This window comes from Micromys minutus (genome assembly GCF_963924665.1).
Source record: "Micromys minutus genome assembly, chromosome: 2".
In the NCBI taxonomy this organism is placed as follows: Eukaryota; Metazoa; Chordata; class Mammalia; order Rodentia; family Muridae; genus Micromys; species Micromys minutus.
Window position 1 is genome coordinate 70,184,740 of NC_137971.1, and position 71,795 is coordinate 70,256,534.

The 71,795-nt window shown below is 45.6% G+C and overlaps 1 protein-coding gene and 2 pseudogenes across 3 annotated transcripts; 1 reads left to right on the plus strand and 2 right to left on the minus strand.

Moving 5' to 3' along the window:
• Positions 1-5,403: 5,403 nt before the first annotated feature.
• BAG3 (BAG cochaperone 3) lies at positions 5,404-27,361 on the minus strand. The gene is made up of 4 exons (XM_080912146.1): positions 26,919-27,361; positions 11,439-11,768; positions 9,744-10,145; positions 5,404-6,698 (listed from the first exon to the last, which is right to left on the minus strand). Exons 1-4 carry the CDS (start codon positions 27,102-27,104, stop codon positions 5,889-5,891), a joined length of 1,728 nt encoding a protein of 575 aa, XP_080768272.1. The 5' UTR covers positions 27,105-27,361; the 3' UTR covers positions 5,404-5,888.
• A 20,229-nt stretch (positions 27,362-47,590) lies between these two features.
• On the plus strand, positions 47,591-47,849 carry LOC308416403 (small ribosomal subunit protein eS27-like; annotated as a pseudogene). The gene has a single exon. The product of its transcript is annotated as a small ribosomal subunit protein eS27-like (transcript).
• Positions 47,850-65,093: 17,244 nt separating this feature from the next.
• Positions 65,094-66,894, minus strand: LOC308417653 (putative ATP-dependent RNA helicase DDX5; annotated as a pseudogene). Its single transcript has 3 exons — positions 66,751-66,894; positions 66,516-66,627; positions 65,094-66,319 (listed from the first exon to the last, which is right to left on the minus strand). The product of its transcript is annotated as a putative ATP-dependent RNA helicase DDX5 (transcript).
• Positions 66,895-71,795: the final 4,901 nt, after the last annotated feature.

Below are 71,795 nucleotides of genomic sequence, written 5' to 3' on the forward strand. Positions count from 1 at the left end.
AATGTTACAGAATGGCAGGCAGGCAGGTGGGTTACGCTCACAGGGGCTTGTAGAGAACGCTCTGCCCACAATGGAGTTCCTGCCTAAGCTTCCGGGCTGGGGCTAAAGGACAAATGGTACGGGCATGTGCCACAGCAGTAATAAGTGAACCCTACCCATTAGGCCAAGGAAGATGCTCACCTAAAAAACTGACTTGTGTGTGTAGGTGTGCACCCTCAAATGTGTGTGTAAGTGCCACCTTTCACAGTTAGTTGAAAAAGGTCCAGAGAGGGAGAGGAGACACATCTGGAGATTCCAAGAGCAAGCTGATGAATCAAGTGTGGTAGCCCAGGCCTGTAGACCTAGCTCTTGGAAGGTATAGCCAGTAGAGGGTTGCTAGTGGGATGGCCCGGTCCGGATAGATGCTCACAATTAGGGCTGATCACCTGAGTTCCATAGTGCACCCACTTGGTGGAAGGAGAGAACAGACTCCCTTACATTGCCCTCTAACCTCTACATGTATGCTGCACATGTGTGTACACACACAATAAATTAATTACAACCCCTCCCCCCCACAAACACAAAGAAATGTACAAAAGGGAGGGTCGGGATTTACTTTTGAAGAAATATCCATTTGACCTTGGAACCATAGATCTAAGCCAAAGCATGTGTTTGTGTTGTTCATACACATCTGTGTTGGAATAGCTGTTCCTACAGCCTTGCACATGCTTGGCGGGTTCTCAGGGCCCTGTGGTCACTATGTCAGGCTGGGGCCGCACCTGGAATGAGGAAGTGCGGAGACGAACCTGCCTTCCTTTAGGGATTTAGTCCTACAAAGGATCCGAGTAAAGATGTCTAAAGAACTAGAAAACCACCAGGTGATGGCAATTAGGCCAACGGACAAGAGGAATTCGGAGAAAGCTGGAAAAGGAACGTAAGGTCCACAAGAAAAAAAGATTCATAATGAACTGGGCCTCAGGAGAGACAAAGAGAATATGGGTGCAAGGTAGGGATGGCTGAAGGAGAGAGGGGGGCCAAAGAGGTGAAAGGAAGGAGGGATACATTGAAGTACAGAGCCACACTCAGGGGCGCAGGGTGCTCACATTCAGGCTACCTGTGGCTCTCCGTGTACACACCATCACTATAAGATGCTCAACTTGGTACCAGTTACATCTCAGAACACCTATCACACTCTGTGTCGTGAGCTGAAAATGCAGGAGCCGAAGAAATGGCTCAGTAGTCAAACACCCACAGCCTTGCAACTCTCACCTCCCTCCCCACTGCCTGTTTCTGTCTGTCTGTCTGTCTGTCTGTCTGTCTGTCTGTCTCTGTCTCTCTCTCTCTCTCTCTCTCTCTGTGGTGATATGGGGTATGGAGAGCTAAGATTGTTTTTTTTAATTTTTATTTTCCTTGTATGAGTACTTGCCTGCATTCATGTGTGTAGATCACTGGTGTGCCTGGGGCCCTGAATTGGATTCCACTGAATTCCCCGGAAGTGGAGGGACAGACAGTTTTGGGCCATCATGCACACAGGTGCTGGGAATTAAAGCTGGGACCTCTGGAAGAACAGCCAGTACTCTTAACCTCTGAGCATCTCTCCAGCCCCCAGATAAATATTTAAAAAGAAAATGTGTTTATTTTATCTAGCCTTCTGAACATTCTTGCTCACAATAACAGGGAATGCTGCAGGGCTGGCCATTTTCTTCTTGTGATGGAGTGGCTGCCTGGGGCTGTGGCTTCCTGCAGCTGCCCGCATTGTATCACTGCCAACAGCACACACCAAATTTGCACCACGTACCACTAAGCCAGGAAAAGATCCAAATTCAATATTGGAAGTATAGCTTCCACTCAGTGCATCCCGCATTCTTACACTGACTGAGACCACGGTAAGCCAGAGACCATCTGCAGTCTGGGTTGCTTGCTGCAACTGGGAGATAGGAAAGAATCCCATAAGATTTCGATGTTACAGATTGAGAAAAACAAATCAAATGCTCTGAGTCTGGAAGAGGTTAAGAGATTCTCAGAATTCTGCGGCCCTTAGGAAGTCCTTTGCTGCTTGGTTACTGTGATGATTAATCTTGTCAGCTTGATGGGATTAGAATCACCATGGCAACAAACCTCTGAGGATGCCCGTGAGAGTTTCTAGACTCTTTTCATTGAAGTAGGAAGACCTGCTCTGAAATTGGGTGGCACCATTCCCTGGTCTGAAATCACAAAATCAAGCTGAACATCATTTTTTTTTCTTCTTGATTAGCCACCTCAAGAGCCTGCCACCACGCCTTCTCCACCAAGAAAGCCTGTATCCTGAAGGTGTGAGCTAATGGATCTTTCCTTCCTTAAGTCGCTTGTATCTGTCACAGCAGTGAGAAAACTAATCCCCCACCAAACCCACTTGGCAGCAGATTCTGAGATTCAATGACCTGGATCTCTCTACAAACCCTGCCCGCTCCTTGCTGTAAACGGCCCGGCATTTGTTCCATGTATTGAATCACAATGTTAATTACAATTAACCTTGTCATCAGCCAGGCATTGCTGGAATTCATTTAACCATTTTCCTATTTTGTAAATGAGGAACCTGGGGAGGGAAAGGCTCCCTGTCACTGGCCACTGTCTCAAAGCTTTGCAGACTGCAAAACTGTGATTTTTAGCTTGGAGGGATTCAAACCTGTTCTTTCAACTACAATGCTCTCTAACGGCCACCAGGATCTGGATGAACTGAGCTAAGGTCCCCTGATACCAGATGCTCAGCAGTGCTACTGCCCCCCAACTCCTGCTGGGCCAAGACAGCTGTTTCCCTGCAGCCAGCAGAATGCTTGGTCTCCTGCAAGATCTGGAGCTAGAAACCCCTTGTCCTGATGTGAGCATTGTATTTGGTTTGGATGGGCTGATATAGGCTAGAGATCCGCCCACTATGATTCATGATAAAGTAAGAAAAATAAAAAAAAAAAAAATAATAAAATAATTAAATTAAATAATCCAAGTCAGTTCAAACCCAAGGGACCTTAATGTCTAGGTGAAGAAAGCAGATAACCTCTGTGTCTTAGTTCATTCACAACATGGTCCAACTAGGACTCTCACTCAGCAGAAGGAGCATGTATGATCTCCAGTCCTGGGAGTTGGGGGAGGGGCATGATGCTCAGTAGGCTTCTTTCTCTGTTTACATTTGAGTTTCTAGAGTCCCTAGCATGCTGGCTGGTCCTCCCTGGGTGAGTTCACTCAGGAATTATGTTGGCAGAATCCCATCAGGATGACTTCAGCCTTTTTCAGTGGGCTGAGTGGCAAGTACGGCAGTGGGTATTTTTGTGTCGCACCGTCAGGCATCAATATTAAACTGCGTATCGTCATGAGGAATCCAGCTCGGGGCTCTTAAGTCAGCACACTTGCACGTTTGGACATCTCAGGTCCCTCTCTTCCTTTTCATCCTCATTTGGCAAGGGAGGTGGTGCGTGAAGGCCAGACACTGAGCCTTCTCCACGCAAGGGGTGAGGGAGGGGGTGCCTAGCTCTTTCAAATTTATAACCTATTTTTCATGGCTATTACATGCATTCATGTATATGATTTATATGCGTTGTTAAATATAGCCTGCTTAGTCTGTGTATTAGTGGATAGGCAATTGATGTGCTCTCCGCTGCCTCTCTCTGCTTTCCTTTGTTGTAGGGTCCAGGCCTCGTGGGCTTTTCCCTGCCCACTTTGTCATGTTTATTGCTGTTGTCTCGGTGTGGCTCATATCGAGGCAGACCCGTTGGTGACATTTTATAGATGTAGCTTCTGACATCACTAGGAGACACAGTGTCACATAAAATTTCCCGATCCTCTGGCTCACGCCATCTTTCTGTCTGTCTTCTGCAATGTTCCCTGAGCCTTGGGTGTGGGAGTGTTTTGTAGACGTCGGGATCAGGCTCCATAACTGTTATAATCAACCAAGTTTTTCTGTAACTGTCTCCTTTTGTTGCAAAGTTTCCTTGCTAAAGATCGAAGGCCACACTTATCTTTGACTAAAAGGACAAATACTTAGAATGCATTTAGTGCTTTTGTTGGTTTAACAAAACAGTTGTAGATTCTCCTCCAATAACCATGACTTCACTAGTACTAAAGAGTTGGCTAGATTGCCAGTCCTGGGCATGGGTTCTCTCTTGTTGAACAGGTCTTAAGTTCAGCTAGAGAGCTGTTGGTTATCCCCTGGATACGTGTAGCACTAACTCACCCTTTGGGTTATTGTTGCCATGCCAACTGTTGATGTGGTTCATGAGCATCACAGCTGGGTAGGGCTGTTGACTGCCTCCCTCCTTTAGATGCTTGACTTGTCTCCATGAAAGCCAGTCCTGGGGGCGGGGGGATTCAGGTCAGTTCCAGCTTAGGGGTCTCTGGGCTGTCTCTGAAATGCATGGTGCATTTAGCAGTAGGGACTTACTTCCCACTCTGGGGGCAACAGAAGGCAATACAATGGGTTGTATGTTTAGGGAGTATCTTGGACAGTCAAATTTATTTTGAGACAGTCCTGGAACTTGTTGTGGTAGATCAGGCTGGTCCCAAACTCACAAAGATCCACTAGCTTCTGACTCCCGAGTGCTGAAAGGCATGCACCACCATGCCCACCTAATTTTATTACATTATGTTTGCATATGTATGTGTGTGTGCACATGTGCCACAGCCTGTGTGTAGAAGTCAGAGAACCTGTAGACAACAGTTTTCTTCCTTAGCCTGGGTCCCAGGGGTGGAACTCAGGGTGTCAGACTTGGTGACAAGCACTTCTTAGCCATCTCTATGGCCCCTCCAGAGCTTTAAATTCACAGGCACAGAAATAACAGTGTACTCAGTATCCTCAGACCCTAAAGGCTTCTAAGAACCCAATACAAGGGGAACCTGGTCCCACCCAGCTTGGCAGGTGTCAGATAAAGATACCCCAAGACTCTCAGGGAGCATTTCCAATCCCCAGTGACCCAGACTCCACACAGCACTTTGGCAGCAATGGGAACTGGCTTCCTTGTGCACTTGTGAACCATCTCAGCACTGTGGTGGTGCCTAAGGCCAGGGACCAGCAGTAGAAGTACTGTTAATATAGCATTTCGCTGTTGATAGGGTGAGATGAAGGGGCACAGAGCAAGCACATTCCACAACCCCAAGTCCTCTCGTGTTCCAGATAAGAACTGCCTTATAAATGTGTCCACCATTTGACTGAAGTCAGGAACAATGTTTTGCTCTGTTTTTGTGTGTGTGCATATCCGTGTGAAGAGGCCAATTGGTCAACATAGTTCAATTCTTCTTTACTTCACTTTTTGAGACAAGAGCACTCTCACAGAGCTCACCGTTAGGCCTGTGGGGTTATTTGTGCCCAGCTTTTTATATGGGGTCTTCGCTTCATTCACTGGAATGACCTTGATGCTATTTGCCACTCTTCAAACTTTTAGAAACCACAAAAACCACTGAAAGCTATATAATCACTTTATTTTCTGCCCTCCCCCCAACAATGTAACAACATTAAAGCCATTCCAACATATACTATTCCTATGGCTCTTGCATATCTCATTGTAGCTGAAGTTAGATGTTTCAGTAACGAGATGAAGGTTATCTCATCGAAACGGGTTTCATGTTCTGGTAACTCTGTGTATCCCTCAAAACCTAAAACCCCTTTCAGTCCAGAGCTAACAGGAAGACAGCCCACAGCCAAGGCTAAATCACTGAAGCCATGCCCAGAAAGGGCTCTCAAACAAGCAGGGGGTTAGACTTCTGGAACAGGCAACTTCTTTATTTATACGGGTAAGAATACAGAAGAAAAGCCCCCTTGCTGGTGCTTTACCTCCAACCCAAGTTACTGCATACCAAGCGGCTATGAATAATGACAACCAGCTGACTGCAAGACCCACAGTGCATGCGACTTAAAAGTCTCTACAGCCCGGTCCCAGTGGACACTAGGGAGCCACCGGGTTGCCAGCTGAGTCTGCCGTGCTACTGGGATTTGGAGGGGTGGCTGCTTTGGCTTCTAGCTGTTGGCTTTCCGTTTGTGGATCTTCGTTTTCAGGACCTTTCTTACCCTTGTCGGCTGCCATGGCGCCCATGATTTCCTGCAGTGGCTGCTCCGACTCCAGGTTGCTGGGCTGGAGTTCATAGACTTGTACTTGACCCGGGACATCGATAGCTTTCTGCTCGAGTTTTTCCAAGATGGTCTGAACCTTCCTGACGCCATCTCTCCTGGCCTGACGAACATCAGCTCGTCCTTCAGGGTCTACGGAATCCAGGGCCAGCAGCTCTTTGGTCAAATATTCTTCAATCATCAGGTATTTTTTATCAGTCTTCTTGCCTTCGAAGTTGTCTACAGCCTGCTCAAGCCCTTGAACCTTCTCCAGGATGGCTTCCACTTTCAGCACTCCTGGATGCTTAGGGGAGGAGGCTTCGGCTTCTCCTGATTTGAGGGATGCAGCTTCTGCAGGGGCAGAGCTGGGGGCTGCCTTCTGTTCTGCAGCCACATTCTTGGGGGAAGAAGGGACAGCTGGAGGGGCGGGGCTAGGAGAAGGACAAGGAACTGGGGCAGAGGAGACCTTCACTTCAACTTTCTCAGCAGCAGGAGGTGGTTTCTGGGCAACAGGCTTCGAGTCTGCCTCCCTGCGGATCACTTGAATGGGGATGTGTCCAGGAGGGAGATCTGGTCCAGCTAGGCCTGGTTTGCTTTCTGGTTTGTTTTCAGGTTGGGTGACAGGTGGAGGCTCTCGATGGGTCATGGGCTGTTGAGAAAAGAGGACAGACTTTTAGTAACAGTCTAAAGCAATAATTAATAGTTAACAGCAAGCAAAGACTTTTTTTTTTTAAGTAAGAAAATTTGAAATAACTCTTTTAATTGTGTTTTTGCAGGCACTTGTGCCGTGTCAATGTGGATCTCAGAGGATAACTTGTATTCCATCCCTCCACCTCTCTGTGGGTTCGGGGAACAGAACTCAGAAGCTGTCAGACTCACAAGCTCTTTATCTGTGGATAAAGCCTAGAAAATGACGTTCATAAAAATATTTTTTTAAATATTTAATTTTTTTATGTACATGTGATCTGTATGTATGTCATATGTCCTTGGAAGTCAGGAGAGGGAGTCAGATCAGGAACTGGAGCTACATACAGGAAGTTGTGAGACTCCCACACAGGTGCTGGGAACCAAACCTAATCAAGAGCTGAGCCATTTCTCTATGCCCATATTGAGATCTTTTTAAGGGCAGCCAACAAACCAAAATACAAACTGGATGTTGATCAGGAATGTGACCAAATTATCTGCTAAGCCTCTGGTGATTGGCTCGCTACCTGCTTGTTCTCTGTAGATGAGAGTCTTACAGGCAAGGAAAAACAAGCCACTGCAATTTTCAAACCCGAAGCAGCATGCTGGCTGCACAGTGGGGTTTGCTCAGAGCAATTTCTGACTCACTCCATTTCAGCCCTCAGCCCACGATGCTGCCTCGGGTCTTGTTGTACGAAGTCTCACCTCCTGAGTGCCCTTGCAGCGTGACTTGTAACAGCCTACTGGTTTCTGCTTAGACCAGTTTGTCGTTTGTTTGTTTGTTTTTTGAAAAGAAGCAAGATGCTCAAAATAGCTAACCCTGGAAGAATCCAGGCCCTGCATGTTGATGCAATGTTGTGATATGATGCCTTACACTGGCCTCTGGCTGCACAGCCCTTCCAGGGGACTGAAGGTCAAGGTCATATTTTAAAATATAAATTAGAGTTCTTCCTTAATGTTCAGGTTAAGTTAAGTCCTTGAAAGCTTCTAAAAACAGTACTTTGAACAGGATGTAAAAGAAAGGCTAGAAAGAACAAGGTCAACAGAGGTGGAAGCAGGCACTCCCTCACCGACTACAGAAAACTTGGGCAGTCCTCAGGGGAATCCTCACTACAAACCGGTACTTCCTGGATTACTGAATCCAAAGATGGATCCCGAGTGGGTGTCCATTTCACTGCCCTGCTCTGTTTCCACCAAATGTTCTGCTCAACATCAGCCCTCACTACTCGGCATGCCTCCTCGCAGCCGTCCCACTGTGGGTTTTAAAAGCAGTGGAAGGCTGTGTGAGGATAAACTTAGGAAAGGGTGTCCCCTGCTCTTCAGAAATGTCAAGGTCATGAAAGCACTGAGAGGCCGAGGAACCATGCCAGAGTCTAAAGAGAAGTGACGTCTGAAGTCAGTGTTTGCACTCCTGGATCAGATCCCAAAATGGGAAAGTGCTGGATAGGAAAACTGAAAGAGGATGGGTAAGCTGGATAATATGCTACTGGAAGAATATTAAATTTCCGGAACCTGGCCATTCTACTATGGCTTATTCCTTGGGGAAAATATTTGCTGAAGCATCCATAAGTAAATTTGTTAATTCTCATGCAGTTAAAGTAGATGATAGAGAAAGGAGTGACAGAAAGTGAGAAGAGCAAACATTCCTGGGGGCAGCAGGGGGGGTTGGTGAAGTAACTCAATTGCCAGTGTTTGAATAGTGTGTAAAAGGCCTTGGGTTTGATACTAGCACCACATGAACCTTGTAACTGCAGCACTAGAGAAACGAAAGCCAGAGGATCAGAAGTTCAAAGGCATCCTCCTCACACATAGACCAGCTTCAGAGCCAGCCTGGGTGGTATGAGAGACTGACTCAATAAAGCAAAGCAAAGCAGTGAACTGGGGTGAAGGGCACATGGGACTTCTCTGTAGGAGTCTTACAGCTCTCCAGGAAGGTTGAAATTGTTTCCAAATATACATGCATGCACAACACATACAAATCCAAAAAAAAAAAAAAAAAAAAGAAAAGAAAAGAAAAAAAAAGAAAGAAAAAAATTGAGGGTTTCCCATTTTGGGAACTTAAATAATATCACCTATTTGTAAGAGAAAGACATTTCTACATTTGGATTTTTGGAAATATCTCATGGGGATATTTCATTTTTAAAACTGTGATAAGGAGAAATCCAGCTGCTCAGTGTTACAGCGGGGAGCCCAGTGACATTGCGTGTCCTGCTTCTGAGCTGCAGGCTGTCCGGTTTCAGTAACATCTCTAGCTTCACTGGGGGATGAGCAGGGCCATGCCCATGATAGCCACCAGACCAGGATGGCTTTCCACTACTGTCTACCAGCGTGTCAGCCAAGGACCACAGTATCCTGCTGTAAAAGGGGAAGGGGTTGGGGAATGTCTCAGGCAATGTCTCTTGCTGTCAGGCTTGGAGCTTATGAGATAAGAGGGTTATCTGGTCTATGAAGAACAATCATGGACTAAACCCTAAGGAACTTGTTCAAGGCATGAAGGGAAAGGAGTTGCCTTTAGGAGAGAGACTAGGTGGGCATCCCCTTAGAAGGCAAAGGGATGAGGGGCTGTGTTGGTGTTTTATAGAACAGGTCCAGCCTGAGCAAATGCCCAGAGGATTCAAGAGAATGGCTTGTAGAACAGAAATAGAGAAAGGGAAACAACGTACCCCTTAAACTGGCGAGCACGCTGTGGTTGGAGTGAGGGGGAAGGGGGACACCAGGAAAGGTGTGGTGCACCTTAAGAAGCAGAGTCATCAGGTGAGAGTGACAGCATTATCTGGCTCCTCTGCCCCTGGAGTGGCTGCAGTGGGAGGCGATCGGCTTTGGCTGAGGAAAAGCCTTTTGGAGATTCAACGGCCCCTGTCCTGCACCACAAACCAGCAGCTTCTAGAATTCTGCTTGTCTCTAGTTGTGCTATGTTGATGAGGCGGCTTTGGGGAATCCCAGGGCATCTGCAGAACCTCTCAGCCTGCCTTAGCCATCTGTATTTCTGTCAACCATTGACTCTCCATACCTGAGGCCTGTCAACCACCGTGTGCACACGGATGGGTGATGGGCAGTGAACCGGTGTGCTGCTTCTGGCTGGAGAACCTTCCCGGCTGGATGCACCTCTGACGGGTGACCTGAACGGAGATGTGGCCCGAAGCGGCCGGGGCTCCCAGTCATCCCCCTGGATCTTGTGGTACACAGGCTGCTGGGGCTGGTATTCACCCTGCTGAGCTGGATAGTGGGTCTTCTGGGCTTGGTGGAAGGAGGACTGGGCTGCTGGCCGGGTGATGTTCTGCTCATGTATCACGGGGATGGGGATGTAGCCCCTGGGGAGCTGATGGCTACCCACACTGCTCCTGCCGGAGGAGGGCAGGCTGGCCGAGGAGGACGAGGATGAGCAGTCAGAGGCAGCTGGAGACTGAGATCGCTGCAAGAGACAAAGGCAGAGGCACAGTGCCATCAATGAACGACCCTGCTGTCCTGGCACTCCAAATATCCATCAGACACCACCTGGCTAGGACAACACATCCCCCAAAGCCCTTCTGCTATAAACATTTTCAAAGTATGAGGAATCAATAAAAGGGCCGGGGTTCAAACACTTGGAAGCTCCACAGCTCTTTGTGACTTGCCTGAAATATGGGAAGAGAACAGCCTGCCTGCCCACCTCACGGGTTGCTTTGAGGATTAACTGGTTGCATCTGTGCCTGTGCGTTGGCAGGCAGCAGCATGCACAGGAAGGGTGTGGGCTGCCGTGTTTGTTGTTATTGAAATGTCTCCTTATTTCCGCTTAACCTCTTGCTGGAGAATACAGTGAAGCATCTGGGAGCCGCCCGTGTCTGGGTGCAGGCCAGCTCCCTTTCCCTTCTGATCTATCTTCTAGACGGTGAGGAAGATGGCGCTTCAGGTGGTTCGTTACTAATGGCCTTGTTGGCTTACGTTTTCTAAGATCTCTGACCGATGTGTTGTTTTGACTTGCACTAGAGAAACGTTACAGACGTAGGAAACACATCTCCAAGAAAGGAGAGGCTTCCAGTATTCCACATTAACTATGGTGAAAGTGAACACAATCAGGAAATGAGGGCTCATCCTTGAGAACAATGCCAATCGACCCAGAGGATGGGCTGTAGCTAGGAGGATGAAAAAGGAAGGCATAACTACTTAGCAACCCTACCCGGTCTGCTGGCCACAACCTCAGCTCAGAACTGAGTGAGCAACACTCTTTCACTAACAAACCTGGAAATGGTGAATGTCGGGGTTCAAGCCTAAAGCTGTTGCCCTTCCGACTTAATGCTGGATTTAATTTAATGGCACACCCCTGAAGACAGAAATGCGTGTCATCCTGATTTCAACCCCAGCCAGCATAGGTCCAAATGGTTGATGCCCATCGGAAAGGACCGAACAGAGTAACTCAGAGCTCTCTCTGAAGCAGAGAGCCCCTTGTGAATAGGAACACTGATGTAGGAAGCCAGGCAGTTACTCAAAGCTGTGAGGCCTCTGCCTCTGCATTTTGATCATGCAGTTACCCTGTTGGTAACAATTCTTCTACTACAAAAAGAAGCCATGTGATCTCTGGCCACCTGAAAAATACAGGTGTGAGATACGGGGACAATCTGAGTCAACCATGGCTACGGCAAGAACCACTGAAGCAGCGGGCCATGAGTCTTGTGTACTACCATGTAGGTTTCTGGCCCAGCACAAAGTGGGGCTCTGGGTCTCTTACCTCAGGTCCATGGGCAGCCGGGGGCTGAGATGCTGCAGCTGCCGGCACCTGTCCACACTGTTTATCTGCTGGGGTGGCTTCTGTCATGCCCCCACGCAAAGGAGACTGGGACCTCTGCGGAGCGGCAGCTGCTGCCTCGGTTCGAAATCGCTGCACCCCAGGCTGGGAGTAGGCATGGAAAAGGTGCGGCTGCCGGTTTTCAGAGCCTTCATGGAGGACGGGAATGGGAATGTAACCTGGCCGAAGCTGGGGGTACATGGGATGGCCTTCCCTAGTGGGCAGCAGCCTGGAGCCATCACGGGAAGGGCCATTGGCAGATGATGCGGTTTCCTAGCATAAAGGAGAAAACCAAAGACTGGTTAGAGAGGCCCCTGAAAAGAAGGTGGTGCTGAGGGGCTCTGATCTTCCTGAGTGACCTGGGCTTCACAGTTCAGCCAAGCTAGCTGAGCACAGCGGGCCAGACCTCTTCACTGGTTCTGCTTTCTCCAGATTCCCAGTCTACTGTGTGATCGACACTTTAAGGTGTAGGGGGACTGAGAATGGTGGTCATGCCTTGTATGCCAGGACCTGAGAGGTAGAAGTGGGAGGATTTCTGTGACTCTGAGGCCGTTCTGGTCTATAAAGTGAGATCCAGGCTGGTTGGCGCTATATAATAAAACCTGTCTGGAGGCACACCAAGAAGTCAAAGTATCAATTTGAAGTACAAGAGAGGTCTGTTTCCCACAGTGGCAAGACAGGTTTCCCCCCCCCCCCCTGGGTGACAGCAGTGTAGACAGCAGACATGAAGCTAGATGATCCCAGGAACTCAACTCCAGCTACTAAACTGCAGCAGCAAACCTCTCAGCATCTGCACGGCTTGTGTTGGATCAACACAGAATGGAACTTGAAAATCTTTCTGGAAAAGCATGTATGCTTATATGCTGTGTGTGTATGTGGTCTGTGCTCTGTTCTGTGTGTATGTGTGTGCTGTGTGACTGTGTTGTCTGTGTATTGTGTATGCTCTGTGTGTGTGCTTTCTGTGTGCTCTGTTCTTTATATATATGCGCTCCCCCCCCCCCGTGTGTGTGTGTGTGTGTGTGTGTGTGTGTGTGTGTGTGTGTGTGTCAGGGGCTATCATCTTGGGATTATTTTTAGAACAAGCAGCAAGAAAGGGAGATACACTGGAATGCAGAAGTGGTGAGGAGAACAAAACCTGGGGATTACCCATGCCAGTCTTACAAGGCCAACTCCTAAGAGTCTCCGCCTGGCTGAACTTTACAGCAAGACTACTTACTGGGCTTTCTCCTAGGCCCATCTGTGTGCTTCCTTGTAAAATCCAGCTAATGAAAAAGAACTGCAAAATCAAGTCAAACAAAGCCTTCTCACTCCTAGCCCACCATTGTGGATATCCCCACTCTATCCACCCCCTATCCTCCCCAGATGTCTGTCCATCACTCCTGGCAGTTAGGTCAGCTTGGTTAGAATCCCCTTTGCCTTTGATCAGCTTTCCCCTTAGAATACTATTCTATCCACATGTCCCACTGTGCTCTATCTGTGCTCAACAAGGAGCTGAGCTCATCTCTACCTACACTAGCAGCAGTGGGCTGTCTCAGTGGTCCCAATAAACTTCCTTGACACGCTCTAAGGAAGCACTACAGAACCTCTTCCTCTTTGATACAATAAACCCTGTTTAGGCCAAGAACAGTTGGGGGTCCTTCTTGTGTCCTCTCACGAAGCTGTCCCTTTAGAGGCTTGGCTATTTTGGGACCCTTGAGAAGGCCAAGTTCCAGATGTACCTCTGGGCAGATCTTATTTCAGACACTGAGGCCGGTCAGCCACTCACTGGGTAATGACATCTCTTTCCAACCAGAGGCTGTGCAACTCAGCCTCCAACTGTCTCCTGAACAGGAGAGTCCCTCAACAGACAAGGGGAGCTGTGCTGCGTCACTTGTACAAATCCAGCTTGGTTGGTGTTTAGGAGAATGAGTCTTTTTCAGTGAGGTAGCTCTCCAAATGGCAACAAATGTCAAAAGCTGGGCATCTGTGAGCTCAGGGCGTTCATTTCTACAGCTGCAGAACTGGGCAAAGGCTAAGGACAGACCCTGAGGATTGGTTTGCATTTTGACTGAAAAGACCATGAATTCTTCCATGTTTTATATCTGTATACAGGTCTGGACACCAGGTGGCTGGCTCTGGAATGTGCCCCTTTCAGGCCTATGTGCCTCTCTCCTGCTGAGACCTTGCCCCTGGAGAGCCTCCAAAATACAGAAAAGGCAAGGGTGTCACTGTGTCCTTGGGGAGAGGGGCAGACAGGCACTTGGTACTCTCAGATTAGAATACCCACGTGCTCAGGACATCAGCATTATTTTAGCTTGCTGAACTCTCAGGTCACCCAAGAGCTGGGAGTAGATCCAGGCCTCACACAGAGAAAAGAACCCGAGCAAGAAACAACAAAGAATTTTGTTGTAACATATTTTCTAGGCAAAGTGTCTACTCTTGGGGGACAGGACCCGTCTTTCCAGCTGAAATCAGATTTTCCACAATCCTGTTGTATGTTTTTGGGGTACTATCTGGAGTTTACTGTTTGTTCTGGCCATGGACAGAGAGCCTCAGTCACTACCTACTCTTCAGAGCCAGGCACCTAGAAGGCCTGAGCTAGCCTCACCTACAACTTCTGGTGAACATCAGATAGATCCCAGGGATCATCAACAAGATATGACCCTTGTGAATAAGGAACTTATAAGACACGTTAAAGGAATGTATCTCACTTGGTAGACTGTTTGCCTAGCATGCAAGGAAAGCCTGGGTTCAACTATCACTTGAACCAGGCACAGTGGTGTACATATACAACCCTAGCACTTAGGAGGTAGAAGCAGGAGGATCACAAGTTCAAGGTCATCTCAGGCTACATCTTGAGTTTGAAGTCAGCCTGGACTATATGAGATCCTGTTCAAAAACTAGACAAATCAATGCATAGAACACAGGAAACACCTGAAAAGCAGGGTGGTTGAGGTACAAGAGAAATGCGGGACTGTCCCACAGGGGAGCTAGGATTCAAGCTCATTTCTTTTTTTTTTTTTTAAAAAGATTTATTTATTTATTATATATAAGTACACCATAGCTGTCTTCAGAAACACCAGAAGAGGGCATCAGATCTCATTACAGATGGTTGTGAGCCACCATGTGGTTGCTGGGAATTGAACTCAGGACCTCTGGAAGAGCAGTCGGTTCTCAAAACCATCGAGCCATCTCTCCAACCCCAAGCTCATTTCTACTACCATTAATTAACAGTGAGCATGGATAAATAAATCCCCTGTAAGAATTTATTTTCTTTTCTATAAGAGAAAGCAGGCCACAGCACCCTACAGAACTATGATGAGGCTGTTTGCAACAGGACCTCACATGTAGCCTGGCTGACCTCAGATTTTGAGCCGTCGGGGTACAAAACTACAGGCCTGACTTTCTGTTTTTTATAAATGTTTTAGAGTTTGTGCTTCTTGCATGAATGTGTATCATGGGTACATAGTATTCTCAGAGACCAGAAGAAAGCACTGGATCCTCAGGGACTGAAGTTACAAACAGTCGTGGGTCACCACGTGGGTGCTAGGAATAAATCACTGGTCTCTGAAAGAGCAGCCAGTGCTCTTAACTGCTGAGTCATCTCTCCATGCCTGAGGTTTTTGTTTGTTTGTTTGTTTTGAGGTTTCTCCGTGTAGCTCTGGCTGTTCTCGAACTCAGAGTTCTGATTGACTTGCCTCTGAGTACTGGGATTAAAGGTGTGCACTGCCACACCTGGCTTTTAAAAAATATTGACTATGTGGGAGGCCTGAAGAGGGCATCAGATCCCCTTGAGCTGGAGTTACAGGCAGTTGTAAAGTGCCTTACATAGGTGCTGGAAACTGAAAGTGAGTCCCGGAAAAGCAGTAGGTAGTCATAACTCCAGAGCCCTTGGGGGAAGTTTTATAAGTTTTATAAGACATACCATAAAGACAAATCAAATTGATGGTGACAGAAATCTGCAGGTCATCTATGAAAGTGGCTTGGAAGGGTATGGAAGGAACCTTGAATTAATGAGAATATTTTCTGTATCTAGGTGGTGTATATTCCTGGGTATGTAAACACCCCCACACAAATTCTACACTCTTCTGCAGGCCCTTACTGCCCACCCCTGTCATAGCTCACCCACTCCACCAGCTTTATGCCCGTCACGGTCAGGCCTGATGGTGGGAGCCCCTATATCAAAGGCACTGAAGAGTTTGCATCTTAAGCAGCTCATTTGTGTTTTGTACCTCAGCTGAAAAAGCAAAGGGGAAGGAGAGGAAGGCCCATCTATCTCACACAGGGACCTAAACAGGAGAAGCAACACACGACCTCAGTCTTTCCAGAAGTGGTAGGTCTGAGTCCGGGGAGGAAGGCGGTGATGAACAGATGCTTCTAACAGGACAAAGAGAAGAAATGAAGGTGTGGGAGAAAAGGAGAAACTGAGGCACACCAAATCTCCTAGAGAGAAATGAAAGACCAGTGAGGACTCGAGGTGCAGGGCAGGAATGGGAAGGGAAGCAAGCAGGAAGCAGGGAGTCCTCTGTGTCTGAAAGTACATGAGCAGAAGTGGGAGCCTCCACCAAGATGCTGATCTTCGAGCTGACTCCAAGATGTCAATCGAAAATGGCGGGCTGAGTGGCATTAGCTATAAAGCAGAGATGGCCATCCAGGTAAGCCTGGCCTGAGGCTGCTTTCCCTTCTAGTTCCTAGTTTCTTGGATCGGTGTGAATTAGTCACCACACATACCAACTGATAGAGAACCATCATCGTCACTGAGAGTGTGTGCCCAGAAGTTCTAGGCTCCCCTTTATCCCTCTGTGGGGTTTTGTTTGGGGGAGAAAAATGTTTGGAAAAGCTAACTGAATTCACAGGACAGGTCAATAATATATCCATTTCAGCCACAGCAAGGTCTGCTCTTGGTGTGACTCACCCTCTCTACCATCCTAACTGCAACCGTGGACCCCAGGAATCTTTTCTGTCTGGATTGGGAGCAGCGGTTCTTGTGACGTCACATGATAGGGACAGGACACGAGCACAGCTATCAAGCAGACACTGGTGAATCTCTCCCTCCACACAGACCAAGCTAGTTATTCTTATCTTTGGCTGAGGACGTCCAGAAGACATACAAAGTCTAATTAGGAAATGAGAGCCTCAGGGTCTGACTTTCTTATCTGACTACATTAACTGATAAATGAATGTGTTAATTTTACTGGTGTTTGCATATTGCATTAAAATCCTGAGGCTATCTAAGGGCACCAAACAACTCCAAGAGAAAGCCAGAATAATAATTAAGGGGAAAAAATCAATACCAAGTGAGACAGAATGTGCCCTAAAAGGCACAGGACATTATTATTAGAGAAAGCCTAGAGAGGGGCTGAGTTTGGTGAGCATTGGGCTTGTCTGCAGGTCTGCAATAAATGCAAAATTACTGACAAGGAGACTGCACTAAGCCTGCCTCCTGCCCTACCCATGTGCTACGTGAGCAGTTCACATGCCCTCCTCAGACACCTGCTTCTTAGCTATAAAATCTGGGGGTGGCCCAGGAATAGTCTACCAAGTATTGGCTTCCAGACTGCCAGAGACAATAGAGTACCCAGGAAAAATAAAAATAATGGAGGCTCTACCTCCATCCTAAGCATGTCTTCTTTGACTGCGGTGAGAAGGCCTAGGGGGGCTGGCATAAAGTAAGGATCTGAGGTATGCTAGAAATTGCTAGAACTCACCTATGGTCATGCTACCATGAGCATGCCTGAATTTGTCAGAAATTGCAAGAACTCAAAGTACCCCAGAGTTTTATATATATCCCAAATTAAGACAAGGATCAAGCCCACCCTGTCCTCATATTTTAGAAGCATGCTGGGAACAGCTCTTGGGCACCTGTTAGAGAGGTGTTCAGAAAACCATGAGCTGACACACTCATTTTCACAGACAACATGAAGAGTTGGTTCCCTAAATGCTGAGTAGGTGGCTCTCCAAACCCTGGTAATGGGCTTAATAACTCTGGCTCTTAACAAAGTGGGCTTGAAAACAAACAACAACAAAACAAAACAAGGAAAAAAAACCCAGAACAGAATGGAAACTGGATTGAAGCCTACAAACCACAGCTCCCGTTACCATGGTAACAGCAGCAATGGCGGTGAGTGGCACTTCCAACTCGAGCTCTGGAGTTTTAAGTAGAACACCGATTCCATTAACTGGGTTTTTAGGCCAGAAGGGCTCTCACCCAGGTCAGCTGTTGAGTTTCACTAACGATGCTTCAGAACTCCTAACACCACTGAGAGGGACAGAGGCTTGAAAGAGACACTGTGGAACTCCCGGTGGAGTCAGGAGCTGGGAGGAAATGAAGCGGCTTGGCTCGGACCACAGAACAGAACTTTCACCTCCACAGACACCTGAGCTTCAATAACCCAGCACAGCCTTTTGTGTGGCTCAAGAGGCCCACATAAAGGTCTTATTATCAGTGTAATACATAAGCATCCATGCTCAAAATAATTCCCAGTTCCCCCTGAGTTGTAACACTGGCTCTCTACCACTTCTGGGGCTTTAAGAGATCTGGAGGAAATTCGGAATAAGAAGTAAGCCCCACACGCCACACAAGCCCACTCACAGCACTTCCAACGAGATAGGTTTTGTTCTCTTGGTAAGTCAAAAAAGGTCATGGGGCTGAAGAGATGGCTCAGCAGTTAGAGTCTGTACTGCTACTGCAGAGGACCAGGGTCCAGTTCCCAGCAGCCACATTTAGTGTCACACAATAGCCTGTAACTCCAGCTCCAAGGGAGTTAATGCCCTCTTATGGCCTCTGCAAGTGAGTGGACGCACATGCACTAACATACGCTCACAACACATATATAATAAAAACAAGATAGTAGGGTCTGTGTTTGCCACAAAAGTCCCCATGAGTCACAAGTGATTAGAGGCCTGCTCTGATATGCCAGTTATTCAAATAGAAACACTATCCTAGGATCAGTAGAAGGGATGTCCCTATGTTTTAGAGCATGAAACCTGTAGTGCTTGTCTTTGTAGCTACATAAACATAAACATCGGCCTGAGCCCTGGTCTATTAAGCTGTCATCCTGGGCTCCAACTCTTCCCTGTAGCTCATCAGCCTTGGAAATAATTTACTATAACAGACTCAGCTTCCCACCCACAAAATTCCCTTACCTTTCAGGGAGTTCTAATGTGTTTTATTGTTGTGTTTTAAATAGATTCTCACATAGTTCAGATTGGCCTTGAACTTGCTATGTTCAAGAGGATGGTCTTGAACTCGTAATCTTCCTGACTCTTATCTCCCAAGCACAGGGATTAGACACGTGCCACCTCAATTGGTTATTTCTGAAAGATGTGATGGAATAAGGCATGAGAAAGTCTTTGTAAACACTAAGGACTCCCTGCCCTACACAATCATGTGCCTTTGTTCCAGTTTCTGATGGACTAGGAGGCTGGGCCTAGCATTACAAAACCCGGTTTCCAGGTGGCTCTATCAGATTGGTAATGAGTCTGTTAGAGTTGGAAGCCCTTTTGTCTCAGTCTTTAGAATCTAGTTAGCAAGAATGCCACTGTCTATGCTGAGAACCAACTGGGTACCCTAAAAACTTTAGCCCTGGACCCTCTTCTTTCAAAGAGGCTAGTCAGCTACTTGGGGGAGGAGCTTACACACAGAAAACCTCCCTGCTCGGAAACAGCATGCATATGCATGGAACATGGCTCCCTCACACATCCTCAAACTGAGTGAAGGTTGGCCTGGGAGCAGAGCATCTGCTGGCATCTCCTCAACATCCTTACTGTATTCCTCAGAGCAGCCCACACATGGTCCTAGGACCAGGATAATCATTAGCAGCTGCTGGAGGGAGTGCTGGGGACCCATAGCCTGCCTACAGCCTCTTCACTTTCCCAACCCTGGAACTCCCCCTTGGTATTCCATCTGGCAGATAAAGGAATGGGATGAACTTCAAGTCACAGGGGAAGCTGGGGCGCAGCTGTGTGGAGAAGCCCAATCAAGGGACACTTGGCTCCTAAACTCACAGCTTCAGGGGAAAAAAAAAATCAGGTACTTATTTCCTGTTAGCGGGAGAAAAGGAAAAGAAAGACCATTTGCTTTAATCAATGCAGATGGAAAAGTACCTGAATCTCCACTCTGGGAAGCAAACTGAATTTAAAGAGATCAATAACCGCCCCTCCTTGTGTCTGGAACATTTCCACAGCCTTCCCATGGTCTTGTTCCAGACAAAAAGAAAACACAATGGTCTCTGTCACAGAGCCTTTAGCCTCTTCTGACACTAACGCTCTCGGCCCCTCATTCCTAGCCATCAACTGGGCTCCTGATTCCTGCCTGACACTGTTCTCAGGACTGCAGAGACAACAGGCAGACAACCTCTTCTTGAGGAAGTGGGCTGAGCCACAAAGAGTTCCATCAGCACACCGCTGTGCCCCTCCTCCTGTCTGTCCCTGGTATAAATCAACATGCCTACCTATTAAACAAAGGGACCTGATGGGGCTCCAGAAAGTCCAGAAGCCTTCACCTGATCCCCTACTGTGTTCCAAGTTACTGTGGGCCTAAATGCAACCCTCAAGGGGGAACAGTAAGTCCAGGTCAGGGTTCCGAAGGCTATCTGGACACCAAGAGAGAATCAGCTAAATTCGAGACAGGACTTCAGGCCTTGTCTGACTCACGCATGGCCGGGTCTGCTGTATGGGAAGGTCAGCTGGATGCCTATCTACAAAGACCTTTCCACGTCATGGTAAACATCTCTAGGAAGGATGCATGGGCTTCAGGTCAAGCTATGAAAGAAGCACACTCCACGCACTATCTATCTCTTTTGAGTCTCAACCCTGCAAGGGTGGCACTTACAGAAGAAAGTGCTAGTGGAGAGCACGCAGTTTGCTCGAGATCTCCAGAACCCAGGCTGGACATATAGCTCCCTAGAATTTGCCTGCCACTCCAGGGATGCTGTGTGTTGACATTTATGTGAGACCCCTCCAAACCCTTCATCTTCCTGGGGCGGGGGAGGAGCAAGAGGAGCAGCATCTGTCTCTTCCTGGGCTGAGGCTCAGACCTGAAACATCCAGTTTGGATGTGCTCCAAGTCAGGGAGCGACAGCTCGGTGCTGAGTCACTGGCCCAGCCAAGACAGGACCAGCAAGCAAAGACTTCTGGCTCCAGTCTGAGTCACCCTGGCTTGAAGACTTCACCATCACCAGGCACAGGGGTGCTATGGAGGGACACATTCCAGCTGCACCTCAGATGAGGGGGCCTTGCTTGAATGTAAACAGCTTGGTAACCTAACCCAGAAGGCAAAGCCCCAATGACTTTCCTTCCACACACTCAACTGCTGTAAAATTCTCCCACCATCTGCCTTTCAAAGATGTCCATTCCTTACTTTTTCAGTGACCAAGTAAAAATTTCCTAAATAAACGAGTGGCGGGGGTGGGGGTGGGAGGCAGGGATCACACTGCTACTTTGACAAATACTGATGAAGTTCTTTTGGTGTAGGAAGAACTGTTTTTCAAGAGAATGCTGAGGAATTTTCAGTAGGAAGTCTTAGTTCAAAGGACCCTGCCCTATACTGGGAACTCAGGAAAACTGGTGGGGTATACCTAGCTCCTCGGATGCAGACAGGTAGAAGTCTGTGATTCTCTGTGGTTCTGGATAGACAGTAAAGAATTTCTGTATGCAGGGTGTCTGATCCTACTGCCAGCCACAAGAGAAAATAATTAGACTCCTTTGCCAGGGCCACGGATGCTGTCTGCTCAGCTCCGGATCTGCAGTGTCTGGCTGCTGCCGGCTCCCAGCCCCCTCCTACAGACCTGATGAAGATGCTGTGTCACGAATGGGAACAAAACAGCCTCTCCAGGGCTGTAAGGATGGATTCAGGAGTCAGCACTGACCTTTGTACAGAAAGACCATTCAGAAAGTGACTAACAGGACAAGCCTCTGGGGGACATCTGGGAGCCTAGGGACAACATGGAGGGATTACCAAAGGGCTTCTAAAGACCCACTTTGTGTTTATACTCCATCGGGACATTGTCCTGTGTCTATAGATTCTGCTAGGCAAAAGCAAGACTGCTGAGAAGGAACAGACTCTACCTGGCATGCTCAGCAGGGTTGAGCCAAAAAGGGCAAAACAAGAGAGCCCACCACTCAGAAAAGAGATCCAAACTAGAGCAGCATCCAGTCTATCCAGAGCAGGCTTCTGGTCTGAAAGCTGAAACGGGTAACATGTCTGACTCTTCTACAGGACCAGGAGCAGGAACGCCGGGCCAGCCTGTCTACGGAGCCACATCCATGCATCCTTCTGCATCATGCAATAGTTTCTACCTCTGAGAGCTATCTGGAGTACTTAAAGAGACAAGGTTTTTAAACACACACACACACACACACACACACACACACACACACACACACACACTGCACTGCTTGGCTTCCTCTAAAGCTACCAAAGCCCCCAAAATATTTTTTTTTCATAGAAATAAGGGAGGACTTTGTAACACCAGCTATCAAAAATAAAATAAATCATGTGTGCCAGGTGACGGACACAATTCAGCTTCTGTATGTGCAAAGTGCCAAGATCTGATGCCTGGCTAGGAAGGAGTCCCTCAGGTCCGAGGCAGCGGTAGATTTATGTGCAGAGCAAGGGGAGGGGGCTGAGGAGCAGCAGTCAGGCCTACATGGATACTCAGTCTATCAATACTGAAATCTCCAAGGCTCTTGAGAAGCAAGACCTGTGTGTAAGCTCCCAGCTCTTCTACCTAAGGCCTCTTATATATTTATGACCAAATTAAAACATGAAGGGGAAAAAAAAAACCAGGTTTCGATCATGTATCGATTTCCTACTTTGGATTGGAAGATACCAGAACAAAAAAAAAAATATGAAATGTCGACAAACAGCAATAAACATGTAGAGTAGTTTATATAAGGAAACCATGTGCCATTCCAGAAAGCGGGACAGTGCTAATCAAGCCTCGCGGGTGGTATGACGCTTTCTGACTCACCACCAGCCCTGACAGCATCCAACATTTTAAGCTTTCCCAGTCCTGGCTAATGTCAAACACAGCCACAGTTCTCCTGTGTACACAGTCTACCCTCATAAAGGGCAAACCAACTTCACAAAATGGGGGACAAATTGTGTCCTGGGAGGTGCAGTTAGTTCTTGTGCAAGCCAAACAAACACACAGGCTGTTCTTTAGCGGGAAAATGAAGGTCTTGGATGAACACCCTTCTGAGGCACGGCTGTGCTCCTGATCCTTCCCCACCAAACCACTTTCCAGCCCTGGCTGCAGCTTGCTGGAAAGGCGAGGAGGGGAAAGAGCTAAGAGGCGCAGCGGCCAGTGATCAATGTAGAAAGAGCAAAATGACCTAATCTTTTGAGAGCTAACAGGAGGCTCTGCTGAGCCTGAAGTAGAATAAATGGGTCTTACCACTCCAATCATAACTCAAAGACATCTCCAATTTTCTGTGAAAGGACACTCTCTTCACAGAATTAAAAACAGAGTGGTTGTGAGATGCCGGAAGACAGGAGGGAGGCAACAGCCTGGGGTGGAGGTCAGTCTCCTGACACAGCCACGGTGCTGGGTATCTAGGCACCCTAGGCGTAGCACACCCTGAGTCACCTCCAGCAGTCAGGCCCGGTGAGTGTTGGCAGGCCCGATGTGAAGCAGGAGGCTCCCTGTGTGCCGAATGGGATCAGGGGCCACTGTGGCTTTCAAGGACAATATGGCTGAACCAAAATCACCAGAAAGCCCCCTGAGCATATTTCTGAGTCCCCTTCTGAACAATTTGATTCAACATGAAGTGGGAATAGAATGGGCCAAGTAACTACAATGTGCATTTTAAAAAAAGATTTGTTATGTTTATTTTATGTGCAAGTATCTACATATGTCTGTGCATCAGGTTCCCTGAAACTGGCGTGAACCACCTGATGCGGATGCTGGGAAGTGAGCCCAGGTCCCCTACAAGAGTAGCAAGTGCCATTAACTGCTGAGCCGCCTTCCCAGCCCCTCGGTGTGTATTCTTAAAATGTCCCCCTGGAGGGCATCAAAGATGGCATAGTGGGTAAGGACACCTACCACCATGCCTGAGGGCTGAATTCCACCCAAAATTCCACATGGTGGACACTCCCACCAAGGTGTCCTCTCGCCTCTACGTATATGCCATGATGTGTGCTCTGCTGCATAGACACTAAATTAGACTGAATTAAGAACCAAAACCCTGGAGACTGCCAGGATGGTGAGTCCCCAGATCCACAGAGGTGAACAGCTCTGTTCCAAGATGGTCTGCCTAGTAAGAGACCAGCACTCTGGAGTACCTGGCCTCTGTTTATTCATGGAAGAGAGATGCTGGGGAGAGGCCACAAAGGCCCATGCATCTCTAGACTCCAAAGTGAACACTAACCTCTCTATAGAAGGGATCTCAGCTGGTGTGGACCTCCCTGATTAATTTAAAAAAAAAAAAACTATTTCGGGGCTAGAGAGATGGCTCAGCATTTAGAAGCGCTTTCTGCTCTCCAAAAGGACTGAAGTGAGTTTGAGTCCCAACATTCACAAGTTGGCTCACAACCCCCTGTAACTCCAACCCCAGGAAATCTAACACCCTTCTGGGCCCTAACAGCACATGAACATACATATACATAAAAATAAAGCCTGTTTCTAATATAAACTATTAAAGGTTGCCAGGGAGTGGTGACTGATGCCTTTAATCCCAGCACTCAGAAGGCAGAGTTCTAGGCCAGCCTGGTCTACAGAGTGAGTTCCAGGATAGCCAGGGCTACATAGAGTAACCCTGTCCCAAGAAACAAACAAACAAACAAACACCCAAGAATATTAAAGATCTTCCCAGTTGGTAGCCTGCAGTGAGGGAAACTGCCCCAGTCAGAGAGAAGTTCTGTGACAACCAGTGCACGGGTTTAAAAGCAGTGAGGCCCAGAATCAAAGCAAGCGGCGGCTCGAGGGATCTGATTCCTTCACTGAAATGCTCATTTTCTATTTGTGCGTTGGTACTAAGCTGGCAAGTCTATCCCAAGTAATTAATCTGGTAAAGGAAACCTTTCTGAGTTAGTCACGGCCTACACCAAAATCTGGGCTAGCACAGGCCAGAGGTCAGCACGCTTCAGAGTCATAAAAACTCAAGCCACTCTGAACAGCCTCTTCTAACTGGTCAGTCCACTTGCCCCTCTCTTTGCTATCTACTGGTGCTAGATGGGTGACCTTCAGGAACACACGTGAATTCTCTGCATTTCCTTATACAGAAGGAAGGGAAACACTGTTAAGAACCTTTCAAGTTTAAAACTATAGTGGTAAAATTTTCAAATTTTTTTCCCGTCTGATTTAATATTTTGCACTTTCTGCTTGATAAAAGCAATGTTAATTCCCTTTTTTTAAAAAAAATCTCACACAGATTTATGAAAATCCAGTCTAAAGCATTTGTGGCTACAGCAAATCCCAACATGTTGACTAAGTACCAGCATGCATATGCTCAAACTTGATCCTCACTCCCAGTGCAGGGTGCCAGAGGGCTGAAACTGTGCCTGTATCTATAAGAAGGAAACTTTGAAATACATCACACTACAGTGTATTTCTTCTGAGTATGGCTTCTACTTCCCATAGTAGTCTGAAGACGGTTAGTTTCAAAAGAGAACCTTTTACTCAGTAATGGATGAAACACACACACACACACACACACACACACACACAAAGATACATGCAATTATGTCCACCCCAAATTACAGCCTCTAGTAGTACTAATTTCCAGAAATAAATATACAATTAATTCCTTGTAAATGCAAACTGCCAAGTATGTGGCTCACTGCTGGATACTAAAGTAGCAATGGTTGTAAGGAAAACCAAGGTCCTGGGTTAGATCCCTACTGCCGTACACATAAAACTGAAACTAGAATTTTCTAAGATAATGACTTATAAAGCATTTTTAATTGGGTGAGTTTTTGAAAATATCAAATAATATATAAACTCTTCGCTGCTTTCATTTTTTTCCAGAAAGCACTTAAGTTAGAGTATCTTTTTTTCTTGTTGTTTTGTTTTGTTTGAGGTAACATTTCTCTACAGACCAGGCTGGTCTTGAACTCAGAGATCCACCTGCCTCTGCCACCCAGTGTTATTTTTTAAATGTGTATTTATTTTTTCCAAACTTTTCATTTAAAAAAGATCAAATTTACATAAACCATTACAGAACAGTACACTACATATTACTTCTGTTAATTTTATTTTCAAAGATCCTACCTAGTCAGGTGGTGATGGTACATGCCTCAGGAGACAGAGGCAGGAGGATCTCTGTGAGTTCCAAAACAGCCAACACTACACAGAGAAAACGAAACAAAACAAAAATCTTACCTAAGTTTGTAATTTTAGCTCTTCGTTCAAAATCTAATTGGTTGGGTTTTTTTGTGTTTTAAAGATGGGGGTCTTATTTTACAACCCAGGCTAGTTTCATTTCAAATTTAATTACTTTTGAGATAGACTCTGGTTATACAGCCTATGCTAGATTTGAACCCAAGATCCTCCTGCGTCAGCCTCCTGGATTGGGATGACAGGCCCGAACCAGGCCAGGCTTCGATCCAAACCTGTATTTTCAAAATTTCTTGCTCTTGACATTGAAGTACACAAGTCCGAATACATATGTAAATGAAGCATATGTACACGCGCTGTTCACAAGACTCCTCAGCTGTTTCTGGCAACAAATCTCCAGTATTTGAAAAAAAAAACGACAATAACAAGGAATCACGCCGTCCGTTTAAATTCTCTTTCTCTCCAGTGTGAGGCAATGTCTTAAGTCAATGGCTAAGTATGGCGATACGATATCCGATCTCTAGTTTTGAAGCTGTCAGAAAGAGTGTCTTTTTTAAAAGTGAAAGAAAAAGAAAAGTGCAGTAGTATCAGAATACCCTTTAACTGAAAGCAGTTTCAACCAGTAATAATAAGTTTAACGGAGGAAAATAACTTAGTTACTCGAGCCTCCTGAGTCACTCTATGCCTAAGATCCAGTAAAGTCAAGATAACCCTCAACTAAGTTCTGAACTTGAAGGTGAAATCCTCACAGGACTCCATTCAGCAACCTTGCAAACCTGGCCATGCGCCACCAGCACGGGAGGGAGCCGAGGGTCTCAGTACCGGACATGCGGGACAGAGAGGCGGCGGCGGGGCCTGGCTTGGGCCTCAGCCACTCATCAGGCCGGTCGTCCTTCCCTGGGACCCGGCGCACAGCAGCTCAGGCCACCACTTGCCCTTCGCCCTTCGCAAGAGGCTGTGAAAAACCACCCGATGTCACCGAGCGGGTCGCACCTCGCTGGCTACCGTCCAAGGCCACCCCGCCCGAGGCTTTCCGGGGGGCCCGACGCCCGTCTTGGGCGGATATGGTTAGGGGCTGTCCTGGCGCAGCAGGGCGCAGGGTGGGGTGACTCCCGAAGCCCTGGCTAAACTAGGCCGTCGAGGTGAGACGGCTAGCTCGACTCACCTTAGGGCCCTCGGGGGGCACACGCGGGTCGTTCCACGTCGTGGTGCGGCTGTTGTGGTCCACGAAGAAGGGCCAGCCGGTCTGCGGATCGATCTTAATCTCCCAGCCCGGGGGCAGGGGGTCTCGGTCGCTGGTTCCGTTGCCTGACGCCATCTGCATCACAGGCGACTGGGTGGCGGCGCTCATGCTGAGTTGGGGTCCGCCCGGGGCGCAGAGCTAGGGCGCGGGTCACAAGGTCGTGAAGTGCGGGCACCTCTGTACAGCCGATGTGTCCGGGAGGCCGGCGCCGGGCACCTTTATGAATTAAAGGACTGGGTGACGTGGCCGAAGAGGGGTGGAAGTGTCTGGAAATAGCCTCCTAGCTGCCAAAAGGGAAGGAGGAGATAAAGAGAAGGCAGCAACTGGCCGGCTAGAAACTTCTGGTCCCATCCAGAGAACTTGGCGGCCGCCCTGGGTTGGATGCGGAGCTCCGCCCTGAGTCATCGGCTATAATCGCGGCGGGGCGGGACCGTAGGAGGGATTGGAGGCGGGGATTTGTCACCCGCCCCTCCTTTTCTTAGTCTTCTTGGCTGTCCCTCCCTACCCATGTCCTGAGTGCGGCCCAGGGCCTGTGCGCCTCGCGCCTGGTGGACGCGCACCGGTGTCCTTTTGCTCCCTGGCTGGTTTCTGTCTCCGGACTCCTCACCACTCCTTTTTGCCTCGTGGGGTGTCCCAGAGCTGGCAGTCCAAGGGCTGACATCTGGGGCCCCACCTCTGTGTAAGGACTAAATCATCTTTAAACTCGGAAAGTCTAGTTCTTTCCCCACTCCCAAGTACCCTAATACTCAGTGACGCTGGCGTCCTGCAGTGACGTTTTTAATAACTTTTTCCCTCAAAGGCCTTAGGACTTCTCCCAAGGAGTTCTGGAATGCTGATCTGATGTCACAACAAAAAGAAAGTGCTGTGGAAACTCACTTGCCTGCTTTGGAAAACTGAAGGGCTGGAGTGACAGCTTTGTGCTCTTGGCCTTCTCTGCTCCACAGACTTCTGCTCAGGGACTAGCCTTACAATATATAATCCCTGGGATTTGTTTGGTTTTGTTTTCAGTGGTAAAGGTGGACTCTGATTTGGAAATTAAGGAGCAATCAAACCAAACCCTGCAATTTTGTTTGTTTAAATGGCAATCGACTTTTAATCCCATTGCCCTTCGAACTCCCAGTGCCCTCAAGAGAGAATGTATGGGGTTCCGGCTCAGGTTCTTACTGTGCAGACCCATTCCTTCACCCCAGAACCACCGGGAACTAACACTGAGCCCAATTTCCCAATGCAGACTCAGAGAATGTCCTGGGATCTTAAAGATACCATCTCTAGCCTCTTCCCCTTGGAGTTTTATTTGGAGGCAAATGCAAGAGGGCTCTGCCAGACATTTCCAAGGAGCTGATACTTTTACTTCCAAGGACCCACTTATTAACTTTGAAGTCCCAAACCCTCGGTGTAAGTACTAACATAGCCTTCAGGGACTGACTAACATCACCAAACACACCTGTGTAAACCCAAATGTGAGTTTATTGACTTATCATTTGATAGGCACATTGAAAGATTTGGACTCTTAGATTCACTCACTGGCCAGTGTCTGTCTTTTTGCTTCTTTATACCTGAACCCACCCAGCACATAACTAGGTCCAGAGTCCATCTTCAATAAAGGAATAAAGACTGATGTTTATTGAAGACTGAATACAAAGTGAAATTTTTTTTGTTTGTTTGTTTTTCAAGATAAGGTTTCTTTGTGTAGCCCTGGCTGTCCTAGAACTAGTTAGCTATGTAGACCAGGCTGACCTTGAACTCACAGAGATTCACCTCTCTCTGCCTCGAAAGTTCTGGGATCAAGGGCATGTGCTACCACTGCACAGCTGTGATTTTATTTTATTTTTTTTTTAAGATATGGTCTATCTATATATTTCTGCATCCCAAGTACTAAGATTAAAGGTGTGCACTACCATGCCTACCTAGGACTTCTTTTAAATTAGTTACTCTATATTTGAGATGTTATCCCTCCCCCCCCCCCCCGCTCCCATCACCCCCCCCCCATTTGCCTTCACAAAGATGCTCTCCCTCATAATCACCATCTCCACTCCATTTCCTTGGCATTACCCTACATGGGAAAACATGCCCTCCCTGGACCAAAGGCCTCTTCTCACATTGATGCCAGACACTGATATCTTCAGCTACATATGCAACTGGATCAATAGGTCTCTCAATGTGTGCGCAAAGGTTGGTGTTTCAGTCCATGGAAGTTTTGGCTGGTTGATAACGTTGTTCTTCCCATGAGGTTGCAATCTCTTTCAGCTCGGTCTTCTTTTTTAAAAAGAGATTTATTTTACATGTATGAGCCTGTTTGTATGTATGCACACTACGTGTGTGCAATGCCTGCAGAGATCTGAAGAGGGTATTAGATGCCCTGAAACTGTAGCTACAGATATTCAGAGCTTCCCTGTGGGAACTGAACAGAGTCCTCTGTAAGAGTAGCAGATGCTCTTAAATTGTCTCTCCAGCATCCCCACTTTGTCCTGGAATCGCCCCTTCATTCTTACCACCCATTCATAGCTGCCTAAGTATTTCCTGACTTTGTGACTCTGTTCCATCCCACCAACCTGTCACGGCCATGTTACCCTCTCATCCGGATCCTTCCCCAGCCTTTGAGCTTGTCTCTAAACCTCTCCCATAAGGCAAGCAGAGAGGCCTTTTCAAGCACCCACCAAATCCACTTTCCCTGCTACATGCTTCAGCTGACCCTGCTGAAGTGTGTCTTACACACACTGCTTCCTCCCACGGTCATCTCCTGCGCAGTCCGGCTTTTCCCAGCATTGACTTTGGCACACTCTCCTTCACACACACACCCCTCCCACCCCACAGACCCCTCCCCCATGTTAGTCCTAAGACCATCCACATCCTGTCCCACCCTACCAGTTGCTTTACACTGTAAATGCTTGTTTGTTTGACTTACTTCGTGGGCTGAGTTTTTGAGAGCAGGAACTTGATCAGCACCGTGTCCCCATCCTCGGGCACAATTCATGGTAAATAATAATTATTAAAAACAACAGTCGAGATGGCTCGTGCTTATTGGGCAACCACTGTCAGGTGCTCTGTGAATGACTTTACTTGGGCTCTCGTATTTGGTCATTGTGGTGGAAGCTGTGATATCCTGCTTTGATCTCCTTCTGGGCATGAGAAGCTGGTTCTACCCACTGTCAAGAATGCTGCAGAAACAACAGGGACCTGTCCCATTTCTCTGTCAACTGTGCAAAAGAACACAGACGTTTTGTTGTTCATGCTGTTTTGTCTATGTAGCCCAGGCTGTTCTGAAATGTGATACATAGACCAAACTGCCCTCAAAGCCAGCGAGATCTGACCTTCCTGCCCCCTAAGTGACAGGATTAAAGACATGCACCACCACACCCAATGAGATAGGAATTTTTATCTGTGTGGATGAGGAAATAGGCTTAAAAATGTTTAGTGATGAGCTCACCATCATGTAGACCAACTTCTTCAAGGACTATCCTAAGTGACAGAAACCACCTTGTTCAAGGTCAACCTTTCTTCAGAGACCCCCTGAATCCAGAGAACCAATCCCCTGAGGGTCATTCTCCCCAGACCCTGGATCCAACCCCAGACAGGGCTAATAGGCGATCCCAGCTCCTTACCCTCTGGATTTGCCTTCTGTTTTCTTCGGAACCACACCACAGTTCAGCCTAGTCTCTGTGTTGCTTTTAGAAGCCCAAGTCAGGCCAGACCTAGCAACGGAGACCTTCTATCCCAGACATGTAGGAGGCTGAGGCAGGAGGATCAAAAGCTCAAGGTCTGCCAGAGTTACAGAGGGACACAAATTGGAATAGTGCTCCTAGTAGGTCCTTGGCTAGGCAGCACACAGTTTCCTTTTCACAACTGGGGCAGCTTGACTTGAGAGATGAGTGCATGGAACTTTGTCTGGTGGAGGTTGGTTCTGGACTTCAGCAATTGTCTTGAGCTCATACTAATAATCTGGCATTCAGTAATAAGGTAACTGAGTCAACAGCACAATCCCACTAGTCTCTCTCTCTCTCTCTCTCTCTCTCTCTCTCTCTCTCTCTCTCTCTCTCACACACACACACACACACACACACACACACACCAAAGTAAAAAGCGGTAACTGAGAAGCATAGTTTTGTGTACATGATTTTTCTCAATGCCAAGACAATGAGCAGCAGGCAGCTACCATGAAAGATTCTCAATCAGCCCAGCAGTGACAGGTCCCAGCTGGCTTGACTCATACTTCAGGTCACAGACAAGCGGGCTCAAGCCCAGCTATGATTTTTAAATGAAAATGTCACCCAAAAGATTTCAGTGCCTGGAATGATTTAATACACTTCTAATGGAACACGAGCTGGCATCGAGACCAGCCGGTCCTCTCAGATCTATGCAGAACATTGATCATTTCAAATCATATTTGTTTGCCTTCGAGATGCTATCCATGAGAATGAATGCAGGCGGCGAGGTATGCCTTCTCTGGCCACTCCCTCCCAGGAGCCCTTTCCACAGTGGGCAGCCTCGGAAGAATGCGTAGGTGGGAGACGTGGCTTGAGAGAGCTATGGCTCAGGAGCAGGTGTTGGTGAGGAGTGAGGGCAGAAGATGTGCGGTCTGGTTATGCTATGGAGACTCATGATAATTCTATAAATACACCCTGGTGGAGGGGGCGGGGAAATCAATACGGTTGAGCTGCGAGCTTTTCAGGCTATTGCTCTAACGCTGCATCTGTTCGTCATTAAAAGTTGACGCCTGTGCCTGCTCCAACACAGCTGTCCTGCACTCTCTGACCTCCTGTGTGGCAGGTACATCCTGTAACGAACATCTGGCCTTTAATCATAGACAACCCTGTTGTCCTAGTTCACTCTCTGCTTCCCCCCTCCGCCAACTCCCAACCCCCAAAAAACGGTGGGAACAATGGAGGAGGTGCTGTAACTGTAAAGGATCGATCAGGGTTTTTTTTTTTCTTCAGTAAATTTATTTATTTGTATTCTTTAATCTTTTTCGGTTTTGTTTATTTGTACCGATTGTGTTTTGTTTTCTTTGAGACGGGGTCTCGCACTTTGTAGCTTTGTCTAGCCTGGAGCTCTCCGTGTAGACTAGGCTGGTCTCAAACTTCCTGTGATCTGTTGTGGAGTATTTACTCTGCACTGTGCCCCTGTTCCCAGAGATAAGGACTCAAAGGCTTTATTATATTTACAAACATCTTGGCTGTAAGCTTTGGCTTGTCCTCCATCTATCTTAATATATCTTAGTATCTTAACTTAATATCCAATTTATTCTAAGTCCTGCTGCTTACTTTTTATGTGTTTGTCCTTCACGTCCAGGGGCGAATCCTCCCAAGTTCCCTATCTGCCTCCTTTCTGGCTCCCAGATGTCCTACCTTCTATCCTTTCCTATAGGCCATTGTTGTTTTATTGACAGGCAATGCATACATGCATCGTGTGGGAGCACAGATGTATTTTTATGTGAATGTATGTATATTCTTGATAAAGGACATAGTAAGGCATCCCTGAATCTGAAAGTTTTATGGACAGTTGTGAGCCAAAAGATCCAGGCACCAGGAACTGAATTTGAGTCCTCTGGAAAAATCATTCTCAACTACTGAGTCATCTCTCACTCTGGTTTGGCAGAAGGGAAAAAGGAAGGAGAGAGTGAGTATGGGCAGAAGAGGGCAGGGCTTGGGGCTTAAAGGGGACAAATTAGAGTCACACAATGGCATGGAGGTGATCTCCAGGCAAGCTGGGACTGGCAGAAGAAAACCGACTGAACCTGCAGGGGCCAGATGGTGGAGTGATTGGCATTGTCTGGGAGGTTAAAGCTTATGGGAAGTGTGGTCAGCAGCTCAAGGGCAGGAAGAAGACCGCCCAGTTGGCTTTAACAGACAACACACCAATGTAGAGAGTAATGCTGTATGTCTGAAATCTGCTGGTGGAGCTGGAGAAATGGCTTAGTGCTTAAGAGTACTCGCTGCTCTCCCAGAGGACCTGAGTTTGGTGCCCAGCATGAGAGTCTTATAATCTCCTGTAACTGCAGCTCCAGGGGATCTGATACCCTTTCCTGGTCTGCACCCCCTACACACACACAAACACACACACACACAAATCTTAAGAAAATAAAATTTGCTGGAGGGAAGATGGAGAGTTCATGTCCACCCTAGACAATAAGACCCTCACTTCAAAATATACCTTCTCTCCAAAAAACAAGGATAATCATCTCCTCTACCAGGGGCCTTACACACAACATAGCCAAACCTGTTTCCCTCAGCTCCATTTTCCAGCCTTAAGAATGTTGAAGGAGCTGGGTGGAGGTGGTGCACACCTTTAATCCCTAAAGAGGTGAATCTCTGTGAGTTCAAGACCAGCTTGGTCTACAGAGCTAATTCCAAGGTAGCCAAGGCTACACAAAAGAAACCCTGTCTGGGATAGGGTAAGGGAACATTGAGAAAACATATTAAACATTTAATTACTTTTCTTGTTGCTGTGACTAAATACCTTACAAAATCAATTTAAGGAAGGGTTTGTCTGTCTCACAGTTTTCAGGGTAACAGTCTATCACAATGAGGAAGGCATGGCAGCCAGAGTGTAAGGCAGCAGCTTAGGGCATCCTCAGCCAGGAAGCAGAGACAGGAATGCTAGAATTTGCTTTCTTTTTTTCCTTCAGTCTAGGAACCCAGCCCACAGTGCTACCCATGGGTAGAGCAGGCCTTTCCTTCTCAATAAGAGGTGTGTTTGAATGGTGACTCTAAGTCCAACAGAGCTGACAATAACCACTAACCATCCCAGACATTAGGCTAAGATTGTCAGCACCCACATTATTTATCTGCCCAGCAGTCCGAGGGCACATGACTGCTATTGAGCCCATTAGAGGAAGTAGGAGTAGCTGTACGACCACTGAGAGAATTATTAAACCACTCAGGGGTACCTTCACGAGGGGCAAGAATCTGAAAGCAGATCTGTCTAATCCCACAGTCTCTACATGGACCACACACAGATATGCTCTTCTTCCAAGGTGAAGCTTTACTGGGTTGGATTTTTATCTTGTCTACTAGCAAATGTCACTATATCAAATGAGGATACACTGAATTAGGGTGGACACTAATCCAATGCCTGGCATCCTTATAAGTAGAGAGAAATGATAGACACGGAGACAGACAGACCAAGGGAAGAGCACCACATGATATCAGATAACCAGAATGTGCATTGATAAGCCAGGAGTTCCAAAGGTAGTTGGTGACCATCAGTGAAGATATAACAAGCAAGCAGGATTCTTTTCTAGCACCTTCCAAAGAGAGGGGGGGGATGGGAAGAGGGAGGGGAGGGGGGAAGAAAGAATGAGAAGGGAAGGGAGAAGGGGAGAGGAGAGGAGGAGAGGAGATAAGAGAAGGAGGAGAGGGGGAGGGGAAGGGAGCAGGAGACAGAGTGTCAGACAGCCTTGCTGAATCATCAGTTTTAGATTTCTGGCCTCCTGTGCTGTGAGGCCTATCACTTTAAGACCTGAGACCTGTCAGTCATTTATTAGGGTGACCCTAGAAAATAAAGACAGCAGACAACAGCCACACCATGAATCTTTATTGCCCGACTTCAGAGTGACACTCAGAACTATCACTTCTGTCATCATGGAGGAGTCCCTTTTAAGCACAAGTACAGATTGTTCCTTATCAGTCATGGAGATCCACCAAGGGAGATCTGCCCAGCATGGAGGTTGCAGGCACCCTACAGGCATGCCAGCCTTTTATATGAGAGCCCTGGGAGTGCAGTCTGTTCCTTATGTGTTCACAGCAAGTACCTCACCCACTGAGCCTCCCCACCCCCACAGCACTCCATCTGAGCTCTTCACAATGTCCCTGTGAAATGTTTTGTATTGGCCATCCGCATCTTCCTCATCTCCCAGGCCAAAGCAGGCTGAGGAACAACTCTCCTGGCCGCTCCTGGGCTCCTGGCCGCTCCTGGCTGCTTGCCATTTGGCTCTTTAGAAATGCAGCACTTTAATGTGGTAAGGAATGCTTTGCTTTCCCTCCATCACAGGGACTCAAACCTTCATCAGTTTTCAATTGTAGCCCTGACTAAACATCAATGGATTGACATTGTTACTAGTTCTCCCCCTCAACCTAGTAACTAGTGATAGGATTATCAGTATACAGGAAAGGAGTGGGAAATATACAGCTACTCCACTGACTATGTGACTGTAAAAATGACTGGACTGTGGGCTCAGCACCTGACCAGTGCTCACTCCCTGAGACTACTGTAATGGAGCATCACAAGCTGGCAGCTAAGACCCAGAGAAACATGCCATCTCACAGATCTGAAGGACAGAAGTCCATGACCAAAAACCTCAAAGTGGGGCGCTGGAGAGATGACTCAGAGATCAAGAGCATTGGCTACTCTTCCAGAGGACAGGGGTTTGATTTCACAACTATTTCTAACTCCAGTTCAGGAAATCTGACACCCTTTTGAAATATGCTTGTGTGCACCAAGAATACATGCGGTGCACATATATATGTGCAGGCAAAACATTCATACACATAAAAAGTAAGTCAATCTTTATAAAGAATGTTTTTAAAAATTCAAGTTGGGCGTGGTGGTACATACCTTTAATCCATCCCAACACTCAAAAAGTACAAGCAGGTGGGGCTTGTTGGAGGAGGTGTGTCACTAGGAGTACCTGCTGCCTGTGGATCAGATGTAAGGCTCTCAACTACTGTCTAGCACCTTGAACTCTGAGTTCAAGGCCAACCTGGTTTATATGGTGAGTTTCAGGACAACCATAGCTACATAGTAAGACTCTAAAAAAAAAAAAAAAAAAAAAAAAAAAGTGGAAGTATCAGGCAGTTCTGTGCCTCTCTTCCTGCTGGGTATCTTACTCTCTATTGTTGTGAAGAGTTACCATGACCAAGGCAATTCTTATAAAAGAAGGCATTTAATTTGGGGGCTTTTGTACCATTTCAGAGGGTTGGTCCATTGTCAGCATGGTGCAAAGCAGACAAGCATGGTACTGGGGCAGTAGTTGATATGAGCATTATACCTGATCCACTGGCAGCAGGCACTCCCAATAACACACCTCCTCCGACAAGCTCCACCCCCTAATCCTTCTCAAACTGTTTCATTTCCTGAGCATATGGAGGTCATTCTCTCATTCTCTTTCAAACCACCACACTGGACATCACTCCAATCTCTGCCTTGATCTTTCTTTCTTTCTTTCTTTCTTTCTTTCTTTCTTTCTTTCTTCCTTCCTTCCTTCCTTTCCCTTCTTTCTTTCTTTCTTTCTTTCTTTCTTTCTTTCTTTCTTTCTTTCTTTCTTTCTTTCTTTGAGACAAGGTCTTTCTTTCTCTCTACATAGCCCTGGTAGTCCTGGAACTCACTGTGTAGATCAAGTTGGTTTTGAACACACAAAGATTAGCCTGCCCCTGTCTCCCAGGTGCTGGGATTAAAAGCATGTGTCACCACTGCCCAGCTCTTTTTCTTTTTGAGTCAGAGTCTCATTCTGTAATTCAGGCTTAGAGCTCACAGCAATCCTCCTGCCTCAGTCCCCTAAGTACTTTATTCCCATTATACCCAGCTTCTCCTTATCATGACACTCTTTCCCTGTTTGCCTATTTGTGAGGTAGAGTTTTATTTAACCCAGACTGGCCTTGAACTTACTCTGTATTTAAGATGGCCTCAAACTGACTGTGGATCCTCCCGTCTCTATCTTTTGAGTGCTGAGATTGTTGGTACTTGTTGTCATGTTCAACCAATCCCCTCCCCTAAAGATCCATTACCAGTATGTCTTCACTAATTCTGTCTGCAATAATCTGATGTCCAAATATGGATACATGTCTTAGGGTTTTATTGCTATGAAGAGACACCATGATCCAAGCAACTCTTACAAAGGAAAACATTTAATTGGGGTTTACAGGTTCAGAGGTTCAGTTCATTATCACCAGAGGGCCAGGGGAACATGGAGGCATTCAGGAAAACATGCTGTTACATCTTGATCTGAAGGCAGCCAGGAGGAGATTGTATTCCACAGGCAGCCAGGAGACTCTTCCTCAGTGAGCAAAGCTTAAGCTTGAACATAGGAGGAGACCTCAAAACCCCACAGTAACATACTTCCTTTAACAAGGCTATACCTCCTTGCTAGGTATCTTACTCTCTAGTCTATTATTGTGCTGAGTCACCATGACCAAAGCAATTCTTATAAAAGAAGGCATTTAACTGGGGGTTAACTGGGGGCTTTTCCTCAGAGGGTTAGCCCATTGTCACCACAGTGCAAAGCAGACAAACATGGTGCAGGGGCAGTAGTTGAGAGCACACACATAAAATCAGGTCAAGTTGACATCTGGTGTCTTGACCTTCACCTTATTTTTGAGACAAAATTTCTCATCTATTGTCTGGACTGACTGCCCAGCAAGTTCTGAAGGTCCTTCTGTCCCTGTTGCCCCAGCACTGTCATTATAGGAGCCACATTGGCTCTGCTGGTGTTTTACACAGGCCTAGGGATTGGTTCTCACATTTGTGCAGCTATCTCCAGGCCTTCACTTCACTTTTCCCCTTAACAACCTCCCTGTGAAACAATCTGTATTGGCTACACATACCTTCCTCACCGCCTCCAGTACGTGTAATCTCTGTTCCTTTAACTGCTCAATAGTTGGTAGACATTTCAACTCTTCGTAGTGTCTATTCCTATGTAAGAAGTTATTTCTCTGTGGGTAAAATGAGCCAATTTCAACCAGATTAGAATATATTAAATGCAGGTTTATTGGGAAGCTGCTCTCAGGCGAGTTCACTGGCACCAAGGACCTCGGCCAGGGAAGTCACCACAGGAAGAGGTGGGAGGGAAGAGAAAGAGAGAAAGAGCTCAAGCACAGAGAAAGAAGGAAAAAGAAGGAGAAGAGAGAGAGGAGAGCCCAAAATGTCTGGATTATATAGGAAAGAACCTCTGGGGGAAGTTCAGGGATGGGGGCAGGGTATGCCAGAAATGCTAGGAGACCTTGGAGGCCAAATCTGCTTTGGTATGTAAAATGTGCACCTCAGTCCCTTGTCCCAGGGTCTGAAACCAAACATGACTGAGTGATAGTTTTTAGCATGACTGTGCAAACCAGACCAACCAACACCTCCAAGTGCAAATGCTTTGTCATCTGGCCAGTCCATTTTACATTTTCAGGTATTTTGCTAAATCCCTTGGAAGACCAGGGAGGTCAGCTTTGTGCAGACAGAGCTGAGTGCTTCTGTCTCTGACAGGGCTGGACCGTGCTAGCTAATGGTTTGATCTGCACTGAGTGGCTAACCCCCCCTCCCCCCCCCCCCAGTGTTTGCATTTGCAATGTCACTCTGCCCAGTGCTATTGGCCAGGTTTTCACATTTGGCTTCCTTTACTGTGAACAGTCTGTCCCTACTCTCTGCCAGTTTTTCTTTTAGAATTGAGGAGAAATGAAAGGGATTTTTACAGATGCAAAATAGGGAAGAGAATGAGGCTACCAGATCGCTGTGGAGCTCACAAAGCTGGGCACTGTCGGTGAAAAACAGCCTGAGGCGTTCCACCCCGGCTCCAGTTGCCTGGGATTTCTTTCCCCTCCTGCCCAATCAACAGCCATCTCTAGAACCAAAGGGAAAAGCCTGGAAATTAAATTCTGGCTTTGGCATTGCAAATTCAAGCTTGAAACTGAATTGTCTGAGAAAACACCAGGCCCTTTCTATAAGGCTGGTTTATCTCTAGGCACTAATAGCAGTTTGGTGGGAGGTAGAAGGAAAGAGGCTGTTGAATGCAGGCTTGGAAGAAAGCTGAAGACCAAAGGAGGCACTTGTGCCATGCAGGAAGGTCAAAGAGCAGAGCCAAGGATGTCTCCCTGGGCCACAGCATTCCTTTGCGGTTTCCCTTCCTCTACGTTTTTATAGTTTAGGGCTGGGCTAAGTTCAAAACCTCAGAGACTGACGTTTCTCTCCTTAGGTTGTTTGTAGGATGGGAAAAGCATCAGTACTGTTCTGTTGGCCTCTCTGCTGAGCAAGGTGGGGTTCAAGCACGTATCGGTGCTTCCTTCTCTCCTTTCATTTCCAGAAGAGGGATACAGTTGTTACCCCTCTGTCTTATTCTCTAGCGATTGACTCAATACCTCAATAATCCCTGAGCTCCAAGACTGTTCTGTAACTTTCAAGATGGTACCCTCTAGCTGATTATTTTTATACCTCAATTTGGTTGTGCCACTAGAGCTCAAGTATTTGGGCAAACATTGTTCTGGATGTTTCTGTAAGGATTTCTTGTTTGGTTGCTTTGGGGAGGAAATTATCACTTAAATACACACAGGCTTTAGGACAGAAGATGTAGCTCCATGAAACTTGCCTAGCACGTACAAGACCCTGGGTTAATCCTTAGCATTACCATGTAGAGCAAAGCAGATTGTCTCCCATAACATAGGTAGGCTCCACTCGGTCCACTGAAAGCCTTAGGCCAATACAGACTGGCCTCTCTGAGCAGCGGTGCAGGGCCGCCTCTGCTAGCAGACTGTCGGCTTCACTGGCTCTTCATCTCACTGTGCCCGGTGCCATAAATTCCATGACAGCTCCCCCCCCCCTTCTCTGGGAAACCTTGACTGCAAATGAGTTGTTTTCAGTGGTCATCAGAGGGGAGAAGCACGGGCTCACACAGCTCCAAAAGAGCTAGGACCCGCAGTCGGCTGCCCAGCACAACACACCGGTTTTAGAAACAAGTGATCGAGAAGAGCAGAGAGAGGAGATTGATCCAGAGTGACTGTGTTGGGAAGAGGGGGGCGTAAAGGGGTCCATAAGCTGGAGTTCGTCTTCTGGGTACTGATGCGAGTGTAGGCTTAGAAGGAGGATGGGGGTGGAGTTGGGAGTGGGAGAGATTTCTGTAATTAGGCAATCCTAACCAAGGTTCGGTCTGGTTGATCATTGTGTCGGTACTGCGAGGTGGTCTGAAGAAGTCCTTGTCATGCCTTGGGGACTTGAGGGGCACAGTCTGGTTCTCAGTAGTGGTCATTTCTGCTCCAAGGTACAGTCTGACCATCAAGAATAAGTGCTCTCATCTGGGCTAGGGGAAGATCTTTCCTGTGGAATTTGTTCTTTCTGGAATCTAAGGTGACTGCAGGTTTAGAACAGTGATTGTGTGTCTTCAGCCTGGAGAAAAGAATGAAATAAGTTAGACAGACCCTCCTTGAAAGATCAACACGCTGATCTTGTCTATAGGGACAAGCAGGCAACACACCATAAAGAAGACAGGCTTAACACAGAGGCACAGAAACCAAGTTCTGTTTTGTTAGTGTGAATACCTGGTGCCCAGCATCCAGAAGAGGGTATAGGATCCCTCAGGACTGGGGTTATAGACATTTATGAGTACCCATGTGAGTGTTGGGAATTGAATCTGGATCCTCTGCAAGAACAGCCAGTGAATGCTCTTAACCACTGAGATGTATCCATCCATGCATCCATCCATCCATCCACACATCCATCCATCCATCTATCCATCCACCCACCCACCCATCCATCCATCCATCCATCCATTCATCTATCCATCCATCCATCCACACATCCATCCATCCATCTATCCATCCATCCATCCATCCATCCATCCATCCATCCATCCATCCATCCATGTATCCATCCATCCATCCATCTATCTATCTATCTGAAGAGCAGTTTCTGGGTGCCTGTTTCAAGGCAATGTCTGACAGTGTCAAGATGAGGGATGCCAGTAGGAGAGACCTCCACCCAAGGAGGGCCTGAGAAGGAGGTGGAAATAAGTAAGGTCTGAATCAAAGTCACATTTGAACAGGTTGGGTAAGGAGAAAGGGTCTTCTGAGCAGAAAACCCAGTCACAGGAGCAAATGTGTAGAGAGGGGTTTAGGAAGGAGCTGGCAGTCATGCCTCCATGAGCAGCTGCCAGGGCTAAAACGAGACTCTCCCTACTTCCCTCCCGGTAGGCATGAGCGTATGACATACATCTCCATCATTAGGACATAATTGTGGGTCCCTTGCATGTATCTCTGTGGCTAACTTCATCCCACTCTTAGCAGAAGCTGATGTGGAATAACTTATGAAATTAATGAATTCGAGGAACAATTAGTTCTGTGCCCTGTTCCCAAAGGTGTCGGGACTCTGGAGATGACGGTTGTGAGGACCGCTCTGTCCTGAGTGCTTTATGTTCCAAAATACACACTTGTAAACAATCCAGACAGTACATAAAACTACAAAACAGACACTGGTATTTCCTCTGGCCAGTGAAGAGAGGTCACGGGAACAGGAGTAAATCACCTTCACTGTAAAGATGCAATCATTTATTGCTGTGTCGATGTCGGTCGGATCGTCTTCCTTGCTCTAGAACAAACACCCTCACATTCATCAAGCATCTGTGTGGACTAGTCAGGGTGTTTGTAGGGTCTAAATACAAGCAGACAGACAGCATAGGGCAGCCCTGCCCTCTGGGAGTGTCCCCAGTGAGAAGAGATTTTTCTAGAATCTAAGCTTTTAAGTGCTTTGTCCCTTTGGGTCCACTCCTTGGCTGTTGGACACATACTCTTGTGTTAAGCTTGAAAACAGTTTTTTTGTTTGTTTGTTTTTGTTTTTAAAGCTAGTTTCTTCCCCAAATTGTGCTGAATGCAAACAAAGAACATGTCTTCAAAGCCATTCCCTGTCCTCTAGAAGACTAGGGTGTGCCATTTAAAGAGCCTGTTTTCACGGCTTCGTCCTGGTCTGTCTGGAAACCCATCCTCCTTCAATGAGCTGTTTTTGTTTGTTATTTGTTTCTGAAGATCACATTCGTTTACTGGGGAGCAGCTATTCACCCAGACAGGCCAAACTGGTTTGGTGTGATAAGAAGTGTTGTTTTTCAGCTGGTAAGAAAGAACCACAAGAGTGTGCACTCTTTCCCTTCTTAATGCTTCACGTTCATAACCTCACGTGTATAAACAGCATAGATAGGCCGCCATTATTTGAAAATGTATTTTAAAATGTAAACAACTGTGCAGGAGAAACATTTCGGATACATCTTTTCCTCTTTAATTTTTCTTAGTTTTAGAGTTTAAATGTCTTGATTACAGTTTATCTACATACGTGTTCGCATGGCTGCATGCATGACTCGGCATGTAGGTGGACATCAGAGGACAGCTCTGCAAGGCTCAGTTCTCTCTTTACTATGTGGATGCCAGGGATCGAACTCAGTCAGGTTTGGAGCAAGCACCTTTACCCAGTGAGCCATCTCACCAACCCACCTTTTAAGGTTTTTGGGGGGGACAGAGCTTCACTGAGTAATCCAAGTCTGGTCTAGAACTGGACAGATAGCATCATTTGGCCTTGAACTTCCTGACACTGCTTCTTCAGGGTCAGGATTACAGGCATGTGCCACCTCATCTAACTTCATTCAACAAGCTTTCTTCCATCTCTCTCTCCTTTCATCTGTGTGTTTGTTGGGTGCTGGGGGTGAAATCCAGGGCCTTTGTTGGGTGCGTTAGGGCAGTGTTCTAGGGCTAAGATCCATCCCCAGCTCCTTCCTTGAATTCTGTAGAATTGATATTCTTGGATTCATGCCTGGAGTTTACCCTCAGCTGAGGAAAACTCATTCACCATCCAACTGTGCCAATACTCACACAGAGCAGGGGTGTCTTGCCTTGTCTGTAACTCATATAATGACTAAACCCTCTAAGAGCAGCCTGTCGGCTCCCAAGTGGAAGTGTACATACTCTCTTGGACACTGCTCACCAAGCTGGCAAGGGCACGAACGCATTTGCTGGTCAATGGCAACTGACTTTTTGGTGCAAATGGAAAGTAGGCTGATTGATGGTGTGCAAGAAGAGAGCAACCATTTAGGTTTTTTTCTATCTACATAAAGGTCCCTGACTGCTCATGATGGCAGTATGTGTGTGTGTGTGTGTGTGTGTGTGTGTGTGTGTATGAAAGCAAAACAGCCATATATATATAAAAAATAAAAGTGATAAATAAATCTTTAAAAAAAGAAAATTATGCAATGTTACACAGTTGGTGAGGGAAGAAGCAGAGCTTCCCCGGAGACCTCAGTTCTCAGCTAACGGGGAAAGAGCCAGATAGCGTCAAAGATTATTTCAGAGCAAAAGGCAGTTGAGTGTGGTGATGGATGGGATGGTTCCTTCCATGAGACCCATTAGATAAATTAGTTCTATGTGTTATCGCTGTGATAGCTCACGCCAAATGCAAATTTGCTAACTACGGCTTCACGAGAGGAAAGTCGCTGGTCAGCTCATTTTTACCACAGCATAACAACAGCAAGAATTTCCATGAAGCTTCGTTTTTATTAAGACTTATTTTACTTTTGTATGTGTGAATGTATATCTGTCTGTCTGTCTGTGCACATGAAGGCAGGAGTTGATGAAGGCCAGAAGATGACATCAGATTCTCTGGAACTGAGCTATATAGATGGCTGGAAGCTGTTAAGCATAGGTGTTAGGAACTGAACTCAGAACTGCTTTGTAAGAGCAGCAAATGCTCTTAAGTGCTGAGGCATCTTTCCCAGACCACTATGGGGCTTCCCATGTGCCACATAAAACTTCCTTTTCTTCCTCTTCCTCCTTTTCACCATTTCTCTCCTTCTCCTCTTCCTCCTCCTCCTCTTCCTTTTCCCCTGAGGATTAAATCCCAGGTCTCTACCTCTTGCCCAAATCATGTCCTGTTGTGGTAAATATTGAAAGAGGCAGTGCCTGGCTCCTGTGTGGTCCACTCTGCCCCCCCCCCCTGGCTGCTTCTGACCTGGGTGGTCCACCACCGTCCCAGTGTGCTGTTTTCACTCCCTTTCCCTTGATGGGTTGTTACCACTCCTGGCGCACACACATCTCGTTCCATGGGCCCTCCCAGAGTTCTCATTCCTAGAGGGCAGCAGAGCCAGATCTACATGCTCCAACTGCCTCTCAGTCATTGCTTTCACACACTGTCCTCCACAGCTTGGTAAAAATCAAGGTTCCAGAAATGTGTAACTTCACAATTAGATTTCTATGTTAAATTCTCAATCCACAATACATCCAAACAATAAATTCACTGCTAATTACTATAATATAAACCGCTCACCTAGACAAGATAAAATCGATCTAGTTCACCTTGACCTGAACCATCTCGCCCCACTGTCTCCATCTTGGTTTTCCTTTTCTTCTCTCTCCTGCCTTACAAAAACTTTGACACCAATCTACAATGTCCTCTAAGAGCTTAATCCTTATAGGACTTACTGAATCCTAGCAGGAAGCCCCACAGGGAGGGTGTTATAATGGCCACTTCCATGATCAGAAAACTGGGGTATAGCACGTTAAAGGAGTTTTCCCACAGTCACACAGAAGGGGGCTGGCCAGAGAGTTCTGAACTCCAGGCTATACAGCTTGCAGGGGCTTCCTGCCCTGTTAAGGCCATCCTCAGCAAAGCAAGCCATTTCCCTGGAGAATAAGCTTTTCCCTTTTAAGTATCGTTATAAATGTGGTTGGTGTTGTGGTTTGAATAAGAATGGCCCCCCATAGACTCAAGTGTTTGAAAACTAGGAAGTGACACTATCTGAAAAGTTTAGGAAGGTGTGGCCTCTGTGGCAGAAGTGTGTCACTGGAGTGGGCTTTTAGTTTTCAAAAGCCCATGCTTTCTCTCTCCCCACACCCTATGGCTGCAGATCAGGATGTAGCTCTCAGTGTCTTCTCCAGCACTCCACGGTTGCCACCGTGCTCCCCATGACAGATAGCGGGCTCTGGAACCATAGACAAGCCCCCAATTAACAATTAAATGCTTTCTCTTCCAAGAGTCTCCTTGGTCATGCTGTCTCTTCACAGCAATAGAGCAGTGGCTAAGGGTTGACCAGATGTATAACTGGCTCTGGAGCATGTAAGCAAGATAGTCTACAGGCAGCACACTCAGACTTCACTTTATAAAGTGTGAATTCCAGTCTGCCAGGACATGATTATTGGTGCCCTGAACTGCACAAAGGGGTCCTTTGTCCAGACACTACTTTTTGAGGTGGTCAGGAGGCTCTAGGAAATTGAGGAGTTGTTTTATGATGGGTCCATAAGGAGACTTTTCTTAGGCTTCCAGCGAAGTCTTTATTATGCAGATGTGGTCTTTTGGTGTTTACTAAAGCAGATTTGCTTTGTTCAGATGCCTGTGGAGGTATGTTTGCAGAGATGGCTATTGACAGGAACCAGCAGATATGTGGTCATTATTTCTAATAAGCTAGGTGACCTTCTGGAACCAAGAATACAACATCTCAAAGAGCCATATGCTCCTCTATGAGCTCCATGTTGGGGGGAGGGGCAGAGGGGAGGATGCTTTTGTGTATCTTGGATCCAAGGTCTTAGGCCTGCCCTCCATTTCTGCTGCCAGGTTAATCACACACTCACTGGAGCCACATGCAATTTCTTTCATGTTGCAGGTCCCTCAAGGCTTCTCCAGTGCTTGAACAGAGCTCAAGCGACAGCCAACACCAGCAAGGTTAACTCAGTGTCACCCCAGCTGTCCTTAGCAGCTCTCCTCTCAGCTCCCACCCTCCAGTCCTGCCTGGGACATCTAAGCTTCCGACACCTTCTGTAGCTTCCTGCTTGACATGTACTTCTCTCTTTTCCTCATCTGGCAAACTTCATCTTATACTTCAAGGGTCTTCTTGGGGACATTGTCTCCATGTCCCTAGGAGAGGGCTCATCCCTACCTATAATGTCATGGGTACTTGCGAACCAATTATTTGGATGCCTGTCTTTCTCTCCATACCAATAATCCGTTTATTTGCCTTTGCTCTCTTCCTGTGGTCCCATCACCTGGCCGGCATAATGCCTAGACACATTGGCAATACCGGGCAGGTTATATAACCTGACCTCTGCCACACTTACCATTTCATCTCTCCAAGATTTTTATGACCAGAGTCTAGGGCTAAAGTCACTCTATTTTGGAACCAGAATCCTACCTCTCTCTTTTCTAGAGTAAGACTGGACTCTTGGAAACCAACCTGGATTATAATGACCTGAGCCATAGGCTTTAATTTTAGGAATTGCAGCAAAGCCAAGTGAAGACGATCAGGAGGGAGAGGCAAGAAATCAGGAGCAGGGTCAAGGAGTTGAGTAACATGAGGAGAAGAGAACAGGAGAGAAGACTCAAGTTCTCTCGGAGTACACAGAGCTGCCTTGCTTCCTGGGATGCTTATCTTAGGGAAGTCAAGCTGGGATCTTGCATTGTTCGTGGTTTCTGAGACCAGTTCCTTGGTAGACAATCTGCAAAACTGATCATCGCTCCTTGTATCCACCCTTGCTAAACCCTTTTACACTGAATAAAGTGGATTTGTGGCAGGATGGAGGCATACTGCCTGTAATCTCAGCTCTCATGGGGTAGAGACAGGAAGATGAGAAGTTCAAGGCCAGTCTGGGCTATATAGTGTATGGTAACAGGACTGAGGGTGGGAAAAGGGTGAGAGGTTACAGAGTCACATGACGAGTCCCAGGAAATCAGACTTTGGAAGATCAGCCTCAGGGTGCAGAATTGAATTTATTGTATAGCCCATAAACTTATATACAGTGTTTGTGTCAACCCAGAGCCCCTAAGTCCTTGGCCAATCATATCTCACCACACTGTCACTGTGCTCCAATGAAAGCCCTACCTAATGAAGTAACTGAGGAGTGAAGGAGTATCATCACCCATGAGGACTTAGGTGAAGATGGGGGATTGCCCACTTTCCTGACATGTTCCTTTTTGCTGTCTTCATTTGAGGACCAGACCTGATTAAAAAAAGAATGTCATAAGGCACCAGCTCCAGGAACAGAAAATCCAGAAAAAAGGTCATAAAACCCCCTCCCAAAGAACAGCCTGAGGATAACCACAAAAATGGGGAACTATCTTATCTCAGAGTGGGCCATTTGCACTGGGCAGCCCTATCTTATCCTATGATTAACCATTCATGATTTAGAAATGCAGGCCACTGACCACCTATGACCCCCTAGCATCCACCAATAAAGTTTTAGATTATCTAATCCTTCTAGAGACTTCCCACAGTTCCTTATAAGAAGGCCTGAGCGCCTTTGTCTGGGGTCGTCTTTTCAAAACATGGTTGACCCCTGCATGCTAGATGTTCCTGCAGAATAAACACTCTGTCTTTCCATACTATTTGAGTCTGGGGTCTTCCTTCAGACCCTTACTCCTTTGGACCCTTATTTTTATAGCAAACTTTCAGGTTCCATCTCTGTCTCTTGATTCTTCAAGAGGAAGCAGTCACCATGTGGCAAAGGCCCCTGTGCATCCTGCATAGACGCTCATGCAGGGAAGCTGAGGCCTGTAGGCAACACCAACTCCATACAGGAAGTATAGCAACATGCAGGCAGACATGGTGCTGGAGAGGTAGCTGAGAGTTCTTGATCTGTATCTGAAAGCAGCAGGGAGAGAGTGACACTGGGCCTGGGGCTTCTGAAAATCCAAAGCCTGTCCACAGCGACGCACTTCCGACAACAAGGTCACACCTTCTAATAGTTCTACTCCCTATGGGTCTGTGTGGGCCGTTTCCATTCAATAACCACAATTCATAAAGCACGTTTTGCATTGCAAGGACTTAAATATAATACCAATAATTTTATTTATTTATTTAATAGTTATTACATTTCTACTATGTATAAGGCATTAGAAGACATAAAATGGGGCCTTTCTGGCGGTGAAGACCTCCCTACAAGAACATGCCTCTTGAAAAGGATCTCCTTCATCCCTCTCTAGAAGATGAGAAGAGGAAACACAAGAAAAAGTGCCTGGTGCAGAGCCCCAGTTTCTAATTTATGGACGTGAAATGCCCAGGATGCTATAAAATCACCACGGTCTTTAGCCATGCACAAACGGTGGTCTTGTGTGTTGGCTGCTCCACTGTCCTCTGTCAGCCCACAGGTGGAAAAGCAAGGCTGACAGAAGGATGGACGCTCCTTCAGGAGGAAGCAGCACTGAGAGCCCCTGATTCAAGGTGAGTGGGAACCTCCCCAATAAACACATTTTGGATTTAAAAAACAAATGACATAAAATGGGAACAGAGGGTAGGTAATCGTGTCTTCAGAGGACCGCAAATCTTGTGGGAATATTTGAACTTGCATACACACAACTAAAATACGTTACAGAAAAGTCATAAGCTCCACATCAGGGTGAAGGCCTTGTCTTGTGGGCCGTACTAAAAGTCTAAGGGAATCATCTCCCAGCTATAATGTGAAGCCCAGAGCTGTGCTTAACAGTTTGTGATGTTTGGCACCGGTAAATATTTATTAGCGAGTCTCTCTGTGCTCTTATAAAATCTTATGAGAAAAACAGGATGGTTCGCATTTAGAACCAAGAATGTCCCTCTCCTGGATTTGGATCCTGCCCCTCTCACTTGCTATAAGTGAACACAGATGTTACTGAGCGTCTCCATGACTCAGTTTCCTGGTATTAAAGAGGGTAGATAAATAGTGTCTGGTCACAACACCAAATGGCATCACTTTTGGAGATATCAGGAGGATGTCATGGACCACACTTCATGATCTGCCATGTTCATGAGCCACACCTGAAATGGAGCTGGACACCTGATAAACACCGAAGGACTTCAATTTATTACAATGACTGTGATGATTGGTGTTTCTTGTCCACAGGCCTCTAGGCATGCCCATGAGAGATTATTTTGATTACGTTAATTAATGTAGGAAGACTCATCTTAGTTTTAGGTAGGACCATTCCATGCGGCGATCCTGGGTTATATAAAAATGGAGAAAGTGGAGCTGAAGAGGTGCTTCATAGATTAAGAATGGTACCAGGATGCCATACACTTTAATCCCAGCACTCGGGAGGCAGAGGCAGGCAGATCTCTGTGAGTTCTAGGCCAGCCTGGTGTGTAGAGTAAGTTCCAGGATAGACAGGGCTATACAGAGAAACTTTGTCTGGAACAAACAAGAAGAAAAAAAAAAAGAGTCCTTACTCCCCTTTGAGAGGACATAAGTTAGGTTTCTAGCACCCATACTGAACAGCTCATAACCATCTATAACCCAGTTCCTGGAGATATCACACCCTCTTCTGTTCTCTGAAGGCATCTGTATGCACATGATACACATAAAGCTCATTCAGGCACACACATGAACACATGTACATGTGTGCACCACACATATATACATATATACACACACAAAATACATAAGTACACACATAAACACATAAACCCGTCTAGGCATATGCAGATAAATAACACTTAAGTCAATAAAATACTTAGAATGGAGAAAGTGAGTTGAACGCCAGCACGAATGAGCACAGTGACCTCAGACTCAGTCATGACAGCTGCCTCAAGCTCCTGCTGCCTTGACCTCCCCGTAGTGACAGCCAGCACCCTGGAACTGTGAACTCAAAGGAAGCCATTCCTTCTCTCAAGTTGATTTTGTCAGCATACTTCATCACAAGAGAAGAAACCAAGAACGTTGAGGATCTCCAATTGATGAAGACAAGAAGGAAATGGAAGCTCGAGATGTCCATTATACTATGCCTGGGCCTTTTGGTTGGGGACAGGAAGGATGTGCTGGAGATGGAACCCAGAACTTTCTGCATAGTAGGCACTTTGGGCGTACTAGCTCTACCACTGAGCTATACTGGGGGCCCCATGCTCATATTTCTAACTGTAACTCTCCAGTGTCTCTGAAAAAGGTGATTAAAGGAGTCAAGACCAAGGGCGAGTCAATCTCTTGTAAAGATAAGGAAGAATTTGTTCTCCGAAGATGAAGCTCAGGGGCTTTTGAAAGCAATTCGTTCTAAACCATGGCCAACATGATCCAGACCAAGAACCACTTTTACCACTTTCCATCTTAAAGGGCTAGTGGCCTCTGGCTGGGAAAGCCCCTGGGATGGTGGAGACAGTCTCTGCTCCCTGGTAGGACTCACCAGGCAGTTTATAGCACAGCTTGAAATCAGCAAGGATGGTAGGATGACTACAAAGGCCGCCTCTGCTGATGCAAACTCTATTTGGATACAATGTTTCAAAAATACCTACAATACCGTTACACACTAAGGATGGGGGTTGGAAAATACCAGTTAGGCAGCTCATTAAGTAATTACAGAGCATACAACCATATCCTAGTGCCCTACATCTTCCCTAGTGATTCTATATATTTGTGACTTGACGCAGACTCTCAGAAAGCTCAGACAGGATGAGCAGGTGGCTGGTCACCCCTTTAGCATGAGCGGATCTCTTATCTCTGTTGTCGTGTGAGGGATTGTGCACTGCACTGAAGAAATACTAGGAACAGAAGGGATAGATGCCTGGGGCACATCTGTTGGAGAGGCAATGACTCTTCATACACGGGATTATAATGGCCACCCCACCCACCAGCCAGTGTCCTGGGACCTGAAAAGGCATATGGTGGCTGCAGAGATGGCTCAGAAGTTTAGAGCATTTGCTGTTCTTGCAAAGGACACAACTTCAGTTTTCAACACTCACATGACAGCTCACAATCATCCACAACTCTAGCTCCAAAGGATCAGACATCCTTTCGGCCTCCACACAAGGCTTACGTGCACTGTACCTTCCTACATGGAGACAAATACTCATACATGTAAAACTAACTAATTCATTACTTTAAAACATGTTTACGGTTGTAAAAATGTTTACTAAACATGTAGGAGCTCTGTAGGCATAATTTTTTTTTTTGCACCCTACTTTACTAAGAGTTCAACCTTTTCTCTAGCCCACTACCCAGCAGAGGCAGTGGAAGAGAAAAGTTATTAGGACATGGGGAAAGCGGACCTGTTTAACAATAGTTCTTTGGGGGTGAGCTCCATCTTTGACAGCAGTTTGGTCCCACAGCAAACACCGAACACAACACAGCAGCTGCAGACCAGTCCTCTAGGCAGCAGATAGCACACATGAACTGGCAGCTATAGAACAGTCCTTTCGGCAGGCTTACACACCAGGCACGAACCAGCAGCTGTGGTTCAATCCTGAAGGACTGTTGGCATGCCAACTGTGGTGAGGCCACAGAAGCAGCAAGCAGCTGCAGGAACTTCACAAGCAGTTCTTGGGCAAGCTTCTCTCAATGGTAATGTTACCACAAGTCGAGCTCAACAATGTTATCCATGTAAGGCGAACCAATACTTGTGTTGTTAGGAAAGAATAGCGAGGTGGAGCAAACCAAACCAATGCTCGGTGCTTGTCTCCCATGGTCTGTGAGGTCATATTTATAATCTGTCACCACGGGTCCTTTCACATGTTTGCTATATCAAAATTTCTCTCATCTGTGTCGGCTTCAGGAAAACAAAGTGTGTGCAACTATAGAACAGGATCCAAGGGCAAAACAAACAAACAAACAAATCCCAACAACAACAACAACAGGAGCTGGGGATGTAGCTCAGTTGATAGAGTGCTTGCCTGGCGTGCACAGTGCTCCAGGGTCCCTGGCACTACGTACACTGGCTGTGGTGGCACATGCCTGCATTCCTAGCACTTTAGAGGATCACAAGACCAAGGTCTTCTGCCAGAGAGGGCACTGGAAGTCAGCCTTGGACACTGGAGACTCTGAGGGGGAGGCAAGGGATGGAAGCAGTGCTAGCTAGATAAACTTTCTGGAAAGTCCTACACAGCCTAAATGCTATTGTCTGAATAGGAAACACCCTCCAAAGGTGGGTCCCCAACCCAAGGAATTGTTTTGAGGAGTTCTGGAAACTTATCTGGAGGAAGCATGTCACAGGGAGCATCTTGTCTCTGGCCCCTTCCTGTCCCTCTCTGCTTTCTGGCTATTGTGTTACAAAGCTGCTCTCTCTGCCTTGTGGTTCTCACCATGCTAGAGTGAATCTTCTGAAACTGTGATAAATGTAAACCAATCAGTCAATCAATCAATAAATCCTTCCTATTTTTAAGTTGTTCTATCAGTTAATTTGGTCACAGATATTTTTAAAAGGCACGGAGAGACCAAATCCTTTAAGTTCAGACTTCATTTTAGAGAACTTGAACTCAGGTAAACTAACAGGCTGGTACCTAGCATTAGTTTCCAAGTTAGCCCCCAATAAAACCTGAGCCCAGCTCCAGTTTTAGGCTAACCCCAAGACCTGCATCTCCAGGTTAATCTCCCCCAATAAATCCATTGTTTTTAGGTTAATTCCCAACAAGCCAGTCCCCTGCCTAACGACCACCAATGCAGAAGGAAGCAGAAAAGCTATGTTTATGGTTTGACTCCCAGCACCAGCCAATTATGCTAAAGGCCATAGTAGCTCTCCAATGAGATGCTTGACAGGCTACACACACACACACACACACACACACACACACTCATGGACATGCATGCACACACATACACATGCTTGCTGTTTTCTATAAAACCTTACCCCAAAGGTGTTTGGGGCTTCTCTCCACCAAAGTACTTCCTTGGCACTATAGCACCTAATGTATTTCAAGGACCTGAAAGATGGAGTCCCATGAGTCCTCCCAAAATTTGTAGAGGGTACAAGTTTGTTTTCCAAAATCCCATTAGTAGCTCAGTTTCAGAATTAGGCTTCAGTGGGTGGCAGCAGAGCCATCCCAGAGAGGCCAGACAGCCAGGCGTCTGGGGAAGACCTTGGGATGCAGCCAGTTCTGGAAGGACTCAGCTGTAGCTCAGTGAGTTTCAGAACAGTTCCAGAGACCAACAGGCCCGTGGCTGTCAGGTGATCAAATAGCTGGTAGGACTTTGTCAAAAGTTCCACCAGCTGCGAGTGCTGGTACTCACTTTTAATCCCAGGGGCGGGTTCTGGTTTAATCCAGGATCTCTTGGTTTACAAAATGAGCTCTCCACCAGCTAGGCCTGCAGAGTGAGACCCTGTCTTAAAAACAAAATCTGTCAATGTGGAAATAACTCAGTAATAACTCAGTAGGGAAGGATGTTGGCCCATAAATTGGAAACCCTCTTGTTCTCATTCCTTTTTCTCATGTCATACAATCTGGGGGAAAGATGCTTGGTGATCTGGGGTGCGGGCCAGCAGTGGACTGCTTTTCTCGCATACCTGGGACCCTGGGAACAGCGAAATGGCAACTATAGCAGGATGCTTGATAAAGGAGGGCTGAGGGAGTTGCTATACCTAGGCACTGGTCCCAGAATGGGAACCAGGAGAGAATCTGACTCATATTTCATCAGTTGTCTGTGGACACACCTTAATTTTATAAAATACCAAATTATTAAAACAGGACAAGTCAAGTTTATGGCTGATGGAGATGTCAAAAGAGTGTTTATGGGAGGTCCAACGACACACTTTTAGCCCAGGGCTGCTGGGTAAAGGTCACAGTGGTGGCAACTGGGAGACTCTCTGTGCCATCCTAAGGTAGATGGAGTTAGGTTACTGTAAGACCATAATTAGAAAAACAATGTCAATCTGGTGTGTGGAACTGCTCAAGCAAGCTCTGTTTGTAGCTACGTTTTGGACAGTCTTTCACCTTCCCGGAGATGCCTTATAGTGAAATTGAAGCTAAGTTTTTGGGACCTGGAAAAGAACTAACAAGGGAACCATGATATAAAAAAATTGAAATCAGCTACAGATGATGGTGTTTTCCCCCATCGAGGTGGTCTTGCTAGTCACAAAATCCAAGAAAAAAAAAAAAAACAAAGGTTTCTGTGGCCACCATTAACTTCAGAAGATGTGTTTGTTCTCAGGAAGACTGTAAGGAGTGGCTCGGCCGCCCTGCCAAAATGGCGCCGACATCCGGCTTGGTTAGAAATAAACAACCTGACTGTGCATGTACATAACCGCTTCTGGCTCCAAACACACCCGCTCGGCATTATGCTAATAAGGTGATCCCCGCTCCGCCAATCCCCGGAGGACAAGTCACATAACCTCAGTCCGAGAAGGATAAAAGGAGGGTGCTCTCGGCACTCGGGGTCCCTGTATCAACATTGAGGTGTTCCTGAATAAAGGCTGTTGAGAAGAATCCAGAGTGTCCTGTCTTCCTTGCCGGTCGAGTTGGGTGCGACAGAAGACAAAACCAGTACAGATGTGTTAAAGCCTTTGTGCAAGGAGATGCCTGGTAATAAACTAGGTGTTACTGAATCCATTGGTTCTCAGGGTTTGCAGGATGAGAAGTTTTCACCACTAGCCAGGGATGATGAAATCTATAGCACAAGAAAAGCATTCATAGGCCCCATCTACAAACCCCCGAAGAAAAGACATGCCGTGAAAGGAAGAATGAGACAGTTGTAAGGAACCAGAACCTTCCCAGGAACAAATTATTCCTTCTGACGTGGCCTATAATACCTTAAAATCTGTGGAGGAAAACAAGGATCTCAGCAATGTTCTTCAGTCACACTGCGGTTGTCAAGAGTATTTGGAGGATAAACCAGACTATCCCTGTGCTGAACAGTCGATGCCTCCATTCTGTGATACTTCATTTCCTTCCTTCAGGCCTAAGTGACAATCAATACATCCTTTTGTCATACCCCACGATCCTCTTCCCAGTTTTAATTATTTTAATATTCAAAGGCTTGGTGCCCCACTAGATCCACCACCAAATGTTTTCCATGCACGAGATGATCCTGAGATGCAGGATGGGTGTTAGACAGTTATCAGGAGAGCTCGAACTGTTTGACTTTTGATCAGGATGAGTATGCTAACTGATGTTACTAGCAACAGTGTTCATCTCTTTAGAAATGGCTACAGTGTTCAAGATGAAAGTGTGAAGTGGAAGTCTGATCCTGAAGAATTAGAAAAGTGAAATAAACATGGTGTGTCTCGAAAGAAGATTGCTCAGATGTTGGAACGTGACGAATTTCAAATGTCCATCTCCATTGTGATGAATTCAGTGGAACCAACAGAGAAAAACATACAAAGACCCCTTCCTCTCCAGGGGGAACAGAGGTGGGGAGGCTCTCTAGACTCACATAGTCAAGTATCCATCACAGATGACTGTTAAGAAATTGGCTGTTTTGGCTGACATTTTGATTACTTTTGAGAACAAAGTAATGAAGCCGTCTTGACTTTTGAATAGCTTCAAATAAAACTACGATGTCGATTCACAAGGGTATTCCCTGCAAGTTGTTTAGATCCTAAAATACAAATAAAAACTGCATAAAATTGTAATAAAAACAAACAAACAAAAAAAGAAAAAAAGAAAAGCAATCGCAAATCACTTTTGCTGAGGGCCTCCCACTGGCCCTTGTCTTTTCTCTGCCTGGCTTTTGCTGAGCTCTGCCTATGCATCTAGAAACTTCTTGAGCACCCTCACTAAAGGCTGAGGGGGAGAGGGGCATACAATCTAAGTATGACCTCACTGCCATAACAGAATTAAATATTTCCATGTTTCTCTCAGTTTTCAAATCCCAGGACAGGAAAAAGCTTAGTTGTTTGGGGGGGGGTTGTTTGTTTGTTTTTGTTGTTATTGTTTGTTTGTTGAGACAAGGTTTCTCTCTGTGTAGCCCTAGCTATCCTAGAAATTGCTCTATAGGCCGGCCAGGTTGGTCTCAAGCTCAGAAGTCTGCCTGCCTCTGCCCCCAGAGTGCTGGGATTAAAAGTGTGTGCCACTCCACAGAGCTAGATTGTTTATAGAGTTTAAAAACAGGTCAGTAGACAGTGTCAGCTTTGGACCTCCAGGACACACATAAAGTCTGAGTGCAGAAGTGCATACCTGTCATCCCAGCAGACCAACAGGGAGAGGCAAGGCAGAAACAGGAGAGTCTCTGTAAGCCGATGGGGCAGCTAGATCAGCATACATAGTGGTGAACAGCAAAAGAGACCCTGTCTCAAACAAGGTGGCAGGCAAGAGGGATATTTGGGCCTGTTTTCTAACTTCTGCATTTGTGCCAATGCACACATATGTACAAACACACACACACAATTATTCACAAACATCCAAATAAATAAAACATAAAAATAAATAGGGTTTAAAATATCTTGAATAGTTTATGACACTGAGGTTGTTATAATTTGCCTCTTCTGGATACTTGTAAGATACTAGTAACATCTTCCTCGACAGTTACTGAGGAAAGCCAATAGGTACACAGAAGTGCTTGGTGTTATACCTGATGAAAAATTAACACCTGACAGTTTAAGTCAGTTTTTATCAAAGACATTCTGTCTCCAGAGGGCCTTTCAGTCTCTGAAGAAAAGTGCTCATGAGAAAATACACAATGTGTCTGCTTGTGATCTCAACGACTGAGAGGTGGAAACAGGAAGTAACAGGATCAGAAATTTAAGGTTGCTTTGTGAGTCGGGCCAGCACAGGATATGTGAAACCCCGTGTCAAAAAGCAAACAACAAAAACAGACAAAGGAAACCAGGTATGGCAGCATATGCCTTAAATCCCAGCACTTGGGGTCTGCAGAGGCAGGCAGATTTCTCAGATTTCTCTTAGGCCAGCCTGGCCTACATAGCAAGTTCCAGACTAGCTAGGTCTACAGAGTAAGACATTGTCTCAGAAAAAGATGGGGTGGAGAACACATCTTCACACATGCATAGAGACATATTTACCTCAATATCTTGAGTATATTTCTATATGAATGAGTACTAATTGACCATCCTTTCTTAAGGACTGGGCAATATTTCACTGAATGAGCTGAATAAGTGTGTCTCTCTTAGGGTTTACTGCTGTGAACAGACACCATGACCAAGGCAACTCTTATAAGGATAACATTTAATTGTGGCTAGCTTACAGGTTCAGTCCATTATCGTCAAGGCAAGAACATGGCAACATCCAGGCAGGAGTGGTACAGGAGGCGCTGAGAGTTCAAGCAACATCTTCATCTGAAGGCTGCCAGCAGAATACTGACTACCAGGAAGCTAGACTGAAGGGTTTGTTTGTTTGTTTTGTTTTTAAAGATTTATTTATTTATACATTGTAGCTATCTTCAGACACACGAGAAGAGAGCATCAGATTTCATTACAGATGGTTGTGAGAAACCATGTAGTTGCTTGAGAATTGAACTCAGGACCTTTGGAAGAACAGTCGGTGCTTTTAACTGCTGAGCCATCTCTCCAGCCCTAGGCTGAAGGTCTTAAAACCCATGCCCACAGTGATACACCTACTCCAACAAGGTCATGCTTCCTAATAGTGCCATTCCTTGGCCCAAGCACATTCAAACCATCACAGTATCATAATTTATGTGGCCAAAGAGGATATTTAATATACATAATGACTTATTTGTTTGGAGATTTTATTTCTGAAGGATACACAAAGACTGTTGTTTGATTAAGTCAAATGCAGTCTTGACATCCACAAAGCCATGAATCCAGCTGAGAGGCAGACTAGACGGGACCTCAGATCAAGGAGCCAGAACAGACACCTGATGGGACAGGTTAAAATCAGTCCAAGCTACTATACTTATTCCAGATTAATTTGGAACAGTGTGGCGCATTAATGGAGGTGTAATAATTGTTTCTTTAAGCCTTTAACTACAATGTAAAAGGATTAGTGGTTTTTCTATTATATTTTCCATTTGGCTTCCCAGAACCTCAAATTCAATCAGTGTCCTGCTGTTCAGAGGTGTTTTGAAATGTGCCAAATCTTAATTGAAGTGGAAGTGCCTGGAACCAGAGTTAATACCTGGAGCAACAGGGAGCCCAATTTATGGAGGTGAGCTGTTGCTAGCTCCACATTTCAACTCCTCTCAGCTCCTGGGGCCAGTTTACATTCTGACTGTAGCCCAGATGGCTGGGTTCTGATCAGGGTCAGATCTGCAGCTCTGGTGGTTCTGCTGGGCTTCGGATGTTTGGGAATGTAAGAGCTGATAGAGTTGTGTCCCACAGTCGGGGGCTTATGTCACTAGTATCAGCATGTCTTTCACCAATATGGAGTATCCTCTGCTTCAGGCACTGTGCTGGGAGGGAGAGTGAGCTAACAACAGGACAAGTCTGGATTCTCACTTTCTTGAGGTTTAGAATCTAGCCAGTGGTTTCCACATAAATAAATAAAGTGCGTGCACGACACATGCATGTGTGTGTGTATGTGTGTGTGTGTGTCTGTACAGCATGTGTGTGTATGCGTGTGTGTGAGTGTGTGTCTGTGTGTGCATGCATGTGTGTGTGTCTGTGTGTGTGTGTCTGTGTGTGTCTGTGTATGTGTGTCTGTGCATGCATGTGTGTGTGTGTGTGTGTGTGTGTGTGTGTGTGTGTGTGTCTGTGTGTGTGTCCCGAGGTGGCCAGTGAAATAGATCTCCTGGAGAGCTAAAGTTATAGGTAGTAACTCAATATGGATGCTGGAAGTTAAACTCAGGTTCTCTGAAAGTTGTTAGATGCTTTTAGTGGCTGGTTTATCTCTCCAGCCCCAGTAGATAAACCTTTTGATTAACACCATGAGAAACAATCAACTTCTACTGATGAAGTAGAGAGTAACTGTGGCTCTCCTGCAATTCTGTTGCTACCACAAGTCTCAAAAGCCTGGACATTTTGTTGAAAATAAAGGAGTTTCATCTAGCTCAGAGTCCAAGAGGGTCAGGAGCATTGCACTGACAGCTTCTTGCCTCTGGTGAGGAATTTCAGGGTGCATAGCGTCACAGTGAGAGTATGTGCAAGAGGGTAAGCCAAACTTTAAAACTGGAAGCAAGAAACTAAGGAAAGATCCAGGCCTATTATTTTTTACAATAACCCAATCTTCAGGAACTAACTACCCCAAGACCTGTGCTAATAATCCCCTTTAGAATGTAGAGGCCTCCAAGCCTGATTCAATCAGACTAGACCCCACCACTTACAGGGTCCATAACCTTAACATCAACACTAAGGATCATGCCTCAAGTAGGTCACCTTTAACTGACACACTCAAACCAGTTCCAAACCACAGCATCTGCTTTCAGTGGGAGGTATTGTGAGCCATGGCCTGATGGGTAAGATGAGCCCATCTTTGAGAAGAGCTGCAAAAGAGCTTTCTAGAGTTCAGTCCTGGGGTAGGATATACCTATGGCCTGAAGCAATGCCCATTTGAATCATGGTGAGGCACAGGAGAATATTCTCTGAGCCAGCAGGAGTCTACAAACACAGGGAGGAATTCAGACTTCATTCTAAATGCTACGAGATGCACAGAGGATCTTAAGCAAACAGTGGAATTGTGTGAATCCTATTCTTTTAAAAAATACTATTTTTTAATGTACATTTACTTTTATTTTTTATGTATATGAGCACATCGTAGCTGTCCTCAGATACACCAGAAAGGGCATCAGGTCCCATTACAAGTGGTTGTGAACCACCATGTGGTTGCTGGGAATTGAACTCAGGACCTCTGGAAGAATAGTCAGTGCTCTTAACTGCTGAGCCATCTCTCCAGCCCTAAAATATAGGCTACAACTTTTCTGTAAAGACATAGTGTTATTGTTCTGTTGCTTTAAAGGACGTCATGACCAAGGCGACTCTTATAAAAGGAAGCATTTAGTTGGGAGCTTTCTTACAGTTTCAGAAGCTTTAGTGCATCACCACTGTGGCAGAGAGCGAGGCAGTCGGCAGCAGGCTGCAGAAGTAATCTGAAAAGTACATCTTGATCTGCAAGCAGAGGGAAAGACTCTGGTCTGGAATGGGCTTTTGAAACCTCAAAGCCTACCTCCAGGGATATACTTCTTTCAACTGGCACCTCCTGATCCTTTTAATCCCTTTAAACAGTGTCATTCCCTGGTGACTAAGCCCTCAAATATATGAGCCTATTGGTGTTGGCTTTGACTTTTCAAAAACCTACTTTTAATAAGGGTTTTTCAATGCTTTAACCTCCCTTCCAGCCCACTACCCATCAGAGGTAGTGGAAAAGAAAGGTTATTAGAATAGAGGGGAAGTGGACCTGTTTAAAAATAGTTCTTTAGAGTAAATCCAATTTGTGTTGTCAGGATGTATACCAGCAGTCCAGTACAGTAGTGTTGGGATAGCCAACATGATTCGGTAGTGATGGCATGACTCAGCACAGGCAGCCAGACCTCTGCTGAATCTGAACAAGTCAGCTGGAGCTACCAGGACCAGCAGGGACACCAGGAGAGGAGCTCTCTGCTGTGCCTCTCTTAACCAAGTGAAGATCAGCGAAGATGAAGACATGAGACCAACAAAGCATTGCAAAGCTGGCTGTGTGAGTGTCCACTCACTATTTGTTGTATCCTATTTATACTCCTTCCAAACAACATGTGTCCTCCCACCAGTCTTGCCTCAGCCAAACACTGCTCGAGTCTGTCTTAGCAAAACTTCATGTGAGTCTGTATCAGCTGACATCACTCTCCAGTCGGCCTGAGTCTGAGGAAGAGGCAAGAAGCCGCCAGAACACCACCAGACTTTCTTTTTCTTCCTATGAAGTCACAACAAACGATGACCACTAAGGAATGGCAAGGCACACCAATACCATGCAGTGTCACCACCATCTGGTAAGTCCTTCTTAAGATCATGGGTCCTTTCACGTGCTTACTTTAGCACAGCATTCCTTCACCTGTGTCTGCTTCAGTGAAACATTCCTTCATGTGTCTGCTCTAGCAAAACACCATCCAACACAACTGACTTTTCAACAAAACCATAAGTTTCCACTTTCTAAGAATTGCCCTTTTCTCTAACAAACAACAGAAATAAATATAAGAACCACCACATTTTAAATAAATGGCTTATATAAAATATAGTTAAACAATAGTCTAACAAAACAACCTTAAATTTCTATGAATATACAGTAATTAAACAAAAACTTTAAATTTCTATTAATGTACAATAATTCAAACAAAACAACTTAAAGTTTCTATCAGTCCTTGATTATAACCAATAACAACCTTCCACCCTAGATGATAACAACCATTACACATCCAGTGACCAAAACAACCCACCCCAACTTAAGGGATTGGGATGATGGTCTTTATATATATATATAAATGCTTCCTGCTGAACTGGGGCAAAGAATTCCTGTTTGGGGGCCATAAGGGGGAAAATGGTTAGTCTGAAAAAAGCTAGCTGTAGCATTTATTGCCCAGTCTCTGTATGGTCTGTCCTGTCTATGCGTTGTCTAGTCTCTGTGTCTATCCAGTGTCTGTGTGATTGACCATTAGGGGTAGCCCTTTTGAAGTTGATTTGCATGCATATTTTGGAGAAATCAGTAACTGAGACAGTCTGTGAATTATCTGTGCTATTTGCTTTGACATCTATGTCTCATATTTCCCTGGTCCAACCTAATCTTTATAAGTTTTGTTAGTAACCATATTTTTCATTCCATGTATATACATAAGCATAACCACATCCCCACCTTACAGGTATTGAAAGTTTCCAATGTGAACACATCCTTGGTTGGCCCAATTCCTCAGTTTTTTCAATAACCCAGTGTCTCTCAGATGTTATTTTTCCTTTCTTACAACATTTAGAAAATTGAGAGTTAACAAAGTATTATTTAGTCTGTCCCTGGGGGTTTTTACTCTCCTTTTTTGTTTAATAAACATCTCTTTCAAGGTTTGATTAGCTCTTTCTATAACTGCTTGTCCTGTGGGATTATGTAGTTTACCAGTGACATGCTTTATATGTAAAGAATTGCTTCAACTTATTGGATACATATGTGGGAGCATTGTCAGTTTTAATTTCTACAAGGATCCCCATAATTGCCATTATTTCCAATAAATGTGTAATTACACAATCAACCCTTTCAGAACTTAAAGCAGTTGCCTATTGAAACCCTGAGTACATGCCTATAATATGGTGTATATACTGTTGTTTTCCAAACTTTTTTAAATGGAGAACATTCATCTGCCAGATATCATTTCTTTTGGTACCCATAGGGTTACTGCAAGCAGGTATCAGAGTTTGTTTGTATAGAAAACACATTTCTCCTTCTTTGGCTTGTTGTCAAGTGATGGAAATTTTTTCTTTAAATTTTTCCCATTAGAATGATCTTCCACATCTTAGGGTTTCCAAGGCAATCTGGCCTACAACTTCACAGTTTTCTACAATGGCCTCATTGAATTACCATACAGGAACATCCTTGACACATGCCTGGCCTCAGTGGCTTCTTTGGCTGTAGAGGGAGATTCCTCAACCCCTTTCTTCTATTCTTGACTCTAAAGCCAGAACAACGTGGTGTTTGAAGCTGCCAAGTTCGGATGCTTGCTAAGGCTGAAACATGGCTTCCTCATTCAAGTATGTTTTCATCATTTCTGTTATCATTGGTTCCCTTCACTATTTAAGCTCTTCTTTAATTCTTTTTCCCATGTTGGAAGCTTAGGTGGGTGTAGTCATGCCCTGGGGTAACCACTTCCTTTTATTCCATTTAGCACTAGGTTTTTCTTTAGACATTTCATAGCAGAAAGCATGGTCATAGGCAGGTATGCATCCTTTCAAACAAGTTTCATTGGAAAGTCAAACAATAGTTTGCTGGGGCACACAAGTGAAATGATGTCTTGCTAAAGCAGATATGCCAAAGACTGTCTGGCTTAAGCAGACGCAGGGGAATGGGCACGTGATGAAGAAATATAAATATGGCTACATAGACAGTGGAAGCTGGAGCATTGGCTTGGTTGGCTCCACCTCACGATTCTTCACTAACAACATGCATGTATTGATTTTCCTTACACTGGTTTGCTGAGCTCTGCTTGTGGTGATGCCTTGGAGAGAAACTTGCCAAAGAACTTCTCATGAGGTTTCTTTGACTTCTAGCCATTCCAGTGGACCCTGGCCAGTTGGTGAGCCTTGCAGCTTTTTTGGATTGAACTGCCCTTGCTGGTTCCTGTGTGGTGACTGCCTAGAGGACTGGTTCATATTTGGCTACTGGACTTAACTACTGAGAAAGATCGACCTTACCCCCCAAAGAACTATTCCTGATCAGTCTACTACCCCAATATCTTAATAACTTTTCTTTTCTACTGCTTCTGGTAGGTGGTGGGCTAGAGGAGAGGTTGAACCCTTATTAAAGTAGGTTGGAAAAAATGTATGCCTACGCAACACTGAGATCCTGTCTCACCGAGTAGATCAAGTATTCCCACATGATGAATCCAATTATAAGATACAAGAGCACAGGCATCAGTGAGTAGGGCTCCAGAGTCAGAGGAGGCAAACACAACTATGTTGGCAACCCAGACACCTTCTTTTGGAATCCCAGGCATAACTGTGAACTATATCCAGCCCATGCCACCTTTCCTATCTGCCTGGCAGAAATACATACTGGCCCCGTCTCCTACACTAGCAGTACCCAGATCCCTTTAGTTGCTTAGAACACATACTTGCTGGGCATTGTTTGAATTCAGCACTAGAATCGAACGTAGAGCCTTAGCATGTAGCACTCAAGTGCTCTGCACACCCCCTCACACCCAACTTCCTTTGGAAACTTCAAGGAAAGAAAACAAAACAGAAACATCAGGTTGATTAAATACAGGCAATCTCTTCACGGATCCCAGGGTAACAGTAGACTTGACCCCTGGTCTGAGCTCACAGTGTATGATGCCTGATCAGAGAAGGTGTTTCTTTAGGTTTCATTGCTGTGAAGAAACACCATGACCAAGGTAACTCTTATAAAGGAAAACACTTAATTGGGGGTGATGTATAGTTTCAGAGATTTAGTCCATTATCATCTGTCTTAGTTAGGGTTTTACTGACGTGAATAGACACCATGACTAAGGCAAGTCTTATAAGACAACATTTAATTAGGATGACTTACAGGTTCAGAGGTTCAGTCTAAGGTCGGAACATGGCAGCATCCAGACAGGCATGATGCATGAGGAGCTGAGAGTTCTACATCTTCATCTGAAGGCTGCTAGCAGAATACTCACTTCCAGGCAGCTAGAATGAGAGTTGTTTTTGGAGTCGAGGAGAAAAAAAAATCACATTTATTAGTTAAGACAACCACAGGCTGGACTCAACACACAAGATAAAAAGTAAACTATCTTTTAAAACTTCAAAGGTAATTTTTTCCAAGCCCCACAATCATTTACATAATTATTTACAGAATAAAAGGTCCACATTAAGACATTGAACAACAAAATATGTAATAAATGCTCCAATCTACACCTATACTTAAAAATCATGAATTTGACTAGCCATGCCATTGAAAACTACTCAAGTACTAGCGGATGAACCAGTTTTCAATGTTATCAGCCCTGGAAAACACGCCCAGCTCCCACCCCCAGCACATTCTTAATTTGTTTTAACATTTTGTAAATAAGGCAATTAGCAATAAAGCCCATTTTCAAAAACAAAACAAAAATTAAACAAACTTCTTTTAAGACTTTTGCCCTGGGCAAAAGCACACCATGTTCTGGGAAGACATTTAGACCTACTTCTTAGCCATTCTGAAATAAAGCTGTTTGTTGGTGAACCCACTTGAATCTAAAGCTTTCCCCATCTTTCTAGCTATAAGCCCATGTTGAATCTAACCGAAAAACGTTTCACTGTGCCTTTGGTTATGTTGCCTGACTAATGGTTACTTTTGAGGTTTTCTTCCTTGTGACTACAGTTTCAACACCCCCGAAATAACATGGAGACATTCCTGACTTCCAAGTGTGGCTATAAGCATTCTGGGAAGTCTAAGGACCAGGAACCTACAAGGTAGCCTGCACTAAGGACATGGTGCACAGCTCTTGAGCTGTCAGTCTCTGAGCTTTGTGCATTTTGGCAGTTGACAATAAAGCCAAGAAATGAAATAACATTTTTGATAAAGCAAAAATATGTCATCACTTAAAACTGTTTTGTAAAAGAAGTCACCATGTTATTTATATCCAGTTCCTGTACTGTAGTTTACTCTCAACGGAAACAGGCTATTAAATGACTTACTTCCCTGATGCTGAAAACTACTGACAAAGCTTTTATGCAATCTAGAATTATAAAATCCATTGTCTCTAATTCGTTCCAAAGAGATCACCCTAAGGGCCTTCTGAGTTCCTCTCTTAAATTAAGAAATGGGAAGTAGTCAACTTCAGTTGTGTAAAACTAAACACAAAAACAAAAATCCTCCCAAAAACTAAGCCAAGTTTTACATGACATTATATATGTGAAATAAAGTACAATTTCCATTTAATTCGGTCTCCAAATATCTTTTATTGGAAGGCCTTCATTTATTGTATTTGAAATCACTGTACAGTTACTTTTGTGAAAACACCGCCTGCATTTTCTAGTACAAAAAAAAAAAAAAAACCCTAAAAATTGTTTCAGGAATGTAGAGAAATATCCAATTTAAATAGTGAAGAAAGTGCACCAGAATGACCGGTGCACTCAGTCATTTCTGCGTTTCCCATGTTTCTTAAATAACTATCCTGTCTGATAACACACAATATAAGGAGCAGTTATGAAAAACAGACATTCACATATACTTCTAAAGTCTTAGTGAGAATACCCTGTTGGCGTTGGATAGCCAATCATAGGCTCAGCAGCTGCGGTAGCAGGATATGCATACGCCTGCTGTTCATACCATTGTGCATAGTTGTAACATTACTTCCATGTTGCTGAGTGCTATCATAACCATTCTGGTAAGTCCCTGTTGGATTACCAGCCCTAAAACTGGTCTTTATACCAGCAGATACAAAATTACTTCCAAAGCTCCCATTGGTGTAATTTGCAGCACTGTAAACACCATTCTGAGTTTTAGCCCCAAAATCTCTCTTAAGCAGATGAGAGCAGCCTCTGTCATAATTTTCCCTGTCTCTAAAGGCATTAAATTTTGCCTGCAGAGTATCTTTCACGACAGTCATCTTTCATGCCTCCTCTATCCCTGGAATGACCGGAACCTCTGTCTTTGACCAACTGAAGCATTTTGGGATTAATTGCTTAATTATCTTCCCAGAGCTCAGAGATAAGGTCTCTCCCTTGCTTTCTGTTATTAGCTGTAAAGAAAGTGTATGCTGTGCCTGTTTTGATACTGGGAGCACTTCTTCCAATTCGACAATTATGATCCTCTGAGGAGTTAGGGTAGTCATAATTGATGACAAATTTCACATCTTCCACATCTAGCCCTCTGGAAGCCACATCGGTAGTAATCAGAATAGAAGCTTTTCCATGTTTGGATTCATTTAGAACCCAGTCACCTTCCTGCTAACTCTTGTCATCTTGGATGCCCACGGCAGGCCGCCCATCTCTCCTCATTTTTCTGATGAGTTTATCATATCTTCTTTTGATTTCAACAAAAACAATGTTTTTTTTTTTAATTCTCTTTCTCACTCCTGATCTTTTCCATCAGATGAATAAGTTTTTCATCCTTTTCGACATCATGGCGTACGTCCACAGTCTGAAGAATGTTATGGTTTGCACCCAGTTCCAGCGCACCAGCGTTGATATGAACGTAGTCTTTCAGGAAATCTTACTTCTTTTGGCCAACTTGCACTCCGCATTAGTGTTTGCCTACCAGGTCTTATTTGATCCCCAGTTTTCCTTATTTGAGGTTCAAACCCCATCCTATCAGCTTCACCAAGGACAAGGTTAGTTGGTTCTTCTCAGATTGGTTTTCCCACACTCTAAAACGTCAATCAGTCTTCCAGGTTTTGCAATACAGATTTCCACACCTCTTTCCAGATCACGAGTCTGTGGTCCTTTGGGAGCACCACCATTCAGAACTGGTTTTGGACAGCTGTGACCTCTGTGCAATTTCCTTGCTTCTTCTGTGTGTATCTATCTCTTGTGTGGTGTGCTTTGCCAAATCAGGGTGTTTCTGATAAAAATTCTCAAATGTGGGCAGCTCATCAAGATTCTACTTTAAAAAAAAAAAAACAAAACAAAAACAAAACTAGTTTCACCCCCTGATTTCCAAACTTCTTTCTAGAGAGGGGTCCAGCTCTACTCCATCCAAATCAAGGTGCACCAAACCCTGGATCCTGGCTGCGGTCTTGGTTGCTAGAACAACTCGACAGGGCGTCAAGGGTTGCTGTGTGCCGGAGGAACCCAGTGAAAGAGAAACCATTTTTGAAGTATCGCTGAGAACAGGCCTCAGCGATGGCGAAGCCTTTGTCGGGGGAGGGGAGTGTCACCAGCAGAGGGTGGAGCATACACAAGCCTTGACGTACATCATCATAGCAAGGGAGCATAGCAGTGTGTCGGCAGACATGGTGCTGGAGAGGAGCAGAGACTCCGCAGGAGGACACTGTCTCCACACTGTGAGGAGCTTGAGCAAGGCCTCAAAGCCCACCTTCATTGTGACACATTTCTTGCAACAAGGCCATACCTCCTGGATTACCACTCCCTATGGACCAAGCATTCACACACATGAGTCTGTCTATAAGCCGTACCTATTCAGATCACCACCCCATCACATAATTTGAAAACAAACCTCACAAACTGAACGGGTTCTCATGCCCCCTGCAAACACATGTCTCTATAAAAGGAGCAAGTACTGGATCATGTTTGAAAACCTAAGTAAGATTTAAAACTGAGCTTAAATACCTGTCACACTTATTTAGTGTGGCAGAGTGCTCTTCTGTCTTAGCTTGGTGAGATGATTTGGGTGTGAGGGGAGAGAGGTCAGCCCAGCTGATGAGAGTGTGGTGGGGGTTACCATGGTGAACAGGAGCCTAAGGGCTAAGAACCAGGACCAGTAGAGGTTGAGGCCAGACAGGAAGGAGCCAGGCACTCAGTGCACAAATGCTTTTTATCCTGACCGGCTGGGGCAGAACCGGTTGTCTCTGTGTTGTTGTGGCAAGACCACAGGGATGACTTCTACCCCTGCTTTCTCAACTAAGTGGGCCAGAGCAGCGGGATCAGACCCTCGGTGCCATGTGCCTTCTGGTGCAGTCCGTGGGTCTGTGCTTCGACCGCTTTGGTTCCGCTTTCTGGGAGAGCTGGGGCTATCTCCTGGCATCTGTGACTTTTTTTTTATACTAATTAAATGTTACTCTTGGCAGCAATAAATGCCTTAATTCAGCCAGGTGTGGTGGCACACACCTTTAATACCAGTAGAGGAAAGAAGATCTCTGTAAGTTCCAGGCCAGCCTGGTCTGTAGAGCAAGTTCCAAGGCATACAGGTAGAGTGGTTTGAATAAAAATGGCCCCTGTAGGCTCATAGGACGTGACGCTATTTTTGTAGTTGTGGCCTTGTTGGAGGAAGTGTGTCACTGGGGTTGGGCTTTGAGGTCCCAGAGTCGCTCTCTTCCTGCTGCCTGCCTATCCAGAAATAGAACTCTCAGATACCCCTCCAGTACCATGTCTGCCTGCACGCTGCCATGCCTCCCATCATGACGATAATGGACTAAACTTCTGAACTATAAGCCAGCCCAATTACATGCTTCTCTTTATAAGAGTTGCTGTGGTTGTGGTGTTTCTTCACAGCAATAGAAACCCTAAATATGACATTTGGTCATCAGGGAATGACACCACCTGAGAAGGATTAGGAATATGGTCTCTTTGGAGTAGTAGTGGCCTTATTGGAGGAAGTGTATCACTGAGTGTGGTCTTTGAGATCTTAAGGGTCCAAACCAGGCCCAATGTCTCCCTTTTCCTGCTTCCTGTGGATCCAGCTGGATATAGAACTCTCGGTTCCTTCTCTAGCACAATGTCTGTCTGCACACTGCCAGCTTCCTGCCATGATGATAATGGACTGAACTCCTAAAACTGTAAGCAAACCCCAATTAAATGCTTTCCTTTTTCTTTTACAAGAATTGCTGTGGTCATAGTGTCTCTTCACAGCAACAGAACACTGATCAATACATTAGGACTACATAGTGAGACTTTGTCTAAGAGTAAAATATAAAATAAACAAAGGCCTTGCATGCTGCTATTGTCATCTTTGAAAGACCAACTGCAGTCATCTACCTGTCTCTAAGGATTCAGATCTGAAGCCATTTCAATTCCTGTAATACCTGCCACATTTCAGTTTCCGCTGTGAATTCATTGGCTCAAGTAAACTTGTGAATTGTTGGCATAGAAAAAGACCTATTCAGAGACTTCAGACATTGCCTCAGAAAACAAGGTACCTGTTCTTTTGCTCATGTTTGGTAATGAGACCTGTTACCAAACACAGCCTTCTTTATTAATGTGTTGCTATGAAAGAAATGAGGCTCTGATTTCTGAGCTACAGGAACTGCATGCAGAAGATCACACCAGATCCAGCCACCAGTTTGTGCCATGGTCTTACCAATTCTGAAAAGTAGCCAAGACAGGAACACACTCTTCCAAGCTAGACATAGAAGCCAAACTTAATAAGGGGCACCCTATGCCCTGAAGGGTCTGTCCTTGGGTGTAGTTACATCTGCTTTTAAAAGAGCTGTTGTCATCTGAGTGGATTTTAAGTTTGGTATAGGTATGGGAGAAATATTAAAGTCTGTGTTTACTTAGTGGCCTTGGCTAGCAATGCCATGGTGCTTGTGAAAAGTTCACACACTTCCTAACCCTGGACTAAGTTTTGGTCAGAGGGACCTAGTTGGCTTGGTGATATGCTTGGACAGATTTTTGAGGTTGAGTTGAGAATGCAGTTGACACAGCAGAAAAGACTTAGCTGACTAGCTGTTCTGTGAGCTGAAGACTGAACCTTGGTCCCCTAGAACAGCAAGTATTCATAACCTTTGAACAATCTCTCCATTTCTAGATGAAAATTAGATCCCTTACAAGAGATAACAGAATTAATGGGTCAACCTTTACTACCAATATTAGAGGTCAGAAAAGAGAGATGATAAGTTTAAAATACTGAAAGAAACTAAAGCATGAATCAATGTCTTAGTTAGGGTTTTCCTGTTATGAACAGACTCCACGACCAAGGCAACTCTTATAAGGACAACATTTAACTGGGGCTGGCTTACAGGGTCAGAGGTTTAGTCCATTATCATCAAGGCAGGAGCATGGCAGTGTCCAGGCAGGCATGGTGCAGGAGGAGCTGAGAATTCTACATCTTCATCTCAAGGCTGCTAGCAGAAATACTGACTTCCAGGTATCTAGGAATAGGGTCTTAAAGCCCATACCCACAGTGACATACCTACTCCAGCAAGGCTACACCCACTTCAACAGGCCACACCTTCTAATAGTACCACTCCCTGGGTTGAGCATATATAAAACATCACAAGCAAAGTTTAAAAATGTTTTGTAACTGCCTGTTGTCATTAACAAAAGGATATTCTCTCAAATCAAATACTAGGGAAGCAAGAGGTTCAGTGAGAAAACAATGTAACCACTGTAGTAACAGCTGGATCAAGGAAGAATCATTAATGGATTCTCTAACAATCAGCATAATAACATGGGAAAAGGGACATTGAAATGGACTCAAATAATTAACCACCTTACAGATTACCTATTGATTTCAGAGGACAAAAGATATCTGGTCAAAAGAGGAATTAAGTGGGCATCCATTTAAGTGACTAAACTTACATCAGCAGCAATAGTACAACTTAATACTATGTAACTACTGATGGGCTATACTGAGGGTGTAACAGTCCCTTTGCTATGTTCCTGCCACAAAATAGCTAACCTGAACCTGATTATGGATGCACAAAAAGACAAGTAGGTACGGCCTTGTTGGAGGACGTGTGTACTTTGGGGGTGGCCTTGGAGGCTTCTCTGCTACTCCTTCCCCCACCCCCACCCCCCGTCACCAGTGTGGAAGAGGTCCTCTTCTTATTTGCCTTCCAAAGCCAGACTCCGACTGGTTGCCTTCTGATCAAGATGCAGAACTCTCAAAAAAAAAAAAAAAAAAAAAAAAAAGATGCAGAACTCTCCCTCAGCTCTCTCTCTCTCTCTCTCTCTCTCTCTCTCTCTCTCTCTCTCTCTCTCTCTGTGTGTGTGTGTGTGTGTGTGTGTGTGACACACATGTGTGAGCATTCTTGTGTGTCTGGGTGGGTGTAAAAGCCAGAGTTGGACACTGAAATGTCTTCCTGAATCACTTCCGCACTCTATTTTTGGGACAAGATCTCTTACATCACGTGAAGCTCACTCTTTTGGACTCGACTGGCTGGCCAGTGAGTCCCTAGGATCTGCTTGTCTCTGCCTGCCAGCACATGAGCCTCCACAACCAGATTTTTAGGAGTGTTCTGGAGAGTCCAAACTCAGGTCCTCATGCTTGTACCCACCCAGCTGTCCCTAGCCAGTCCACAATTTGAATCTTATAATAATAAATAAATAAATAAATAAATCTTAAATAAGAGAAATGTGGGTTCAGCTTAATGGAACTTGCCTCATCTTTCAGGTCACCCCCATGTAAGAGGCGTTTTTCACCACTCATCAATATTTGACAGAAACAAGAGAGGAATGATTTATTTTGGCTCACAGTTTCAGAGGTCTCACAAGGTCCACCATGATGGACAGGGTATATAGCACAACATATCGGCTCACACCATATGATCAGAAGGTAGAGGAAAGGGACAAAACAAAAAGGGGTAAGATATTCCCAATAGAGAATACTTCCACCAACTAGACTCCACTGCTTTCCAGAAACACATTCATCCTGTAGACTTCTCCAGGGATTCATTCACTCCTGGGTCAGGGTCAGAACCCTTATGGTGTAACTGCCTGCAGAAATGCCATCACAGAGATGTTTTTAACTAATCTAGGGATTTCTCAGTCCTATCAACTTGATGAGGTTAACCATTGTACCTCTGGTTAAGGTACAAGTAAGAGAAGAAAGCATAGAGTGGGGCCGGAGCAATGGCTCAGTGGTTAGAGCACTGGCTGCTCTTCCAGAGGTCCTGAGTTCAATTCCCAGCAACCACATGGTGGCTCACAACCGTCTGTAATAGGATCTGATGCTCTCTTCTGTTCTGCCTGAAGACTGTGTATTCATATGCATAAAATAAATAAATAAATCTTTAAAAAGAAAGGAAAGCACAGAGTGACAGAAATTAGGCGTGCATGATGTGCGTGTAAGAGGAGAATTCCTAAATACCCATTTTATTATTCTTGACAATGCCTGTATATTCCTTTGTTATCTTTCTTTGATATAGGGTCTTGTGTAGGCAAAGTCTGCCTTTCAGAGTTGCACCATCTTGTTTTATGTGGTGTTGGGATCAAATCTAGGATTTAATGAGTTGTATTAGTTACTGTAATTGATCTTTGGCTACTTTGTGTGTGTGGTTTTTTTTTTTTTTTTTTTTTTTTCCACCTTTATCTCTCCAGTTT

Bases quoted from the DNA above. Each gene is read 5' to 3' on its own strand.
- BAG3 (XM_080912146.1), bottom strand. From the start codon at position 27,104: ATGAGCGCCGCCACCCAGTCGCCTGTGATGCAGATGGCGTCAGGCAAC. The intron at 11,769-26,918 runs GTGAGTCGAGCT...CCTTTATGCTAG, and splicing joins TGCCCCCCGAGGGCCCTAAG to GAAACCGCATCATCTGCCAA. The intron at 6,699-9,743 runs GTATGGAGAGTC...TTTTCTCAACAG, and splicing joins CGGTGGTTGACAGGCCTCAG to CCCATGACCCATCGAGAGCC.